Here is a 72,089-nt window from a genome sequence, read left to right as displayed (position 1 = left end):
CCCAGGTGTGATACCAACCCCTGGCCCACACACCTGGTAGGTTTAAATGTTGTTCACATGTCGTTTACATGTCGTTTATATATCGTTTATATGTAATGTATTCACTGTGTATATAGTTTATCTAGTATTTACATTTAGTATATAAATACATTCTAGCCAGTGCATTTACAACAATCTACGTACTGAATCTTATCTTATTAGTGTGCGTATGAAATGTATGTGTTTATCTGTGTTTATAATACGGGTATATTGTTTTATATGTGTAATAGTGTAGACCTGATTGTTTCAAGGGACAAAACACTTTCAATAATCATAATCACAGAAAGATTTCTACAATGGTACACTATGAGACTAACGGCATCAACACTTGCAGTAGTCATTTTAAACATCTTTCTTCCTGACAAAACCCTTTCTAAAAGCAGAGTCGGTTTGCCATGCCGGCTATATCATAAGCATATGTTTATGAATCATTTATAAACAGTGATGATACCAGGCGTTCGCAAAAGGTAAGTGTACCTTGCCCTGTCACAAACACATGCAAAAGCAAGACCATTGTTTATCGCTGGAAACTTACGGTACAGGTCAAAATAGCCACCATGAAACAAGGATGTACACATTCCATGTCCACTGCAGTTGATTAATAAAAAATTTACTATTTTTTTACTTACCTATCATTCTACATGTCATTAAGTCAAAAATGCCTATGCACAATGGTTGAGAATGAAAAGTGTTTAGTTCCTAAATATTCGCTTAAGCGGTGTTGCGGTTGTCAAATTAGCTGTTTCAATCAGAGGAGATTATTATGTTTTGAAACCACAGACAGACCAGTAGGAATTGAGTATTTTCCAAGTTCATTGAAAATATGTAATTATGTTGAAAGTTATTGATACACGATGTGGTCTTGCATTGTCATTTTACATGCTCATCATGTCTGCCGATGATTCTAGGGAATGGAACAATGACAGGATGCAAGATTTCGACAATATATCGCTGGCCAGTCAAATGTCAATTCACATAAGCAAATCAGTCCGCCTGTCATGTGTGATACCGCCCTACACCATGACACCATCGCCCCGATACCGATCATGATCAAGAATTGTTGCACTGGCATAGTACTGCTCGCCGCTAGATGGGCAACCACGTTTTCTTTCAACTAAAATTTGGTAAAATCTTGATTCGTCTGTAAATATGGGAATAAGATCCCGGCCTGCTTGTGTTTGTTGTTTAACGTCACACTCAGCAATATTCCAGCTATATGACGGCCGTGGCCTATTTGGCAACTGCACTTGTTGGTGAGATCCTCGCCCGTTGGTCAACCACACTTGTAGGTGAGATCCCCGCATATTGGTCAACTACACTTGTAGATGAGATCCCCGCAAATTGGGAAACTACACTTGTAGGTGAGATCCCCGCCTATTGGTCAATTACACGTTGTAGGTGAGATCCCCGCCTATTGGTCAACTACACTTGTAGGTGAGATCCTCGCCCGTTGGTCAACCACACTTGTAGGTGAGATCCCCGCATATTGGTCAACTACACTTGTAGATGAGATCCCCGCAAATTGGGCAACTACACTTGTAGGTGAGATCCCCGCCTATTGGTCAACTACACGTTGTAGGTGAGATCCCCACCTATTGGTCAACTACACTTGTAGGTGAGATCCCCGCCTATTGTCAACTACACTTGTAGGTGAGATCCCCGCCTATTGGTCAACTATACTTGTAGGTGAGATTCCCGCCTATTGGTCAACTACACGTTGTAGGTGAGATCCCCGCCTATTGGTCAGCTACACGTTGTAGGTGAGATTCCCGCCTATTGGTCAACTACACGTTGTAGGTGAGATCCCCGCAAATTGGTCAACTACACTTGTAGGTGAGATCCCCGCCTATTGGTCAACTACACGTTGTAGGTGAGATCCCCGCCTATTGGTCAACTACACGTTGTAGGTGAGATTCCCGCATATTGGTCAACTACACGTTGTAGGTGAGATCCCCGCAAATTGGTCAACTACTAGTTGTAGGTGAGATTCCCGCCCATTGGTCAACTACACGTTGTAGGTGAGATTCCCGCCTATTGGTCAACTACACGTTGTAGGTGAGATCCCCGCCTATTGGTCAACTACACGTTGTAGGTGAGATTCCCGCCTATTGGTCAACTACACTTGTAGGTGAGATCCCCGCAGATTGGTCAACTACACGTTGTAGGTGAGATCCCGCCTATTGGTCAACTACACGTTGTAGGTGAGATCCCCGCCTATTGGTCAACTACACGTTGTAGGTGAGATTCCCGCCTATTGGTCAACTACACTTGTAGGTGAGATCCCCGCAGATTGGTCAACTACACGTTGTAGGTGAGATCCCGCCTATTGGTCAACTACACGTTGTAGGTGAGATCCCCGCCTATTGGTCAACTACACGTTGTAGGTGAGATTCCCACCTATTGGTCAACTACACTTGTAGGTGAGATCCCCGCAGATTGGTCAGCTACACGTTGTAGGTGAGATCCCGCCTATTGGTCAACTACACGTTGTAGGTGAGATCCCCGCCTATTGGTCAACTACACGTTGTAGGTGAGATCCCCGCAAATTGGTCAACTACACGTTGTAGGTGAGATCCCCGCCTATTTTCAACTACACGTTGTAGGTGAGATCCCCGCCTATTGGTCAACTACACGTTGTAGGTGAGATCCCCGCCTATTGGTCAACTACACGTTGTAGGTGAGATCCCCGCCTATTGGTCAACTACACTTGTAGGTGAGATCCCCACCTATTAGTCAACTACACTTGTAGGTGAGATCCCCGCCTATTGGTCAACTATACTTGTGGCTGTGATCATCACCTCAATGTGTGAGAACTCACCTTCTGTCCAACCACACTTGTTGATTAGATGACTACTTGCTAAGTGTATAAATTTATTCAAATTCATTTGATCCATAAATGTATAGAATCTACACCGAAACGTCTCAGTAATCCTACGTGTTCACTTTATTTCTTACCGAAATTATTTCATAAAAATATAAATATATATCTACTAAATGCTGACAAAATGAATACTCTAAGACAGTGACACAATCATGGATACTTTCAATCCAAAAGGCATATGGGACGCCGTACTTTGCAGCAGTGTAGAAAGATTTGTCTCCCTTACCTTCAATAGATAACGGCCACCAGCGGTGTGTGTTGACTGACGCCTCGAGGCCCCTCTCTCTCCCACCTGCTCAAGATCCCACAGCAGTGTTCAGTTTTCAATGCTACAGTAGGTCGGGAAAATAAATGGTTGACTTTTGACCCTTGTCCTCGCTATCAGTGACAGATATAATGTCGGTAGAAGGAAATGTTGAATGGAGTTTCACGTCGTGTTCAAGATTATTGTGCTTGCACAATGACGCGCATGTACGTGTGCGTGCGTGCTGTTGTGCGTGGCCGCTTGTACTTGTCCGGACTTATGCCGATTTTGTAAACATCACTGAGACACCATGCCACAGTTTTACATGCACACCTAACATTCCGACACACAATACTGACTCCTAGCTGATCAGTCTTTGTTTTATCCTCTTTATGCCAAACGTCAGGCACGGGAATGACATCGTTCAACGTCTTTTGCTATGATGCGGCCTAAGGATTGAATCACCGAACGTCCGCTCTCCGGGCAGACACCCATGAAGGCTGAGGTACATAAGCACTGACATGAGGTCTGATGATCAAACATCCTAATGATTATGTCTTCAAAATGTTTTTTACTCTGTTCCCGATTTGCTGAAAAGCGGACATACTTCCCCAGAGATGCAATACAGGGTGTACACGAGAGATGAAATTTAGAACGTCAGAAGTAATCTGCGTTATATCTGCCGATACAGATAAGGCGTAAAAGTGCAAAATAGTGATGTAAATTATGTAAATGGATCACCGAAACTCAGTGATCTATTATGTAATAGTATCGAAACAGGAGTGTTGTAAGCATTATTGTAAGCAGTTTGATAAGGAAAACATAGTACATTTGCTGTTTTCGTAACGAATTGAAAAGTGCTTTTAGTACTTTTAGTATCACAAACAAAGAAGCAAATTTCATTATCAATATCCCCACTGGTCAACCACACATGAAGCGATGGCTCTGCCAACCGGTAAACAGTACAAAAAGATAATATACACTTGAAAGCAAGAAACGCAAAACGGATAATTTTGCCCTAAAAGCCTCAATTATCGGACCAAGAGGAGCAAAATGAAGAGGTTTATTGTGTTATAGTGTCTGTGACAAATTTCCCGGATCACAATGATCACAACAAGGACACGCAAACCATTAGTCGGGAAACACGACTCGTACGATTCGGAAAGACGCACCCAGGGCATTAACAAAAGGGCCATGCACCTGCGCTCACTGCACGTGCAGCAGCACCAGGAACGGTATCAAAGCGCAGGTTTTTTTATTCCTTGTCATCTGCGCCAATTGAACATTGACACTCCAACAACATGTCACGATTAACAGAAGTGCAAAGAAACAACGTCATAGGCCGCTTGTTGGCAGGGGAATCCCGATCAGCTGTACCCAGAGTTTTCAATGTAGCCCTCAGCAACATCACAAAGAGTGGGATCGGTTTCAACAGCATGGGTCAACACGTGACAGCCCAAGGTCGGGACGACCAAGAGTAACCACCCTAGCCCAAGATTGCTACAACCGACTGCGCCACCTACGTGAAAGGACGACCACAGCCACCTAAACCGCATCCCAAATACCCAGACTGCGCAGAATCACCGACCTGAGCGTAAGAAACCGTTTAGGAGCAGCAGGTCTACGAGCATGACGTCCTGATCGACGCGTCAAATTGAGTCGTCAACAACGTCAACAACGACTGCATTTGTGCCGTCAACACAGGATATGGCCTCAAATGCGATGGAGAGATGTCTGGTTCAGCGACAAATCAAGATTTCTCTTCCGTCGAGGGGATGGAAGAGCACGGGTCTACAGACGCCGGTTGGAACGTTACGACAGAAACTGCGTACAGGAAGTGGACAGGTTTGAAGGGGGTAGATTTGTGAGGCGGTTGTCCCTCATCATGACAGGACAGGTTTGGTCCATATCCAGGGCAACCTTACGGCTCAACGATTCATCAACGAAAATACCCTCCAACACGTCCTCCCAATTGCAGCCAACGGTAACGGTGTATGCCAGCAGGGCAACGCTCGACCGCATACAGTACGTATCACAAGAGCCTGTCTTACACAATAACAACGCTGAAGTTCTCCCCTGGCCCTCCAGATTTGAACTCGATAGAGCCCCTGTGGGATGAATTGGATAGACGGCTACGCCGACGTCAACAACATCCCCAGACGTTGCAGCAGTTAGCTTTTGCGTTGCAGGCCGAGTGGGCTACCATTCCCAAGGATGTGATTCGCATACTCGCAGGTGATGTCAGGCCGCTATCGATTCCAAGGGGGGACATACGCGTTATTGATGGTAGCTGACCGTCACCTTGGACTTTTCCTGTGTACCGATAACTGAGATGACTACAATCACCAAGTGTTCTCTCCACAACATTTTGGCTCAATACCTTGTACGGGTCCTCGTATAAATGTATTTTCCTACCTCACACAAATCTGGCTATGTGTTTCTTTTTTTTCAAGAGTATTGGGGGCATGGGTGGCCGAGTCGTCTAAGGCGCCGCGACTCGCTGTCCCTTGGCACGCCAGAAACCTATGATTGTGGGTTCGAATCCCGGTTCGCCATGTTTATGGTTCTAGGTTTGTCAGCACCATACCCGTGCTCGTGGGTTTCACCGAAGTGGTAAACGTCTGAGACCTGCATCACTTCGGGCTTTCCTCCCACATTAAGCTGACACACCGTGATATAACTGGAATACTGTTAAAAGCGGCGTTAAACCCAACTCACTCACTCACTTTGAAGAGTATTTTCCTGATCAACTACACTTGTAGGTGACATGCCTTCTTTAAGATTAATTACACCTCATGGCGACTGGTCAATTACACGTGTGCGATATTCCTGCCTCATGGCCAACTAAACATGTCGGAGGAGATATTCCTGCCCACTGACCTCTCCGCATTAAGGTCAACCTAACCTGCTAGTACACTTGTGGGTAAGATCAAATCAATTACAAATCAACTAAGTCAGATTCCACCCACTGTCCTGTACCCGCCTAATTTACATATCATGACACTTGCCAACATGATGCATGATGCTACCAATGCTATGACCTCTACATGTAGTTTCAGCATCATTTAGCATTTTATACTTTAAGAATGAAACTTGTGTGAGTTGCGGTTGCTACCCTCTATCGTTGACACTCATCGTTGAACGTCAGTGATCTAGTTATGTGTTTTTTACGACTACTTTGCTTTTTTACGGACGATGGAATCCGGTTTACTAGATATTCGACTTTATAGCTCTCTTGCAGATTTGATCCCCGACTACCACACTGTTTGACAAAAGCATAAAGAGTGTGTATTGGACATACCATATTGTCATAGATAATGATGTATACACCTATTGCATCTTTTAACGCACAGAAAATTGAGCGTGTGAAATCTGCTAAAGTTTAATAACCGTAGTATTTAGTGTACTTTCTTCCCGATTGTTATTCAAGAAAGTGTAAACATCTTCACTCTGAACAGTAACATAAACTCAACCATCCTCTCATACGAAGATGAGCTACATATTCAGTGTGAGTAAATACAAGCAAAGACAGCACGAAGCATATGAGTGTAGTACAGTGTATCAAGATTTGTCTCCCTTCCATCTTGATAACGGTCAATCGATATCCCCTAGTGTGACACTGGCTAATTGTCTCACAGTAGACGACAGCCTTCATGAAAAGGTAAGGCGTGTTGACTTTTGTCTGTTGGTGAAATACACATGTTGGTGAGATCCCACCTACCGGTCAACTACACTTGTTGCTGAGATCCCACCTATTGGTCAGCTACACTTGTTGGTGAGATCCCACCTATTGGTCAGCTACACTTGTTGGTGAGATCCTCGCCTTTTGGTCAAGTACACTTGTTGGTGAGATCCCACCTATTGGTCAGCTACACTTGTTGCTGAGATCCCACCTATTGGTCAGCTACACTTGTTGGTGAGATCCCACCTATTGGTCAGCTACACTTGTTGGTGAGATCCCACCTATTGGTCAGCTACACTTGTTGGTGAGATCCCACCTATTGGTCAGCTGCACTTGTTGGTGAGATCCCACCTATTGGTCAGCTACACATGCAGGTACGATCCCCGCCTGTTGTTCAACTACACATGCAGCTGAGATCCCCGCCTGTTGGTCAGCTACACATGCAGGTGAGATCCCCGCCTGTTGGTCAACTACGGGTAATATTTAAGGTGGCTTCCCGACCGACAAGTAAAATGCCTCGCAGCTGTGTGTGTGTGTGTGTGTGTGTGTGTGTGTGTGTGTGTGTGTGTGTGTGTGCGTGCGTTTAACGCGGCGTGTCAGCTTAATGTGGGAGGAAAGCCATTGAAGTGATTCAGGTCTCGGAGGTTTACCACTTCGGTGAAACCCACGAGCACGGGTATGGTGCTGAAAAACCTAGAAACATAATCATGACGAACCGGGATTCGAACCCACAATCATAGGTTTCTGGCGTGCCCAGGGACGCAACTCTGCACAGCGAATCGCGGCGCCTTAGACGACTGGGCCACCCGTGCCCCCCCTCGCAGCTGTGACTGAATATACGCGGTTCACGGGATAATGGAGTTAACTCTATCACCATGATAACAACTGCATTGCACTGACTGTTCATGCATGGCTAACAGAACGTGATAAACAAAGTCATACATAATCATGACGCTTCTGTCTTGTAATATCTAATTTTATCACATTAGTTTGTTATTACATCATCCATTGCTGGCTCTTCAGACTGAGAAGTATACATTTCATTCCCTTTGTTTCCCGTTCAGTTTACAACGGCTGGTTGATGAATTGATCATTGCGAGAGATAGCTAGTGATATAGTGTTACAGTTTGCCGTGAATAGCCGAACCGATGCGGCTATGATTCATTATTTTCACTCAGTCACTCCGCACATGTGAGTTTCCTTCTGCAAAGCTTTCTTTACCACAAACATCGGACTTATTTAGTCTAGGATTACATTCACTTGTAAATATCAGAAGTACAGGAGTAACGGCAGTCATAGCTCTAAGATGGTTTCCTGTGAGTAAGTTGTGAGTGAGTGAGTGGGATTGGTTTTACGCTGATTTTAGCAATATTACAGCAATATCACGGCGAGGGACACCAGAAATGGTATTCACGCTTTGTACCCATGTCGATTTAAACCCGGCTTTTCGGAGTGACGAGCGAACGCTTTAACTACTAGGCTACCTGACCGCCCTGTGAGTAAGTTGTGTGTAACGCCTTTTCCTTCTGTAACATGTACCTCTTGACCGAATTGAAACACAACTGTAACTGATGTAATATATTGGCACAGCTGTATCTCGAAAGAAAACCAGTAATGATGCAAGCTGGGTCCGTTTACCACCCTCACAATATATCTGAATTAACCTATATGGTAGGGACACCATTGAATGATAATGACTGCACATGGTAGGGACAGCATTGAATGATAATGATTGTACATAGTAGGGACAGCATTGAATTATAATGACTGTACATGGTAGGGACAGCATTGAATTATAATGACTGCACATGGTAGGGACAGCATTGAATGATAATGATTGTACATGGTAGGGACACCATTGAATGATAATGACTGCACATGGTAGGGACAGCATTAAATGATTATGATTGTACATGGTAGGAACAGCATTGAATGATAATGACTGCACATGGTAGGGACAGCATTGTATGATAATCACTTCACATGGTAGGGTCAGCATTGAATGATTATGATTGTACATGGTAGGGACAGCATTGAATGATAATGATTGTACATGGTAGGGACAGCATTGAATGATAATGACTGTACATGGTAGGGCCAGCATTGAATGATAACGATTGTACATGGTAGGGACACCATTGAATGATAATGACTACACATGGTAGAGACAGCATTGAATGATAATGCCTTCACATGGTAGGGGCAGCATTGAATGATTATGATTGTACACGGAAGGCACATCATTGAATGATAATGACAGTACAGGGTATGGAAAGCATTGAATGATAATGATTGTACATGGTAGGGACAGCATTGAATGATAATGACTGTACATGGTAAGGACAGCAATGAATGATAATGACTGCACATGGTAGGGACAGCATTGAATGATAATGCCTTCATATGGTAGGGACAGCATTGAATGATAATGATTGTACATGGTAGGGGCATCATTGAATGATAATGACTACATGGTAGGGACAGCATTGAATGATAATGATTGTACATGGTAGAGACATCATGGAAATGATAATGACTGTACATGGTAGGGACAGCATTGAATGATAATGATTGTACATGGTACGGACAGCATTGAATGATAATGATTGTACATGGTAGGGACAGCATTGAATGATAATGACTGTACATGGTAGGGACAGCATTGAATGATAATGATTGTACATGGTAGGGACAGCATTGAATGATAATGATTGTACATGGTAGGGACAGCATTGAATGATAATGACTGTACATGGTAGGGACAGCATTGAATGATAATGACTACATGGTAGGGACAGCATTGAATGATAATGACTGTACATGGTAGAGACAGCATTGAATGATAATGACTACACATGGTAGGGACAGCATTGAATGATAATGACTGTACATGGTAGGGACAGCATTGAATGGTAATGATTGTACATGGTAGGGGCAGCATTGAATGATAATGATTGTACATGGTAGGGACAGCATTGAATGATAATGACTACATGGTAGGGACAGCATTGAATGATAATGACTGCATGGTAGGGACAGCATTGAATGATTATGACAACATGGTAGGGACAGCATTGAATGATAATGATTGTACATGGTAGGGGCAGCATTGAATGATAATGATTGTACATGGTAGGGACAGCATTGAATGATAATGATTGTACATGGTAGGGACAGCACTGAATGATAATGATTGTACATGGTAGGGACAGCATTGAATGATAATGATTGTACATGGTAGGGACAGCATTGAATGATAATGACTGTACATGTCAGGGACAGCATTGAATGATAATGACTACATGGTAGGGACAGCATTGAATGATAATGATTGTACATGTTAGGGACAGCATTGAATGATAATGACTACATGGTAGGGACAGCATTGAATGATAATGACTGTACATGGTAGGGATAGCATTGAATGATAATGATTGTTCATGGTAGGGACAGCATTGAATGATAATGACTGTACATGGTAGGGACAGCATTGAATGATAATGATTGTACATGTTAGGGACAGCATTGAATGATAATGACTACATGGTAGGGACAGCATTGAATGATAATGACTGTACATGGTAGGGACAGCATTGAATGATAATGACTACATGGTAGGGACAGCATTGAATGATAATGACTGCATGGTAGGGACAGCATTGAATGATTATGACAACATGGTAGGGACAGCATTGAATGATAATGATTGTACATGGTAGGGGCAGCATTGAATGATAATGATTGTACATGGTAGGGACAGCATTGAATGATAATGATTGTACATGGTAGGGACAGCACTGAATGATAATGATTGTACATGGTAGGGACAGCATTGAATGATAATGATTGTACATGGTAGGGACAGCATTGAATGATAATGACTGTACATGTCAGGGACAGCATTGAATGATAATGACTACATGGTAGGGACAGCATTGAATGATAATGATTGTACATGTTAGGGACAGCATTGAATGATAATGACTACATGGTAGGGACAGCATTGAATGATAATGACTGTACATGGTAGGGATAGCATTGAATGATAATGACTGTACATGGTAGGGACAGCATTGAATGATAATGATCGTACATGTTAGCCCACTGAGAATAAACTGAACAAGTGTAAATAAGATTGTCCTTACTTGTGTGATGTCTGTGAATGTATATTTTATGTTTGTTCAAAAAGATTATATGGAATAGATGTTGTTGTGATCTGTATCTTTCTTTGCTTTTCCTCAAGGAGACATATGGAAACAACAAAAAAGATGAATGTATCCCCAAACATTCTGCTGTCATGTGTATGTGTGTGTACAGGGTTTATCTTATGTGTACAAAAGATATCACATAAAGTTTCATTGTTGCTTCAATAAAAGCTTACATATTTTGTGTGTGTGTACTCACTGTGGTGTGGTTTGTGTGACTGAATAAATCACTATGGTAAATTAGATATATTGTCAGTTAACAAGGTCTCAGACAATCCCACCAGTGCTTATTTCCTGCATGAATCATTTTGTGTTGGATACAGCTCAACCTCATAAGACTGGACCCTGCTAATCTGGAAACCATTTTGTGATGACGTTTTCAAGATTTAATTCATGGGTTATGGAGTTTTTGTCCTTTGAAGTATTAGAAGAATATTTTTAATCAGTACACATGTTCATATATCATGAGAGATTAGTCATTTGTAGGTGTTGTATAGTCCTGGCTCCACTGTACATTGTAACACATGGCATGTGGAGGCTGTGGTATCCACGTGGACAGGGTTGACTTACAGAGTGCAGCTGCTCCAGCAGTCCCTCCTGGCTGATGGACATCTCACCAGATTGTCTACAACATTGCAGTGAAGGAATATGGAGGCTGAAATCTACGTCCCTCCTGGCTGATGGACATCTCACAAGATTGTCTACAACATTGCAGTGAAGGAATATGGAGGCTGAAATCTACGTCCCTCCTGGCTGATGAACACATCACCAGATTGTCCACAACATTGCAGTGAAGGAATATGGAGGCTGAAAAAGATGCCAAAAGATGTTGCACAAAATGGGTGAGTGGGTTAGTAAACCATGATAGTCCAATGATCCCCCTACCCCCCTTCCCCCAATAAATGACCAGTTTCATAGTGACCTTGTTCGTTCAGCTGGTTGGATAGGGGCTTTTTACATGTCAAAGAGACAGTCTCGTTTAGTAATGAATGCAGCCATTGCGTCCCAATGGTGATGGCTTCATGTGTGCCACACCTAACTTGATCACCTGTCAGTCAGTATGAGTTGATGTGTTGGCTGCCACGGCTGAACTGACTGGAACCATCGTACACATAGACTCGTGGTTTGTTTGCTCTCCTGCCCATAGGTTCAAGACACAAGCAGTCTGACATATTTTGTAGTCAATGTCATATCCATGTGTCAGTGGTATTGTTATTACAATGGAATCATGTCTGTACATTTGCTATTTACATTGAAATAAAATATGCTGGAAAAACATAACATTGTTTGAGACTGTTTTTGTATGTTCTCGGGTAGCAGAATAATGACTTTGCTACCTGATTTTCAGTGGTCCATTCGTATATCTTTTACAGTTATTTTGCCCTTTACGCCAAATGGAATCTGTCGGTGAATACTGGTAATAAAGACTGGTTATTCTCTTACATTGATGTTAACAAGCTCTGCTCAGTACCACAAAGAAGTCATCATTCTATCATTTTGGACATAAAAAGAACATGGAATGTTTTGAGGTTGCAGTCTCTATTACTGCATGTTGAAGCTTGTACAGGGTAGCCACAGCGAGCTTTCAGTTCCCTGACAGATTTCCATGGTTGCTGTATTTTAATACACAAACACAATAGATTAGATGATTAATGACCTCCGTCCTCCCATTCCACCCATTTGAACTGAAACTGAACACTAGAACGTTTTTCCCAAAGTAAAAAGTCAGGAGAGACTAAGATAATGATCACTTTATGCAAAGACAAATACACGGTCGATCAACAAAATCCAGTTTTATCTGACAAAGGGCAACTTTTCCTGACTTCTTTTCTGAATATCAATTCACTCCCTTACTTATTCCTGAGTATAAATTTTCCCTGACTAAAAGTAACATTTTCTTACTCTAAACAGGAACACCCCCCCACCCCCCCCACCCCCCACCCCCACCCCCACCCCCCACCCTCCGACTTGCGATTATAGGGATCTAAACACAAACCTTAAACCCTTTTCATTATTAATTGGTAATGACGAGGTAGAAGCACACACTTCCAAACCCTTGAAAAATTGGTCTTCAGCAACCCATGCTTGTCTCCCCTTGCGAAGATCCGGGTTAGAATGGGTCTTCAGCAACTCATGCTTGTCGTAAGAGGCGACGGATCAGGTGATCAGGATGTGACTTGGTTGATGAATGTCATCGTAGCCCAATTTGGCAATCACTGGATTGTCTGGTCCAGAGTATTTACAGACTGGGATATTTGCTGAGTGTGGCCTTAAACAACAAACTTCCAAACATAGTTAATTTTTAGGATGGCGTCAGAGCTTTGCGCAATAGGCGAGCACGTGCTACCCTCCTGAAGGCACATGTTGTTGGTGAGGATGAAATTACATTTGACCCTTGAATACTTCTAATTTTCTTTCCAGCAATTTCAGAATGTAAAAGTTTTCAGAAGGCTTACAGAAGAGACTTGGTCATGATAATCATGTGTGAGTGAGTATGGTTTTATGCTGTTTTAGCAATATTCCAGCAATGTCAAGGCAAGGTACGCTAGAAATGGGCTTTACACATTTTACCCATGTGGAGAATCAAACCCGGCTCTTCGTCGTGATAAGCCAACGCTTTAACCAATTTCTCAGTAAAGTACAGATTCAAGTACTAGTTGGGTTGAGTTGCATCCGGGATTTGAACTCGCACTGCTAGGGTGAGGCACCTAATTTGCCAGCACACAAAGTCAGCGATCTAACCCACTCAGCCTCTGAGGCTTCCACAAAAAATGAAAGTCCGACAACTGGTAGTCTAGATCACGTACTTAGTGTACACCTCTGACAAGTGTAAATTGGGACAGCTCCCATGGCTGAAAGCTATTAACACACAATACCATCTAGAAATTGGTCAAAATTTGTAAAAATTATTTGGGATAATACTTTCTTAGTAAAGTATAGATTCCAGGACGTTTTTGGGTTGAGTCCAAAACTTGTCTCCCCCTGGGAAGATCCGGGTTAGAATTGGTCTTCAGCAACCCATGCTTGTCTCCCCCTGTGAAGATACGTGTTAGAATTGGTCTTCAGCAACCCATGCTTGTCTCCCCCTGTGAAGATACGGTTAGAATTGGTCTTCAGCAACCCATGCTTGTCTCCCCCTGTGAAGATCCGGGTTAGAATTGGTCTTCAGCAACCCATGCTTGTCTCCCCCTGTGAAGATACGGTTAGAATTGGTCTTCAGCAACCCATGCTTGTCTCCCCGTGTGAAGATACGGTTAGAATTGGTCTTCAGCAACCCATGCTTGTCTCCCACTCTGAAGAACTGGGTTAGAATTGGTCTTCAGCTACCCATGCTTATCGCAAGAGGGGACTAAAGAGATGTTGGTCAAAGTCGCTGATTTGGTTTTTACATGTCATCATATCTCAATTGCGAACGTCGATGCACATCAATCACTGGATTGTTTGGTCCAGACTTGATTATTTACAGATTGCTGTTATACAGATGTCAATCACTGGATTGTTTGGTCCAGACTTGATTATTTACAGACTGCTGTTATACAGATGTCAATCACTGGATTATTTGGTCTAGACTTGATTATTTACAGACTGCTGTTATACAAATGTCAATCACTGGATTGTTTGGTCCAGACTTGATTATTTACAGACTGCTGTTAAACAGATGTCAATCACTGGATTGTTTGGTCCAGACTTGACTATTTACTGACTGCTGTCATACAGGTGGAATATTGGTGAGTGGCGTTAAACAACAAACATGGAAACTTAATGTAGAAGTTTAATGGTGTGAAATTAAAACCCGTTAAAATCACAAAACTGAAAGTTTTTTATTCAGGAGATTTAGAGTTCAAGTAGCAAAATTGTAATCATATTTGTGTATTTAAAACATTTACGGTACATTATTACATCTTGAAAAGTAAAATCTGTCTTTAAAACATCTGTGATTTTGTATGCACTAGCATTTTTTTTGGCTCAAATATCACCTAGTTACCAGTGTGGCATAGCTATTGCAACAACAGAAATATCTATAAACACTATACAACGGTAGATTCAAACATTTTGTCTGAAGTCTTGATACATGATCGAAATTTTTATTTTTTATTTTGTAAATACATTTTTACAACACATTTCATCACTTTGGCATAATTTCAGCAACTACAGCAATACATTTATTAAATAAATATAAGTGTCTGTACACTCACTTCTGTGTCACATCACATTTCATCCAAAGTGGTTACTGGGGCATAATTTCAGCAACTACAGCTATAATTTCATCCAAACAGTATTCATATGTGGACTCAAAACAATTATAACAATCTCAGCAGAAGAAATCTTTTTTTGAAAGAATTTTTACATTTTGTCTGTGTACTCACTCCTGTTTCACATCACATTTCAGAAAGTTGTTGCTGTGACATAATTTCAGCAACTACAGAAATAATTCCATCATAACAATAGTCATGTGGGGATTTAAAACACTATTTTTATAGTATAGAATCAATATTTAAAGCAGAAGAAGTCTTGTTTTGTACACTCAACTCGGTGTTACTGTGACAGAATTTCAGAAACTAAAGCAATAACTTCATCATAACAATATTACTGTGAGTATCTAAAATTAATTTCCAACTCCAGGAGAAACCAGGAAAGTAGTGAAACCAGACATGTGAAGAACCGAACAAACCGAACACTTCTATGTCCGCTTCACTCACTTTCCCCGCCTGTCATTTAAACAGTTGATAGAAATCTCTCAGTTACACGGACAACTTAACATAACCAGTTTATTTCCTATCTCAGCGCTTGGTAGACGAGGACCCTCTTGGTGTCTGTCATGTCGACGTCCTCCCCGCTGATCAGTCTCATCGCCGCAGTGTAGTGAGGTGACGAACACCCAGCAGTTAACAGGGGGACAGGAGGTTCCCGGAACACCTCATCATACTTGCCAAGAACAATCTCCCTGTCCAAGTCAATGAAGGCCAGTCTCCCCCTCCCCACATCCAGCACCACGCCATAGTGGAGGGTGGCCTGTGAGCCGGGAGTGGTTGACATGGTGTTCTGGTGACACTCGCCCGGCGCCCCCTCCCGCCACACCCTGGTACAGAGACTCCTCCCGTGTCTATCACATCTCTCTACACGGACACACCAGGACCGACGCTGTAGAGAAAAACAGTGCTCACTTTCCACCCGTCCTGCCTCGCACATCCCTATCTCCAGGATAAACAACCTCACTCCCTCCACCACCCGCACCCTGGTCTTTGTCTCCCAGTATGTTGGTGTGGTGGGGAGGGGGGTGAGGGTGGAGGGGGGTGGAGGCAGGGGGATGGGGGAGCTACAGGTCCCCAAGTACTTCTGTAGCCTGTTCTGCCCCTCATCCCGTGTGTCGGGCGGCCAGTTGACCAGCTCACCGTCTTTAGTTACGTGGCACCAGTCTGTGTTGGCCCGAGCCGCGTCCAGGTGAAGTTTAGGACCTGGAAATAAACATTGTATTTGTTGTGTAGCAAGTTTATTTCACTGTTTGTTACAAACTGAGACATAGAAAGAGATTGACTGAAAATATCGGCTGATTGTTTGCTTGTCACCAAACAGCGCGCTGAATGTTCGTCTGTGTTTTTCATCAGTACAGAATATCTCCCACAATTGCGCTATATTAGCGAGCTAATTACAATGTAAAACTATTACTACGAGAATTCAAAATGCCTTTCATTAAGAAACAAATAGAATAATTCACAAACAAAGGCAGTATAAAAGAATTGTTGATACACTTTTGATTTACCCCTAATAAATAATCGAGTCTGGACCAGACACTCCAGTGATTGATATCATGAGCATCGCTCCACGGAAATGGGATCGATGACATGCATCAACCAAGTCAGCGAGCCTGACCACCCAATCCCGTTAGTCGCCTCTTACGACAAGCATATAGTCGCCTCTTACGGCATTCATGGGTTGCTGAAGACCTATTCTACCCCGGATCTTCACATGTCTAGATTAAAGTAGAAAGGTCCTCGCCTGGAGTGGGGTGTATCTTTCAGTACACCAACAACAGATTTAATGGCTGAGACATCTCGATAGGTTTTAGTGTCAATATTACACATTCAGTGTAGGAACGCGAAACACCAGTTTCACCACACGACCGTTCGAGGCTGGACTGGTGCCAAGTAATAGTGTTATAAGCTAAACATGCATCTCCAAAACCTGAGAAACATATTACAAAGTCAACCTTTAAATTTATGGTTATAGCTTTAACACGATGGAGAAAGAAAGCCGCCATGTCGGCACAAACAAGCAGGAAATCAAGAGGGCGATGACAGTTGCAGGGTATTTCGGGATAGGTCCGTTGTTGTTGTTGTCGCCAATTAATCAATAGACACTTTTAATCAGTCAGTAGGCTCATGGTCTGATATTGTTCTTATTCAACTAAAATGGTCCATGATGACATGTGACAAAGAAAGGTCAGGCCCGAACGCTTTCAAATGATACCGCCACCTTTAGGAAAGGGAAGCGCTGTTTTGCAGTCTATCTGGTCGAATCTCGTTCTTAGTTACCCACTAAGTGACGAGCCTGGCGGGTCTGATCTTGTCGTGTATTGATGGACTGAGAGCACGTAAACCTAATGTGAGTTAAAGCTGGTGTTGCGTTTCTTTATTATGCGAGTAGGGGCGGTCGGGTGACAATTCGGAGTAAGCGTCGATCGACCAATCACTCCTGAGATAACCCGATGCTGGCAAGACGAGCTGCAAAGTCATGGCTTAACTGACCATGACGACAAGGAACGACAATACGTTTAGGTAACTGTAGTGACGATCTAACGCAGTTACGACAACAGTGATGAATCGAGAGACAGATTTGATTCAACACTAGCTCAGAAAATAAAAACTTTTAACATATACATGTAATACTTATAAACATTAATCTAGCTGTGGAATACGAAATCCCGAGAGCCTCCACTGACTCACTTACTCACTCCTGGACATACTTACATGAGATAGGTGCAGGCCTGCATTCCAGTCCAACAATATGTACAGTGCTTCCAAAATCTGAAAGATAAATGTTAAATATATTTATACCTTGTTTATATATTTTCTGTTTTCATAAGGTCAAAGTTTGCATTAGCAGCTAAAAAAAAGTAACCGATAAGCATATCTTTAACTTGTTACGCAAGCCTAGCAGTTTAATGTTTATATTAATCATGTATTCACGATTGCTGCAATCCGAGGTTTAATATCTGGCGTATATTTACCCCTTGAACAGTTACATGAATCTCCACGACTGTCGCCGTTACGCTCGCCTTACTGTACTGTGTTAAATTAGGCCCTGCTTGAAACAGTATGATACTGTATGATACTGTATGATACTGCATACTGTCCTGGCTATTCAAAAATTAGCGATTGGATAGCCAACTGGTTTTAACATTACTCACTGACAGAGAACAACTGGTGCGAAGTCCATTCCTAATCATGGCATGTAACGATAATACTATCAAAACACATCAACGTGACATACACGTAAATATATATTTCAAACTCTCATATGAAATAAGTATTCAAGGTATATTTTGGTTTTCTACACTCCTAGAATGTACAGCTATATAAATCTACAAACCTTTTTCCAAGGAGTCATTCTTTGCCGTCAGATACGCGAGTTGCTGCTCGTCTCCTGCCATCACCTAGAAGATAAAGAAGACGACGTCAAGACGTTCAGAGCCAGTGTGAGACTTCACAAAGTGTCATAACATTCACGTTTGTACGCCATCAAACACCAACCGCCCTGGCCTTGTCCTGAATCACCTGATTCTGATTCTGTATTGAATCAGGCCAATGAAGGACTGGCCGTAAGACACCGGTGATCCAAATATAAGCAATGAAGAATGGAGGGTGTTGTCCCCAAATACATAAACAATAGGATCCATGGGTCCATTGATGCAATGGTAATATGTTTTAGTTTGTTCGTTATGAGCACAAAACTAAATCTTCATTTGGAAAAATGCCTCATTTATTCAATAATATTATTTTATCTTTTCAACATCTCATTTACATAATGTTATAGCTTATTTCAATATAGTTCCTTTGGACTTCAGAATCTAAATTTGTCATTTTCTCCTTTTCAAACCATAGGCAGTAATAACTACGTTAATAAGTTATTGCCATGATTGGTAAACAAGACAATTAACGCGAAGATTTAAAAGCCAAAAATGAATTTATTTTTTTCTATTTCCGACTTTACCTTCTCACATAAAAGCAAATCGACAAAAGCCTTCCACATAAATAAGAAATCTCTGCCAAAACCAGAATCGAGTGTACAATTCCGACCATTTCATAAGCATGTGTCCATGTTCCCTTTCGTCCCCATTTATACCTTCAATGTGAGTGTAGTTAAATCTCTGTCCTTTAGGGAGCCCAGCTGGTACCTCCTCAACTGATGCATCAGACCTGTAGACCTGCAGTGACTGTGACACCCATCTGTAGATTACACAACATAGAACTTGTTATTGACAGTACGTGGTGATAGATATATAGGACGTATATGCTTTTGGCAAATTTACTCTCTGTTTCCATTTTAAGAATATGTAAAAACTGGTTAATCACATTCAATTTAAGCCAAATGTAACTAACTAGAAGATAACTTGGTTTTAGTTATAATACATATCAAGTAAGATATGAAACTTATTCAATGCTTTGGCAATGAACAGTTCATACCTTTCACAGTGTATTGACCTTCCCCTTTCACTCCAGGCAGTTTTGATGTTGGGTCGGGGAACTGTAATTAGGTAGGCGACATTGAAACAAATACAAGGGTTGTTATTATGTTGGTTGGTTTGTTATCACAAAAGACGCTTCTAGCACACCGTACACATTTTCATATCTGTACATTCTCTGGTCTTTGTGTCACGCGTTTCCACTTGGAATCGTGTAGTTTTAATTTAATGACAAAATTTAACACAAACTCTATGCTGTTACCAATGATAATGAGTGAGTAAATATGGCCTTATTTCCCTTTGAGCAGTTTTTCAGGTATATAACAGCATGTCAGGTTGATGAGGAGCGTGCTCGAGCTGATGCAGGTGTTAGACGTTTACCTGTTTGGTGAAACTCACGAAAACAGGTAATGCGCTGACAAACCAAGAAACTGATTATGAATGAAGTGACATCCGTACATTATGTACATTACCTTTAGATTACACTGATGATTGACTGTGATACCAACCCTTGTTACTTTTCTAACATTACCCATGAGATGAGATGACTTTGTGTCACCGTAACCCACCATGACGGGCACCATGATATAGTCGACACACTGCATCGTAAAACAACAACCTAACCGGACAATACAAGTGAGCATGTGTATAAACCAATTGAAGCGCCTTAAAAGACGATAACTGTTACCTTTCGCTTTGAGTCTTTCGCGAATATTGTCCTTTGCCTGTGTTTAATTCTTCTTGGCAAGTTGCCTTCATCTTGGTCTTCTCGGTGGAAACTGCTAACACTGTCCACTCCTGGTAGCTCCACCTTAAACAGGGATAGGACATCCGGGTACCTCATCAAGTAGTCAACAGCGTTCTGCCACTCAACTGGAGGATATAAGATATTATACAATTAACTTGTGTGAATATCTCAATCGTAAATTTCGTTATATTATCAGATACTCGTTTTCTCTAAGTTATGCCCATGTTAGAGAAACACTTAAGATCGGAGGCATTTTGTGAAAAACCACTTTAATATACCCACCGCCAAAAGACGCGAATACCATATTGTTAGTTAATATATGAAGACTTACTTATTATTCAAGCGATATTTGATTGGTTCGATGCACAGACGAACATACTGCTATGTTGTGTGAACCGACGCTCGTGAACGCATCGCATGTGACGGTAAAGATCCGAGATGCATGTAAAGTTTGGATATCACATGCAGCATATTGTGTTAGAATAAAGTCACGCTGCGGTAACACTTGACTGATTGTTGGTTTTGTCATCAATTGGTACTCACTGGGAAATCTCATCTTAACGTACATACATCTCTATAGGTTTTTATGGTTCGCGTCCCTTTTGGCGGCGAGTAGATATAAGCATAAATCAGTTTACACTTGCCGTGTGTCCAACAATCAGTTTGTAGTTTGTCGAGTTGTCTCGTTTTGTGATCTCTGTTCTGAAACCAAAGGAACTGGCAGTAGCAGTGGAAGTAGCATTGGAGTCACCACCCTCATAGTTTCGATCAGGTTATAGTATTAATGTTTTTAACATTTCTCTGTTTGAGTTATTGTTAAGCTTGTATATGATTTGAAGCAATACGAAATATTAGCAGTTTGAATTAACGACCAAAAGATATTCATAGTTGTTTCGATATTTCTGTACAAATCTTCAAGAGTGTATGACTATGTGAATGGTTACCGATTTTAAACTGTCCAATTCTTCATTTAGAGATTCAATCTCTTGCATACCTGAAGAGGAAACAAATGCATTACTGTAGTGCATACAACCGTGGATATCTTTTCACGTGACTGACTGAATATGTCATGTTTCCTATGCTGTAGGGGGCACGGGTGGCCCAGTCGTCTAAGCCGCCGCGATTCGCTGTGCAGAGTTGCGTCCCTTGGGCACGCCAGAAACCTATGATTGTGGGTTCGAATCCCGATTCGCCCCAATTATGTTTCTAGGTTTGTCAGCACCATACCCGTGCTCGTGGGTTTCACCGAAGTGGTAAACGTCTGAGACCTGCATGACTTCGGGCTTTCCTCCCACATTAAGCTGACACGCCGTGATATAACTGGAATACTGTTAAAAGCGGCGTCAAACCCAACTCACTCACTCACTCACTCACTCCTATGCTGTAAGTAACACTTAACAACATATATGGAAATATTTAACACAACATTTGAGAAATAGAAGGTTTATTGCAATTGTTTATAAATGGTAATTCAATTAGCTGATATGGGAGTGTGATATAGATACTTACGACTCTCTGCCACGCCAACATCTGTGTCCTGGAGTCCCAATGCCTCGCCAACATCTGTGTCCTGGAGTTTTTCAGTGTGGATATTCCCCAGGGGCTCCTGAAATTAGTTTCGATTCTAAGAGTATTTGTTTAGCATGGTCAGTATCGAAATGTACCTATATGTAAACTCTGTGTGTGTAATGAATCGTTTCTTCATGATCAAGATCATGTGTGCATCGAATCACGTTAGACGATTGGGAAGGCCGGATGCAATTCCCAAATGTTACCCAATATATGACCCTAGTCGTAACACGGTGGTACTGGTGTTTGATCTTCCTTGCTAAATTAATGCAACTGACAAGGAGATCACTGTTAAACCAAGCTGAAGACCATGCACTTTTAGCGGACAATCAAGAAGCACACTGAGATAATATCCAAACCATATTGCAGTCTTTTGACAAAACACATCATGGCACATACCGTTGAAGAAGACACATTTCTTTTATTCTGACGTGTTACATAGATCGTCTCAGGACCTTAAACAACAATAAATACGTGACTGTTCATATTCCACCTTCCCTGTGGAAGAAATCTTTTAATAATCCGTAATTCATTTGAAAGAAGGTAATTCTCTAGTTTAGAAACACAAAAGAAGACAGTGAATGACAGATCATTTCCTTGAAAGAACTGATATTCCGTAGCCTACTTGTGATATTAAATTAGAACGTCGCAGTGTCATCATTTTAATGCCTTGAATAGAACCTTAAAAACGAATACCTTGTTAGATACGAACATAATTTAAACAGTTCCTTTGGATAATAGATATTGGCTATTTGTTCATCCTAGTAAATTAGTCACTATGCTGAAAGTAGGGAAATCACAGTCATGACAGGTACGTACGCCCCTCTGCATCTGCGCCATCTGTGTTCTGTAGCTCCAGTTCAGCATCGGCCATCGTCTCCTGGCTCCAGAACTTCCCTTCTCCTTCTGTGGTGGCTGGAATTAAAACGACAAATTGTATTGTGAAAATGGAACTTACACAGGAAGAAAAGTTGTGATTTCGAAACAAAATACAAGGTATATGAGCATTGGATATATCATATATAGAAACTTACTCGATTTGTATATAGCAACAAAAGTTTAGTAACGTCTACATCACCTCAAACATCTGTACATAGAACTGGAATATTGAGTCTAACAGTAAAATCGGTACTGCAAACGTTTCTGTCATCAACTATTTATAGAGATGGGTTTATTCCAGTAAGCATAAGAGGGGAAACCGCGTTAGGAAAATGATGATAATGTCTACTTACCTGTCTCAAGGTAAGCCAGTTTAACGCCTTGGTAGATGAGATTGGTTCTGTCCTTTACCATAATCTGGGGCAAAGAAACAAACCATCATAAAAGTGACGGATTAATTAATAATATATTTGTACAAATCGTGTGTTATTTAAACATAATGTATGCTTCATGAGTGTTTAACGTTAATTATGGTTTGCTATTTGTATTCTAATGTAGACTTAGATTCTTACCGATCGTAAAAGAGGAAAAAACCTCTTTTCTACTTTTTCTTGCCATGCAACCAGCTCTGCTTCTGGTACAACCGGGTGTTGTTTACCAAAGAAAACTGCTGGAAATAGTTAATAAAATAATAAATATATGTAACGTTAACAAAAACCACAAATAATAAAGCAATTGCCTATAACAATACTTTGCAAATTGTCAGTTATTCAAATGTATTGTCAATAATTTTAGCGATGGCAATGGTTGATGTTAATCTTATCAATTTTACGGTTAATGGTTTATATTGTTTGTAGCTACACAACCCTACACTATACATAGAAATGTATAAATGGCAATGCAGACAGCCATCAGAAAAATCAAATTTATATAAATTCGACAACCAAATAGATCAAAGTAGACTAAAAGGCTCTAAAATAGACGTGTAAGAGCTGCATATTATATTGGCTTTAAACTCAATGCAATCTAATTCATTATTTTTGTGTCCAGAACACGATAATAATTGGCACATGACGTTGCAAATTTGCAGCTCTTCAACTATATAATTGGCATGTGTTTATAAATCAGTGTCGGAGGCACGGGTGGCCCAGTCGTCTAAGGCTCGCGATGTGCTGTGCAGAGTTGCGTCCCTTGGGGACACCAGAAACCTATGATTATGGGTTCGAATCCCGTTTCGCCCCGATTATGTTTCTAGGTTTGTCAGCATTATTCCCGTGCTTGTAGGTTTAACCGAAGTGGTAAACGTCTCAGACCTGCATCACTTCGGGCTTTCCTCCCACTTTAAGCTGACACCCCATGATATAACTGGAATTTCGTTTAAAGCGGCGTTAAACCCAACTCACTCACTCACTTATAAATCACTTTCAAATAGTGATGATGCCAGATGTTCGCGAAAAGGTTGAGCGTATGCTACTCTCCCGGTGACAACCGTCACAAACACTTGCCTAGGTAAGTCAATTGTTCTCTCGAAAGAACGTGAACATATGTTACAAGTCGAAATAAGGACTTGCATCGGACATAATATTTGCCACTGATGCTTCATATTTGTAAATGTCCTCCATTTGTCTACCATAAAACGTTTTGGAAGCTTTCCTGAAGCCTTGAATATTGTAACCTTGATGAAACAAATTTTAAGCAAGAGTCGTATGATGCTCTTTGAAATATTTTAAGAACGATTGTACCTCAATAGTTATGAAATGTAGACACGAAAGGCTGGAGCTGCTGGAATATTGTCGACATAAAGGGAGAGTTGACTATTGGAAAGTCATCCCCCTAAAAACATAACAATACTCACATCCTGCACCAGTTAAAGGACTGTCCCTTGCATGTTGACGTGGCTTGTTCTCCAAACTGTCCTTATTTTGGCGAAACTGAAACTACCAAATGACAAGTGATCCGTAGAGGATATTAAATTGTTTGAACTTCATTCGTGACTTTAAGGTGATTGTAGTCAAATCTTGTTAAGTTGTACAATTTACAGTATTTACATGTATATACAAATGTGCCGAAACTATGTTGCAAAAGATAGCAGAGAGTTTTAGCTCCATTTACTGTTGTTGCAGAGTGGTCATAAAGCGACTTTAAAAAAAGAATTTTTTTCTTAACAACGTAATTACCCTCAAAAATATCTACTTACAGCAATATATGGTCTGAGCTTCTCCAACAGCAACACCAGCACGTCAAAGTCACCAAGGAGATATTTCATCCATTGTCTCCAATGATCTGAACAATTTCAATGAAGAATATTTATTATGTGATAAAATAACAGAAGATCGCCGTAATTACAACTCATCAACCCATCGCCAATCACTCCACATACCAAATTATTTACGTTTGTCATATACTGTTTAATTTCATAGTTATTTTGGTTATTGAAATAAAAAAATTACCATTGGTAAATACATCCATTAGTTTCTCGATTCTGTCAGTCTCCTGAAAAAACAAATCTGTGTTAAAGCAACCACCATATGTATATATATTTATATTTATGTCTAGGAGTTCAGTTCATAGGAACTTAAAAGTGAGAGAAAAATGCATCTAAGAAGTTTACAGTGCCATGTGCTACATACTAGTAATGACATGCCCCACTCATTAATGAGCAAATCGTTTACACGTACAGTATCAAATGCATTTGGTTGATGGAGGTTTATAGAGTACATTCCACTGTTATGTATTAACTTAAGAAGAACTTTAAAGACGTTTTATAGTTATGTTATACGTACATTTCCATAATGAAACTACAGTATACATTACCCTCTGTACAATCCACTTTCTGTACTTAAGTTGCTTGATGTCTGTTAGATCTGAAGTTAAAAGGAATGATCTTGCTTATTCAACACAATTCGTAAAATTTAAATATGTTACAATAATAAATAAAATGCGTGATTATCTGATGTATCACGCCAGGAATATATAGCATATGCATGTTTTGAGGGACACAGACAACAAGGACATTTTGATATACATGTACTTACAGCTTGCAAATTGCCAATGGTGACGTCTTGTTTCCGGTGCCACGCTGTTTGTTTCATCAACAATGTTCACGAATGAGGACAGATCCAGTTTGCTGAGGTCATTCACGGATACCACTGATGCATACGCTGACCTGAAAGTATGATCGATTAAGTCATTGACAGAAACAATTCTGAGATATTCCAATGGATAGTTTGTTGAGAGTATTTTGATTTAGCTCCTATGATATCTACAAACCTGAGTCTGTCCCTCTCTTCCCGTGACCTACACACCAGTAGAGTGTCCCCCCCTCTGCTCAGTCTCCTGGCCACCTCCAGCATCAGAGTCGTTGCCCCGCTACCTGGCACACACCGGACCTGGACATCCTTACTGTTGATGTTCTCCACCAGAATGATGCATTGTTCTTTGGTGAGAAATCTTATACAGTCATCATTTGCGTCACCATTATCTCTAAGCAGCGACTTTGTTTCAGCAACATCCGCCCACAACGCTGTTAGGACTCTGTCATATGTTCTTGTATTCATTAGCAATGAAATCTTTGGAACAAAATGAAACGAATCGTTTGCCAAACTTTCCAGGCGAGTGTTGAATGCGACACTATCCTTGAGAGTCGACGTATTAATCACTCCATGTATTGAGTTAACATCTTCATCCATGAATCTGATGAGTTTATCTCTCACTCCTCTTGCCACGGACGTATTGTACACCAACGCTTCCTCTGAGTCTTCATCGCCATCAACGAGTGACAGGACCATAGTTGGCTTTGTAGGAAAGGCTATGAACACATCACACACGGCATTACTTGGACGAGGTGATGTGGTAAAATCCAGAGCAACTGATAAAGTTTCTGATAAGAACATGAAAGATGGCTCAGTCTTTTGGTAGTTTGTATTGTCAACACCTTCATAATTTCTAGCAGCCAAACCTAAGACAAACGCATGGTTTTCTACAAGTCCCAAGAGACAGTCTTTCACGTTTGCCAACGTGATTTCAAGTTTCAAGGGTTTTATGGTTCGACCCTCTGAAAACAAATAGAAGTAATGACGGGAACATTTCACATTTTGTGTTTGAAATTATGCTCTGTGATGGTAGTAGAACTCAGGACCCTCTTTTGTGCATCTTTTTGACTGAATTTTACACAAGAATCTATGTACTGGCACAAAAGTACCTGTTACATGTACAAAAACATCTAAAGTAAACTTTTGCCATTAAAAAACCTCTCCAAGAATAAGTATTCATTGCTGCGTCTATTGAACAGTTGACTTGTTTCTGCATATGTTTGTCGCAGGTGTCATCGGTGAGGCAGGATACGCTCGACTTTTTGCGAACATTTGGCATCATCACTGTTTCATAAACACATGGTTATAAGACAGTTGAAATTGTACAATGCTATAGCTTTTTCTGAGATTCATTGTTTACCAATGGCTCTCGTGACTAATTGCGAAACATTTTATCATTACATTGGCAATAAATAAGTCAATATGTTTAAATTAAATTAAATTTTGTGTTATGTCCAGAACTATCAACAACCTCTTTACTCTTAGTAATTAACACCATTACTTTCAGGAACGAAGTATCTCCTGATCTCGAAGATGCTGTTTCCAATTTGCTTCAGGTCAGGTCGGAAGAAATCGTTTGTTGCCAAGGCAAAGCCGTGCTCCTCATCTTTTGAAATTTGTTTCTGGAACATGGAATGAAAACGTCAAACTTATCCTTAGTTTACCACAGTTGTCATTTCAAGGAATTCATTTTGAAGTTGGACACTCTATGATTTTAACCCTTGTGGTAGGATATGTTAAATGTACATTTTCTTCTGTTTTTTAGGAAATATTTACCAGAAAAGTGATAATCATTTAATGCTGTTAAAGACGGAGGCTAAACATACCAGTAGCTTCCACATTTTGACGAGGATATGTATTGGCCCTGGAAAAGTTAAAATATAACATAAGAGTACATCTAATACTCTGAGTGTAGAAAAGAACATACCATTTAGCGAGCTAGCAAGCAGCAATATTTCTGTTCATGTTAGACATAAAACAATTAATCTTTGCCATAATATATTTCAAAATCTGACACTAGGAGTTTAGAGTAAATGTGTGTTTTTAGTTTTGTAGAGCTTTTGATGAAAGATTTGAAACATAACATCTAAGATTCTGACTGAAAGATTCTCGACTGATTATTGATTGTAATCACAATTCATGAATTAGAATTTGCTAGGGATTACAACAGGATTCTGAAACTTCTGTTTTTAAAAAATTGAACAGCATGTTACCAATCTCATAACAAGAATAGAAAATATTACCAAGCAATGAATAATTCACTGGGATCTTAACCTCCTTCCTTGTCTGGTGTGTCAGCTACGTCTATTTCCCTCGTGTGAACGCATGGAACCATTCATGGGTTTCCATCCGGGTGACTGACTTGTTTGTGGGATCATATTTGTAAGCCAATGGTCCACGTGGATCGTAAAACACTACACCCTTCACGTGTTTTACTAGAATATGAATAATGAACTGTTTCCTTGTTTCTGACTTGTGATTTCTAAGTTCATCACTGCAACACGACTCTGTAACATTTGGTAGGCAGGGGATAAAACGAATGTCTACTGTATGTGCATCCGTCACTTTCTTTCCATCAAAGTCACACACAAGAACAATCTCGCAAATCTTCTGCTTCAACGTATCCTTTAGATAATCTTGATCATCAACACAAACAGGCTGGAGACGGATTTCTTTAGACTCGTACCCATATTCACGTTTTAAAACACATTCCTCTTTGACACCATATAGGTAGGAACCACCATTTTCAAGTTTGCTCAATGCACTTATGTAACTATATCGTGATTCCCTTTCTTTTGGAGAAAGTGACTTTTCATTTGAATCGACCTGCTTTCGTGTACTCTCACAACATCATTAACAGTTTGTATTTCCGTTGGTAGTGTGGCGAAAGTGCCTTCGAATTCTCCTCTTTTTCTTATAAATGTTCGTAGTGTATCCGCAGGAATGTCTACAATGCAGTCATCGAGTGTAATCTTGGTATTAAATTCAGATGTTGTCAAGATGGAAGAAGCACTGACATAAAGAGCTAGGAAGTCATCGAAATCACAAAGCACTCTGTGGCCACTCAGCTTTTCCTTCCGGTAAACATCAGTAAATAATTGACCATCATGAATCAAGCCGTGAAGCTTTGTATCCGCGAATTCATCGAATGCGCCAGTAAAAGAATCTCCAGGTGCCAGGCCAACAAGATGAACCAATATATAACCAGAGTTTGAGTTGCGCAAAGCGGATACCTTTTCCAACAGCTGGTGGAGTTTACGATCTCTTTTCTCCCTTTTCTTCTTTTTGTTATCTTCCCCTCTCCCTACACCATACAGGTACTTAACGTGAATCCCAAGAGGCAAGATGCGATCAGTGGAAGATGCACACTGGATGAATTTAGTAACTGCTTCCTCACACCGTGGAATATGGTCACTGAAAGGGAAATATACACAGACTTAGAAACTGGTAGATAACAAGTGTCTCGGGACCAAATTACAAAACAACCCCTTGAACAAACTTCTTTTTCCAGTTCACATCACGTTTATTTTGATGATAATTAATTCCAGGAAATAACCTATACTTTCGCATATAGTGTGTTCACTATATTGTAGTACGTTTGTTTTGTTTGTTTGTTGTTCTTTTAGGCCGCACGCAGCAATATTAATTATGTGATTAGATGTGACTTATTTAGTGTTTTATCTAGAGAATGAACATAGGCACTGTAACCATATATCTGCTGCAATTACATGTCTTCACTATTACATGTGACATATGCGTACAGCAGAATAGCTATTTATCAATTATCACACTTAATATGACCACAAAACATCTGATTTAGAATTAATTGCCATCAAAGGAATTTGAAGAACATGATTGAGTACACATTGTTCGGATTGATAACAATATAAAGGGAAATGGAAATTATGGTTAAGCCTCTATTCACATGCAACAAACGCTAATATAGTCTTGAGGATTCGACACGAGTATTGTTATAACAGACACAAACGCATTGAGGAATAGTTCAGGGAGAGTTACAAAGTACTGTAAATTTAAGACACCAAGCGTTCGCAAAACAACCGCTGTGAGTTAAGGTAATTATATCCTTATGTTGTTACAAAATAGCAATTTAAATGTTTAACAAAAAGCGCAAGGATCCTAAGATAAGTAATTTACACCCAGTTAAATACATAATTGAAAACCGTTAAAATAGAACAATCTTTTACGCAATAAATAGTATGAATCTACAGCATAAGGTGTTTGAAATACTCACAGCAGACAATCCTTGTGCAATATTTCTTTAGCTCTTAAATCCTTGGTGAACGATGTAGAAGTGTTACCGTCTCTTGCATACAGTATACAATCAGTTTTGACGTTAGCACGAACACATTCAAATCCTGTTGGTGTGTCGTCCCCTTCCTTCCTGTATATTATGTCCTGGTCCTTCGCGAACACAGAGACATATGTAAAACCTGCTGGTAACTTGCTTCCATGTCTGAGATACGTGATTCTCTCCCCTTTGATGCATAAGTCCACACATTCAAAACCTGTTGGTATTGTTTCTCTATGTGTCACATATCTGATGTCATCGTCTCTGACATACACATTCACGTGTGAGTCTGGAGATATTTCATCTCCACAGTAATTGCATAATAACATGACATCTGACCAATACCTTGGGTAACATAACACTGTGTAAAAGAACAAATAAATGTTGTTATGAAATGTGCTCGGTAGTCATTCTTATAGGCCTACAGCAGATAATGCGTCCACACACCACGTGATTCACAGCCAATACGTATCAAGGAAGTTAGACAATCACCAATACTGATAAACCACCCAAGGTCAAGTCAAGATAAACTAGACCAGATTTGAATAAAAATGTTCATGACGATGAACACTTTATGAAAAGCATTAACAGATACTCCTGTTTATTTCTAGAATGAAAAACAAACAGTACTTCGACAAATGACACAAAGTGATTGTGAAGTATATTCCAAGCGTCTTGTCTGATTATTTTCACATTTAAATTGTCCAAACATTGTGTCTACATGTACATAATTGTACATAAATTCAAAGTAGGGGCGGTCGATTAGTCCAGTGGTTAAAGCGTTCGCTCGTCACGCCAAAGACCCGGTTTCGATTTCCGACATGGGTACATTTCTGGTGTCACCCGCGGTGAAATTGCTGGAATATTGCTAAAAGCGGCGTAAAACCATACTCACTCACTCACTAACTTCAAAGTAGACATTTATTTTGGCTTGGTTGAACAAACAGTGCTTACTGCTATTAAAAACGGTACACAGAATTAATTCCAGCATGATGCATACATCATTATGCTTTACATTAAAAAAACGTTGTTGTTTTACGATTGAAAATTTGTTCTACATAAGTAACCCGAAACCTTTAAATATTCATAAGAAATCTTTTCCACAAGCACAGTCGATTGAACAATTCCGACCAGATCATGAGCATTAGTCCATAAATCACCATCAATAGTGATGATACCAGGTGTTCGCGAAAGGGTGGGCGTATTCTGCCCAATCGGTGGCACCCGTCACAAAAACTTGAAAACATGGCAATATTCATCTAAAAAAACACGGGAACATATGGTTCAAGTCAAATTAGGGAAGTGCATCAAACATTCATTTTTGTCACTGATGCGTCAAATTTTAAAATATCATCCACACGTCAACCACAAAACCTTTTGAAAGCTTCCTTTGAGGCTTTGAATGTCGTAACCTTGATCAAATAACTTCTGAGCAAGAGTTGTATGACCCTTTCTAAATCTTCGTAGAAAGAGCAGGCTTGATTGTAGCTCGAAGGTTGTGAATTGTAGACATCAAAGGCTTGAGCTGCTGGAATATTGTTCGACAAGAAGCGAAAAGTGACAAAAAGAAAGTTAAAGTCCCTCTTGTCATACAATCTTGTGGATAGTGTTTTGTCACTCTGTATCACAATTTATAGTGCTCGCCCACTGAGATACCACTGTTTAAGATGAATACCATACTCAGACACAGTATACTGACTCGGAGCCGACCAGTCCTTGATTTAGCTCCTTAACGCCGAGCGCCAGACAGGGTAACAACAAGTACCATCTTTTAACGTCTTTTGGTATGACGCGTCCGGGGACCGAACCCCGGACCTTCTGCTCGGGCGCTCTACCTCAAGACCACGGAGGCGGTCTATAAGAGATAAACAACTAGTGGTCGTTGTTTATCGTACAATAAAACACTGCAGAGAGATTAAACCATTAGGGGCTGCGCCATTGAACGATAAACGACTCCCACTCGTCCTGTACTTCTTAAATACAGATTAAAATAAATAAATGTAGCAAAGAGGGTTTGGGTGAACCTGGCACATTCATGCTGGCCAGGCTCATCATCAGCTCAGGGCCCTTGCCCCCTCTACATGCAGCCCAGACAGCAAATGGGACTTCTCCCAGGAAGCGCTGCCTAGTCAAACCCACCCAGAACCTTTCGGAGAATGTGAAAACTCCCCAACACTGCAGCCTTCAGCGTTACCCAGATTGTCAGAAGGGCTGTATTCCTTGCAGCAAACCCGGGTATTCTTCCAGTGTCAGTCAACAGATTGGGAGGTACCAAACCTAAGGCACCGAGAAGAAAGGACATGATCAGGTAGGTTGGCCTGGATAGGTCTGAGGCTGTATACGGGCCTATTTTAAAGAAGTTTGCATTTATTATTGTCCATGACGCCCTCTACATATTCTGTGTCAAACCCACACGCATTGCAAAGACGGTAATGAAATGATAGCGCCACTCCCTCATGTCGCTTAAGATACCGTGTTTGTGAGTGAGTGTTCATGGGCGTCACACATTGTACCCATGTCGGGATTCGAACCGGGTCTTCGGCCTGACGAGCGAACGCTTTTACCACTAAACTACCTGACCGACCCTACTGTGTTTGTGCCAAGGGAGGGCATCCCCCTGACAATGTATAGCCTCTCCTTGACAAACTGAGTCTGGGCCAATTTGATATGGCACTTCGCTTGGTTGGTACACATTTCTGTTCCGTCCAGCATGATAGAACTCCAGATTTCCTTGATATTGGCATCCTGGAGTTTGTCCCTAACCTGCATTCCCAAGTATATATAGGGCTGACCTTCCACGAGATGGTCAAAAACTCCTCCCCCAAGTAACCTGACTGATCCTCCCTCTTCTACCTTGCCACGTTTGAGATGAAGAAAGTTGCATTTGTCAAATCTAAAGAACATACCTAGAAAAGAACTCGACATGGATAATTTGTTTCTTGGGTGAGTGTCGATCCATTGACAATAAGTTCAAGGTCATCCTTGTAAAGGAGGTAAGTAAGGGGTGTCGGAGATCTGTGCTGAGGAGGTCCCGGATGACACCCTTCCTCTTTGCTGAGCAAAAAGCTTTAAGGATGTAGTGACCAACAGAAAAGCAAAGGACTAAAAGAATCGCCCTGAAATATTCCTCTTCTAATAGAACTGGGTTCCAAAGTCACCACCTGCCCCTGCGAATACATCTCTAGTTGAGTTGTCCAGCAATTCATTAAGACTTAAAAATAAAACATTAAAACAAGCAGTCGCTCGGGGAGCTCAACACATTCCAGTAATCTCAAAATCCATTCGAGAGGTACAGAATCATAAGCTTTTCGGTAGTCTATCCAACACATTGAGAGGTTACGGTGGTAAGTTTTAGCCTCTTCAAGAATCATTTTCTTAACCAGCAATTGATCCTTACAACCCCAACATCCCTTTCTGGCTCCTTTCTATTCCATGTAAATAATGTCATTGGATGCGCAGTATGATGACACACGATCTATAAGACACCCTGTGAATATTTTGTATCGTGTATTCAGACTAGTAACAGTGCGGAAGCTTCAGGGATCAGTCAAATCACTATTACTATTTTCATCATTGTTGTTGTTGCTTTTATTATTATTATTTGAACGATATTTGCTCCCAATAAACAATGAAAGGTGGACTTTGTAATGTTGGTACACAACAAGTGACCCTTGTCTCGTACCCCTGTATGACACGCAACGCACATGATTCAAACATGGCGGTAAACAATGTCGTCCTGTCTTTCATGAAGATAACGATAAGTGCTGCTTTTTATATTAAGGACGTTCAACATGTGATGGGCTATACCACGTATATGGATTGGACCTACGAGGGTATCTCACTCTTTTACAACGCCCGTCGAGCAACAAACATACTCCATAATTAATTCAGAAAATTAATCTTAATCATGTATGCAAAGACAAAAATGAAAATCAAGTATTCCTGTAGCTGGAAATATAATCGCAATACTAGATTAGTGTTATTTACCTAAACTTGTTTCTGAAAACAAAAGACGAGTATATTCCAACAAAATCATGTGGAGGGACACCATGTCAAGAGCTTAATACGTAGATGAAGATTAAGAAGTAGGGCAATGAATGGGTGGCATAAACAGCTGTTGATTAACTTTCAAACTTTAAACTTGATTACATTAGACAAAATTGGAATAGAAAAAAATGACCAAACCCCAACAATTGAACAAACACACAAAAAAGTTGCACAAACACTATATACCTATTTACATGCCTTGCATACGTGTGCATATCTTGTAAAATTCAATACTCTTGGAAATGTCATGATGAAAATAATGACTGTCCTACCTGTTACGAGGATTGTGCAGATTGAATTATTTCCGGTTTGTACCATTGCTCTCAAATGTAGCTTTATCCTACCATTTAGTTATTAGAAATTCAATTATGGTGCGTTTTGGTACCCAGTACTGGTTTCCCCATGTGAGTTAAAACTATAATAAGGATATGTATCTCTAATTGGAGTGAGAATAATATTAATCTTGACTGACTGCCTAAACATGCTGTCACTGGTCATTAGCAACAGCGTCACCGGTCCTCTCTGACATTCGGAGCGGAAACCTCCCCTACCCAGCGCAGCTGACACGTAGAAACGTATGTTTTATTATAAGGATTTGTTTGTCGTATTTGCGTAAATCATAACGTTGTACATTTCCCTCCCTTTTCCAATGAAGAGTGGCATTCTAACCCGGATCGTCACGGGGGAACGCATTTTATACGTGTGCAGCTGTTTATAGTAGCCATTATATTAAAAGGGGGCACGAGTGGCCCAGTGGTCTGAGGTGCCACAATTCGCTGTGGAGAGTTGCGTCCCTTGGGCACGCCAAAAATCTGTTTTCGGGTTCGAATCCCGGTTCGCCCCGATTATGTTTCTAGGTTTGTCAGCACGATATCCCTGCTCGTGGGTTTCACCGAAGAGGTAAACGTCTAAGACCTGCATCAACTGGAATACAGTAAAAACGGCGTTAAACACAACTCACGCACTCACTTAAATGATCATTACAGGTGTATTGAGAAGGTTGTGTTAGGAATTTTAGCTAATGATGGAAAAGCAGTGCATTAATGTTATTGTTAATGACAGCTATGGCTTGCTGAGGGTTGCATAACGAAGGACGTTTTGGCAATGAAGTTCATCTTCATGATAGATTGCCACGAAACCAAAAACAATACACGATGGCACCCGTCACAAACACATGCACAGGCAAGTCCATTGTTCAGCTGAAAAAAACAAGGCAACATATGGTACAAGTTATCATTTTTGTCAATGATGTGTCAAATTTAGAAATGCCCTCCGCATGCCAACCATAAAACGTTTACTGAAGCCTTGGATGTTGTAACTTTGATCAAACAACTTCTGAGCAAGAATCGTATGGCGCTCTTTGAAAACTTGGTAGAATGCACGTGCTCGATTGTACCTCAAACGCTGTGAAATGGTGACACAAAGGACTGGAGCTGCAGGAATATTGCTCGACATAAAGGGAAAGTAGACTATTGACTGTAGTAAAGTCATCTCTCTTGTCATACAGTCTTGCGGAGTGTGTTTTGCAACTCCGAATCTTTATGCATAAATCGGAGGGCACGGGTGGCCCAGGCGTCTAAGGCGCCGCGATTCGCTGTGCAGAGTTGCGTCCCTTGGACACGCCAGAAACCTATGATTGTTGGTTCGAATCCCGGTTCGCCCCGATTATGTTTCTAGGTTTGTCAGCACCATACCCGGGCTCGTGGGTTTCACCGAAGTGGTAAACGTCTAAGACCTGCATCACTTCGGGCTTTCCTCCCACATTAAGCTGAGACGCCGTGATATAACTGGAATGCTGTTAAAAGCAGTGTTAAACCCAACTCACTCACAATTATGCATAAATCTGAATATGTACTTCTAACCTAAATGCCTTACTCCCAAGTTATACACAGATGTTATCAATGAAAAAGTCCTAGATTTCACAATGTGTTTTCTCAGTAAACTTCAGATGACATTGGCTTTCATTTTGGACAAATTGATCTGAACCTCTGAACTATATCGCTATGCAATGTATCAAAGTATTTTGTTTTGTCCAGATATCAATTCGGGTATGTGTTTGTCAAGTCAGTTGACGATTGACCTTAAATGTGGTCGATTGTGACAATCAAAGTTACACGAATACCTGCTCTGGTTTAATCACGAGGCTGATTTTTATAACGTCAAGTAGAGTTTTTTGATTGACATTTCGTGATAACGTATTGCAAGTTATGAGCCAAGTATCGCGTGTTCTCGTTTATCTGTCTGGTATTACAGATAACTCTTCACATGTCGTGCAGGGGCAGCAGTTATCAAGATAAACCATGAAAGCAAACATGGAACACAATGTACAGACTTTACAAAACGAGGGTTGGTTGGTGGGTATGTTGTTTTACAACGCACTCAGCAATATTACAGCTATATGAGGGCGGTCTGAAAATAATCGAGTCTGGACCAGACAATCTAGTGATTGATATCATGAGCATCAATCCATACAATTTGGATCGATGACATGCTCCAACCCGTCAGCGAGTATGACCACCTGAAAGTCGCCTTTTACGGCAAGCATGGGTAGCTGAAGACCTATTCTACCCCGGATCTTCACGGGTCACAACACGAGGGAAACAGTACCCCGTCATTTTAACACTATCAGTCAGAATATGTTGTTTACATATTTCAGTGAAATGTTTCAGTCCGACAGTACAAACCTCAAGGACAATCAGATTAATATTGAAGACCCGCCTTTAGATGAAATTGATTATATTATCCTAGAATCGCCTATTACAGAGGAAGAAATAGAAAAGGCTCTTTATCATATACAAAATGGCAAATCTGCGGGTATAAATGAGATTTTGATTGAAATTGAAATCAGACAGTTTTATGCGATTTTGTATTTGCCTCTTTAATAAGATCTAGAACTCTGGTATATTTCCTTCAGTTTGGATCCAGTCTATTATAGTACCGCTACATAAGAAGGGAGATACGAAGATTCCAGACAACTACAGGGGAATTTCACTATTAAGTGTTATAAGTAAGATATGTACGGGTGTTCTCAATAACAGACTTTCCAATAGGGCAGAACTAGAGGACAAAATACCAGAGTCGCAGGCAGGTTTCCGATCTGGGTATTCCACCATCGATCATATTTTTACTTTACACTCTATTACAGAAAAGTGTTTGATTAAAAAAGGCAAAAACTATATGTTGTATTTATAGATTTTAAGAAAACATTCGACTATGTAGAAATAAACTATGGTACTGTTTGCAATGTAATTGCCTGGGTGGAAAAAAGCCATTTACTCTTCTGTTAAATCTTGTGTTCGACAAACTTCCGCATGTACCGATTTCTATGACTGTCCAAATGGTGTACGCCAAGGTTGCATACTTAGCCCTTTGCTATTATTTATAGGGGAACTTTCAAAAACTATAAATGAAAACGGTAAACATGGCATACAATTATTTCCAGATATGTATGAAATTTTGTTACTGTTATTTGCAGATGACGTCATCCTTGTCTCAGAATCTATTGCGGGTTTACAGATACATGGGGATTAACTGTTAACATACAAAAATCTGCCAAGGAGAAATGGACATACAAAGACATATTTTCCTCAACTTTCAAGATGACAAAGTGTATTGCTGATCTAGCAAATCGTGGAAAAAGGGCTTTGATGGAAATAAACATAAATTTGAATAGAATAGGAATGATTGATCCAAAAGTATATTTTAAAATATTTGATACACAGGTGTTACCAATACTTTTATATGGGTCAGAAGTATGGGGTTACCAGCGGTATGATCAAATAAAGAGTTCATCTCTTGGCATGTAAAAGTTTTTCAAAGGTGGGAAAAAAAACGCCAAATCCCATTGTCTATGGTGAATGTTGTCGCGACCCGGTTTATGTGAGTGAGTGAGTGAGTGAGTGAGTGAGTATGGTTTTACGCTGCTTTTAGCAATATTCCAGCAATATCACGGCGGGGGACACCAGAAATGGGCTTCACACATTGTACCCATGTCGGGAATCGAACCCCGGTCTTTGGCGTGTCGAGTGAACGCTTTAACCACTAGGCTACCCGACCGCTCCCAGCTTTATGTCAATGCGCAGGCCCGCATTATAAAGTATTGGTTAAAATTAACCCGAATGCACGAAGGGCGTATTCCAAGAAAAGTATATAACATGTTGATGTATTTCGACAACATTTGTCGTAATACTTGGGTAGCATCTGTTCGTAACATTTTTTTTTCTCATGGTTTGGGTTTTGTATGATTGTATGAATTTCGTCAAAACTGGATGTCAACACTCAACAGTAGTACCTGATATATGATGTATAAAGAATATAAAACACTGTTTGAACCTGAAAGATATTTGAGTATCTACAATGGCAAACATGTAAGCAGTGTTTTTATTAAATTAAGATGTAACGTTTTACCTTTACGGCAGAACGAGGGTAGATGGCAATCTATTGAATCATGTTTACGTGTGTGTCCTGTTTGTAATATCATTTCGTATTGATCTGTAAACATTATACTGAGCTGTGTAAAGTTTATTTGCCAGAATTGTATTGGAAGTTTCCAACGATATATAAATTCAAACAATTATTGTGTACAACTCAGGATGAACGTCTGCAATATTATGTGTATTATGCGTATAAACAAAGACATTAAGTCGTAAAATCTATGTAATGTGCTTCACATTGTATTATTGGCACTGCATTTCTTGTGGGCCAAGGGGCGGTAGCCTAGTGGTTAAAGCGTTGGCTCGTGACGCCGAAGACCCGGGTTCGATTCCCGACATGGGAACAATGTGTGAAGCCCATTTCTGGTGTCCCCCGCCGTGATATTGCTGGAATATTGCTAAAAGCGGCGTAAAACCATACTCACTCACTCACTCACTCACTCTTGTGGGCCAAAGGCCTACACACAAATAAACTAATTTTGACTTTGACTTTGACTATGACCCCAAGCCGCCATAGAGCACCCCCGAAATAGTCTTCTTGTATCAGTCCCAGTGTACTATTCGGACGTTTGATAACGGGGATCTATGACTAATACAAACTGATAATGACACTGGAAGCATATACGTCGTTACTACCTTTTTTTCCTTTATCTGAATCTGACACTTAGACAGAGATTTTCCATGATTGTAGGATACGGCAGACATTAACTAATTTATCAGAGATATTTTCATAATTAGTAATCATGTACACAGCGACTTAAGTGGATCTGCCAGGAGGAATTTTTAAATCAAAATAAATATGACATAGCTTTGAAATGAGAGTTAGTTTGATTGTAAGCCACTTTGAACAATATTCCAGTTATATCACGGCGCGTCAACTTGATGTGGGAGGTAAGCCCAAAGAGAGGCAGGTCTTAGAACTTTACCACTTTGATGAAAACTACCAGCACGTGAAATAATGGCTTTGAAAGTCATTGAACTAATTGACATGACGTGAATACCATGTATACTTAAATGTGTTTACAGACCGCCGTATTGCACTTCTAGAAATGGTTATACATACTTATATTTTATGGAAAAAAGGTGTCGACGAAGGCTTGATATTTATAACCAGCATGATAAGATTAAAAAAAGATATTTACACTAAGACTAGAGCTATAGGTAGCCAAGAACATACGATAGGTCACCATACCTGGTACCATGGGATTCACACCATCCCATTAGTCGCAATAATAGCCGGTTGTATCAAAATCAAGCACATGATTATATATATCGATTGCTATAAAACATTGGTAGTCATAATACTTCACACATTCATTCTCAGTGGGACAATTAGATTACGCGGCTTCAACCATCGTTACAATCTACCAATCTTCAAAAGCATTATTTTTAAAAAACAAAACCCAGAGCATTATCAATTTAGTGTCATTTATACAAAACAAATTATGCTTAATATGGTATAACCTTACAAAAACGAACAATGTATCTATGTAAATCAAAATTGTAAATTGTAAATAAAAGCGAATTTTGTTTTTCCATATTCATAAAATAAAAATGTCAAAACCTTTTCAACAATCATAAGAAATCTATACTAAAAGCAGTGACAATTGTCCACGATTCCGACTATACTAAGATTATGTAGTTATGAATCACTATCATATGATGACTAGTTGTTCTCGAAAAGGTTAGCGTATCCTGCGCTACTGATGGCACCCGTCACAAACGCATGCAAAGACGTGGAAAGTGTTCACCTGAAGAAATACACGGAAACATATGGTAAATAATCGAGTCTGGACCAGACATTCCAGTGATTGACATCATAAGCATCGATCCAGGCAATTGGGATGACATGCATCAACCAAGTCAGTGAGTCTGACCACCCAGTTCCGTTAGTCGCCTCTTACGAAAAGCATAGCCGCCTTATACGGCAAGCATGGGTTGCTGAAGACCTATTCTACCCCCGGAATGACCGGTCAAGATCATGGAGGGGAGTACAGTTGGTCTCCCTGGGAATGCCTACTTCTTGTCTGAATGTAGTATCCCCAAATTTCACAAAGCTGCTATCTAGTCCAGTATTTCACATGGTTTAAGGTTGGACATTAATTTCATTGATGTAACCATAGCTATGGTCATCACGTATTGTGACAAATACCTTGCAACTAATCTATGTTGTCCTAAAACGACAAAACAACAAAAGCAAACAAAACAAACAAACATACCGTACTCATTGTTTGAGGGCAATAATATTTCGTCTTCCTTGTCGTTTGTTCGTAATGGGTAGACAATATGCCCATTTTTGTAAACGTATTTTATTCAACAGTAAACATGAACTTTTAAATCGGGGTAACGTGACTTTTATAGCGAACTAGTACGAACTATATCAGGCGGTGCACACATGAGCTTTGAGTGAAGATGACAGAGGAGACAAGATAGATTACAAACCTTTGTCCTTCAGTTTGGTATCAACAGAAACGGAGACAAGCACATTGTTGTACTTTGCATTTTTTAAGAGAGGTCACTACAAGGTCTTACCCTTGTCGAGCTATTGTTACAAAGACAAGCAACATAATCGAAAAGTGTATGCCTCTTACTGCAACAACATAAAGATAGAGTCCCGGACGTTCAGACCTCGTGCATGAGTGAGTGAGTGAGTGAGTGAGTGAGTGAGTTGGGTTTAACGCCGCTTTTAACAGTATTCCAGTTATGTCAGCTTAATGTGGGAGGAAAGCCCGTAGTGATGCAGGTCTCCGATATTTACCACTTCGGTGAAACCCACGAGCACGGGTATGGTGCTGACAAACCTAGAAACATAATCGGGGCGAACCGGGATTCGAACCCACAATCATAGGTTTCTGGCGTGCCGAAGGGACGCAACTCTGCACAGGGAATCGCACCGCCTTAGACGACTGGCCAGCCCGTGCCCTCACCTCGTGCATGATGCATGTCACATTTGTGATAGTGATGCGTGAAAGTACGATCGATAAGCTGTTGGTTGAAATGTTGTATTTTTCCTGATATTCACGTTCAGGTACTACGCCGCAATATAACTGGAATACTGTTAAAACCCAACTCACTCACTCACTCGACCTGAATAGCCACCAGATTTGCTGATGTGTTAAATATTTATCTTACAGGTTTGGTAAGGAAACAAAACTGAAATTTGTTGTGACGTAAAGGAAACTTAGAATACATTATTATAACATTCCGTTGTAAGTAAATGTATTTATGATATACCTTTTTCGCCTGACCAACTTCGGTACCTAGCTGTAAGTAATCTTTATGGCACCAAACTACTGCAGGGTACTGCTACTGTGTAGGGTTTTAAAGCCCGATAGCAATAATTTCATTGTATTCAATGTATATATATCGTTAATGTAAATCTATCGATGTTTATTAAAAAAAACCCATTAAAAACGACAGAACTTTAAGTAATCCAAAGTTATTAATTTGACCATCACAAGTAGCACAAGTAGTGAACGAACGCTTTAACCACTAGGCTACCCGACCACCCCCCGTATAGGGAAGTATGGATACAAACAGACACGCCCCCTTGATAGTTAAACTCTGTAGTTCGTAATACACTGTACGCGGGGAACATAATCTCCATGCTTTCCATAGTGCAGTTGTTTCAGATACGAGAAGACCAAACTATGCGATCAATGCAAAAAACTCAAAGCTATCAGTACTGAGCTTATTGTTAAACCCCATCACATTGCAACACTTTATAGACAAGTCCTTGGTGTTGTCAGTCTCATTGTCACTTGAGGCTGGGCCGCATTCTTATCTGTGTTTACTTCCGGTTCAAATTTCAAACATGTTCAGAAGAATGTTACTATGTTCAACCGAAATCATGCAACCAAATCATGTTTTTTGCAAACTACAGATCAACCTGTTGATTTCGTTTGTATCCTCCCTGGAACCTTTTTCTCTGGCAGCCGGGGGGCACGGGTGGCACAGTCGTCTAAGGCGCCGCGATTCGCTGTGCAGAGTTGCGTCCCTTGGGCACGCCAGAAACCTATGATTTTGGGTTCGAATCCCGGTTTGCCCTTATTATGTTTCTAGGTTTGTCAGCACCATACCCGTGCTCGTGGGTTTCACCGAAGTGGTAAACGTCTGAGACCTGCATCACTTCGGGTTTTCCTCCCGCATCAAGCTGACTCGCCGTGATATAACTGGAATAATGTTAAAAGCGGCGTTAAACCCAACTCACTCACTCACTCACACGCGCATTATCATTTGGTTTTAAAGTGTTGACTATAGGGAAAGGCGATTCTCAGAGAGTGCATGTGCAGACATATAGATGTCTTAACACTTAATGTGTGTGGTAGTCACAGTCAGCACCTCAAGGTATGAGCATGTGCTATGACTTTTCAGGCAATAAAAACAAGTCATCATATCACATGTCAGAGGCGTGGTCTGTGGTGTGGTGGTGTACAGCAAATATTCAGCTGGCGGTGGCTCGAAGAGTCTAACGTCTACCGCGTCACTCACTATTCACTATATATCACATACACTACGGAGTATGGTTATCCATATACATGTATGCGTGTAATCATCTCATACCGCAAATATGGGTTATCGGGTGACCTATATTCGGTAAGTTATACAATGACAGACACCCATCAGCGAGTATGAACTCACTGTTGGGGTATGGTAACAAGAGTTACCTCCCGTGGACTACGTTAGCGTGATTATGTCAAACGTATATAACGAACGCATGTATGTCTAAGGCGTGTACCACATTGGCTAGTTTATTTTTAGAGGAAAGTCAAGATAAGTTAGCATGAAATCATGTGCAGGAGTATTGAGTTCTAAGAAATTCCCTATTTGGACTTGTTTCATCAGGTGAAAATTTGACTTTCCTTTGCATGTGTTTGTGATCGCTGCAACCCGCGGTACAGGATACGCTCACCTTTTCGCGAACATTCTGAATCGTACGAATGACGTTTCTGAGGATTTGGAAATGGTTTTATCACTTTTATTTATATATAAGGCGTATCGTCGCTGTGATTTACGGTTTAACCACAACAACGACATGTGCATATTTTTGTTTCCTAGACTGAGGAGAGGGTTGAGAATGAGGAGAGGGTTGAGAATGGGGAGAGGGTTGGAATGGAGAGGGGGTGGAGAATGAGGAGAGTGTTGAGAATGAGGCGAGGGGGGAGAATGAGGAGAGGGTGGAGAATGAGGAGAGGGAGGAGAATGAGGAGAGGGAGGAGAATGAGGAGAAGGTGGAGAATGAAGAGAAGGTGGATAATGAGAAGAAGATGGAGAATGAGGCGAGGGTGGAGAATGAGAAGAGGGTGGGAATGGGGAGAGGGTGGAGAATGAGGAGAGTGTTGAGAATGAGGAGAAGGTGGAGAATGAAGAGAGGGAGGAGAATGAGAAGGTGGAGAATAAAGAGAGGATGGAGAATGAGAAGAAGATGGAGAATGAGGCGAGGGTGGAGAATGAGGAGAGGGTGGAGAATGATGAGAGGGTGGAGAATGAGGAGAGGTCGAGAATGAGGCGAGGGTGGAGAATGAAGAAAGGGTGGAGAATGAGGAGAAGGTGGAGAATGAGGAGAGGGAGGAGAATTAGGAGAAGGTGGAGAATGAGGACAAGGTGGAGAATTGAGAGAGGATGGAGAATGAGAAGAAGATGGAGAATGAGGCGAGGGTGGAGAATGAGGAGAGGGTGGGAATGGGAGAGGGTGGAGAATGAGGAAAGGGTGGAGAATGATGAGAGGGTGGAGAACGAGGAGAGGTGAGAATGAGGAGAGGGTGGAGAATTGGTGATCAGAGGGTCGAGAATGGGGAGAACGTGGAAAATGTGGAGAATGAGGAGAGGGTGGGAATGAAAAGAGGGTGGCGAAAGAGGAGAGGGTGCCGAATGAGGAGTTGGTGTAGAACAAGGACAGGTGGAGAATGAGGAAAGGGTGGGAAGGATTGTCGAGTCGTCTACGTTGCCATAATTCACTTTGCAGAGTTGACTCCCTTAAACTTGCAAGTATCCGATGATTCTGGGTTTGAATTCCAGTTTCCCACATGTTACTGACATTCCAATTAAAGTGATTGTTTTGAGTAAGTGTGTCAACTCATTTCGTTATTGATTTGAATATGTACTGTTACCTTTGCGAGAACCGCCTCTGTGGTCCAGTCAAAAAGCGTCTACCCCGAGAGCGGAAGGTCCTGGTTCGATCCCCGGCCGCGTCATACCGAAAGACGTTAAATGATGGTATTTTGTGTTTCCATGCCTGTCACTCGGCGTTACGAATCTGTTTCGCAGGTGAATGAACCGTATCTGACCGCCTTCCAGTGGTGTTGTCACTCGGGGTCGTCCGGTTCTGGGCCTGTCCTGTTTCCTGCCTGTACCGTTGAATCAGCCTGGCTACTGTCAATGGTGTACAACCAAACCTTCTGGCAATTTGGACCTGTGTTGCCCCAATTTCGGCCATACCGATGACTCTCTCTCTCTGCTCCTGTGACAGTCGTGGCATTTATTTTGTGTGCTTTCATCAAGTGTGGTTATACCCTGCAGACGAACGCATTTATACAGCTCACATGCATGTGCAGTTTATGCCATAGGCGGGAAACCTGTTTCACCAATTGTTTGTCACCGCACGAGCACCGTCAAAGGTGGCGCGTTCGGTTGAGGTGTTTTTGGTACCTGTTCCTGGGCAGTCATATTCCCAATACCCACTTTCCACTAATTATCGCTGTTTTTAGGAAAATGACAAAATGACAACCTATATTTTATTTTGCCGCTTAGTGTATTAGTCCGGACTAGCAGTACAAGCAGCCACAAACACATACACGTCGCAATATAAGTGCAATACTCTTGAATGAGACATTAAATTCCATTTGACATCACCTATGCAAGAAAAACATTCTAGTAGATAATATAATGATTCTTTTGACTGTGGTAGTATAACCGTTACTGTTACTAATGGATGAGGAGTAATCAGTATCAGTGCCGAATCCACAACCCGCACTTCTCTTTGCTGACGCAGTAAAGTTCCCAATACTATGTGAACCACTCGCCTTGGGAAATATACTTGACCAGAAATTGGCCTTTCTTTTGATGTTTGATATAGGTTTCCAGATGCCATTTCATAACAATATCCAGACCGATGCATAGCATATGTGTTGATAGTCAGGTGTTCGAATTCTGAAGGAAAGCCCAGATTGGAACCTAACAACCACGTAACACCATTGCTGATGATGACTTATCCAACCAATAGCCAATTTCAATTACAGGCAAGATTCAGGTAAAATAAACACAAAGCCTACTTTAACGTTTAATATTAACGGTCACTTTCTCTCTCAGGATACCAGCAATCTTATGAGAGTCAGATTGGTGAGGGAATGCTAATGTTTTGCATCGTGAAGGCCTCGAAATATGTGAACAAACGGGAACAGATTAAATGTGACTGCCTCATGTAGATACCCTAATTGAACAACATATCTCATACAATTGTGGACTGTATATGAGGTCAATACTTTGTCATCGGTTTTATATGATTTTTTTGCTATATAATAAAGAGACAAAAACAGACTCGAAATATTAAACAAGGTTAGCTACAACAACGATAGGAGGTTCCTAAAAAGCATGAGAAACCCAACGAAAATCTATTACAACTTATATTTGATGTCATATAAACTAGAAATATAAAGAACTTTCATCACCATATTTATGATCCTTTAACATAGATATTTTATAGAATTGTAGTTTCATAAAACAAGTAAATCTTAGGAATCCATTAAGAGCTTTTGATGTGCAATTCAATATATTTTCATTTTATATATTATCAATTTCGATTTTTTATATTAATATAAGATCAATTTGTAATTAAGATCAATGTCTTTTTTCAGCCTACATTTGACAACTATACCAGAAATACATATGTTTACTAGCCTCAGGCTTCTACAATTAACACGTGTTATATGGCAGTGTAATGTATTGTGAAAGAAATGTTGTATTACATTGTTTCCGTTCATAACATTGTGTTTTAACAATAATTAGTAGTCAGGAATGTATTGCTGTCCAATGTAAGCAGTGGAGTGGGTGTTACTCTATTTAGATAATTTGGGGTCAAATGAAACCTTGAAATTTCTAGAACGGCTACAGAACAAACCAGCATGATATAGAACCTTCCAGAAGGTATTCAGACTATATAACTGGAGCGTGCCTCTCTCATCTCACATTACATCAAGACCAGCGGCTGTGTGAAGAGCATTGTTTTCATCCCGGATATCCAGCCAGGGCCTATTTTTAAAGCTTGACCACTGTTGCTGGTAGGTGAATATTATGACCACTGCCAGTCTATTGTGTACTGCCATTGTAATTGCTGTGCAGTAATTTGTAAACCTAGTTATTTTTAATTACACTTGTTAATTGTATACTATTTCTTCCTTGCCTGTACGTGTAGATTTCTGGGTTAACTTATTGTTTCTATGTGGAAGTCGACATGTATGTCAAAGGAGAGAGTTAGTGTTATTTACGCATCAGTATACAACAGACAGTCTTTCATGTCACTCTCTTTTGAAAACTGTTGTTAATACAACTGCACATTTACCCAAACTATTTCATCAGAAAGAAATGTTTATGTAAATATATGGTAGATATTATGACACAATCATAAAAAAATAATTACCAAAATGTATCAAGATTATCATAATAGGAGTGTTCAAGCGTTATATTCAAGTACATGTATTCAGTCCTCGCTGTGTGTGTCCTACTTACAATAGACATTCTGTGTGCAGTACTTGTTCAGCTGTTACACGCATATCAGTTGATGTTGTAATGTAACCTTCCCTGCTGTATGGTGCAGCGTCCGATCTGACACAGACGTGGACACATTGTACTCCAGATGGCATATGACTAGTATCCCTTCTCTTTGTCAACAGTATATCCCGATGTTTCTCATAAACAGAAACAATTTCGAAAGCCATTGGTACGCTGCTTCCTGCTCTGAGATATTTGACACAGCCGTCTTTCATACAGACAGTGACACACTTGAATCCTGGTGGTATATGATCACCACGTGCCACATAACGCACTTCTTCGTCTTTGTGATACACAGTTACACGATCAGAGCCTGGTAGTATTTCATTCCCACGATAACTACATAGTAGCATAAACCCGTGATGAGCCGGGTTTTAGGTCTTCAGCAACCCATGCTTGCCGTGAAAGGCAACTATGCTTGTCATAAAAGGCGACTAACGGGATCGGGTGGTCAGACTCGCTGACTTGGTTGATGCATTTCATCGATCCCAATTGCGTGGATTGATGATCATGATATTAATCACTGGATTGTCTGGTCCAGACTCGATTATTTACAGACCGCCATCATATAGCTGGAATATTACTGAATGCGGCGTTAAACAACAAATCAACCAACCAAACATAGTAGCATGACGCTGACACACCCTGTAATGTCCACGTGGAAAAACGTGGGAAAACATGTAACTGTTGGATAACAGTTTTCCACTGTCACGGAGCTGCGCTCCAGCGACCAGGGTGCCATCAAACAATATTAAAGTAATAATTGTAAACGTGGTAATAGGTACATAAGTTTTATTACTATCAGCTAATGGTATCAATAGACGACAATATAAGGAATGAAAAACCCAATGTACAATGACAATGATCACTTATTAATTAAATCAGAGCAAATACCCAAGCTGATTAGGTAAGCAACTGTATAGTGAGTGAGCGAGCATGGTTTTACGCCGCCTTTAGCAATATTCCAGAATATCACTGCGGGGGACACCAGAAATGGGCTTCACACATTGTACCCATGTGGGGAATCGAACCCGGGGCGCGATGAGCGAACGCCTTAACCACTAGGCTACCCGACCGCCACTACTTCTTTCAAGTGAGACATACTCAAATATTTTACATTTTGAATTGGAAGGCATAAGTTTTTCAATTGACGTTTTTTAACCTGCTTTGGGGTATTACATATGGATTGTAAGACCTAGGTTTTACAATTGAACTGTTAGTAACTGACCTTTTGATATGAATATAATGTATTTTTCTATTGGCATGACTAGCGAACCTCTAGGAAACCCCACCGACCCCAAGCAACTGTATAACAGTAATAAAAGAGAGTAGCTAAATCAACACTTTGACAAGATAATATTACAAGGTGCAAAGACAGACAAATAAGTCGGCTGCGAGAAATTATCACCTGAGAGTTATTTCAACACTCTAATGAGTGAATAACATCGGGTGGGTTAAATAGCGGAAAATAAACACAGAGGACCTATCCCTAAAACAAGTCTCTTGGACAATAGAATAGACGATAACCCCTGAATATGAAACTGGTCTTATTGACTAAAGACTCAGTCACTTTGACTGGGCAAGGACATTCTAAACCCACCAAAACTACAAGTTATTTGACTTAAAGTGTATGTAGACTCACAATCATTAATAAGGTACTTGGCCGAAAGAATACCTTGACTCCCAATAGTGAATATTAGGGCCTAGGCCTAAACTAGGCAATCGCTGGGAAGGTTGGTTATCCACAGATAACTAGAACAACTAGAGTATGAAAGCCTTAGGTATACGTTTAGCTCAATACAACCAAAGTACGTCAGCACTAGATTAAAACTGCCTGAGGAGAAGAAACCCCTCAAATGAAAACTATAACTGAAAACGGACAATCAACCCTTTTAATAAACCCACAAGATATTTACAATAAACACATTATGTACAAATTGAACTTCCGTGTTATGGAAGTATGCACATGGAAGTATAGCCCTAACTTCCCTGGTATGGAAGTATGCACATGGAAGTATAGCCCACGTAGGGCTCCGAAAACACGCAAGCTATGAGTAGGAGCATCTCGCGATGCGTCCTGCTCCTATCAGCCCTATATCTCATCTGCCACGTCCGTCAGTTCGTTATAAGCGTGTTCGTTATAACCGTAGTTTACTGTACTAAAATAAAGGGCTGAACATAGGCTATTCAACGGTACTACTAACGATTTACAACTAGATATGTACACTTTTTGAGGTGGAAGAAATGACCATACATACAGGAGAAATATCTACAAGTACTAGATAATCCCGCTAATGCGTGAAAATCAACGTTACAAAGTTACAACAACATTTTCAATACCCATAGTAGGTAAAAGTACCCATAAGGTAGCAAACATATATGATATAACTTATATAAAATCAATGAGTATGCAGCAAGAAAATATAATTCACGGGTCACAGATTCACTAATAATGTACATAAAGACACTGGACAACGACGACCGCCGGACATTGCCTAGTCCTGCACCATGACTGTGGAATATATCTATTTTATGAAAAAATAGTAATCTAGAAACGCTTACAAAAGCAAGTCTAGCCAGATCAAGCTAGTTCTGAAATCAGCACAGGGATTTTCTTATCATTTTTAGAGTCAAGAAGGATATTGTGTAATATAAGCTTTCAGAGACTAAATGTTAGTCTAGACATTGCCGAATGGTGACGGAAGACGAACACTTAAGAGCGAGGGAAGCGGTGCAGTCACTGGACCGTGACTAGACTGACCAACTTTAGCTGTGTCCAGACAAACCACAAGTCACTGTGTCGAAGTGTTTGGGTCATATGACCTTGCAACTCAACTATGCATTCAGTTCATAAGCTCCACAGTAGTGAAAAGAAGTTGACAGCAATAAGGTTGGCAGGAAGGTTAACCTGTAATGGAATTACAAGGCTGTGTATTGGATAAGTAAGGAAAACACTTAGGAGGGGTCGGAATTATTCTGTGGCTGAGTGATATATTATATCCTTGAGCCAAATACAACTCGTGATCTGTCCCTCTCATTATGGCAGCAAGCCGGCTAAAGCCACTGATGGACATGACCAGAGTGTCGCACATGGACAGAATATACTGATCCAGAATCACCTTCTCCATTGAAGAACACTCGTATTTCACCGGTGGTTTATCAATATGAAGAAAATCTCCTTTTACCTCTAGATAGGAGTCAGGGAAAGATTTACGAAATAGTTCCCTGACATCATCGGAATCCGTTGCTATGAATAACTTATCATTATCCAGGTTTAACCTCTTTTTGAAGAACCTGACCAGAGCTGTTCGATTGGGACGGTTCGCCAATATGCTATCTCTTGGATTTGTCAGACTTTTACCCATACGTATGTGCGCACACACCAGTTTGTGGTAATTTGGGCCAATGCTACCAAGTATGCCATTTAGTGCATTTTGAGACTTTGGAGAAAGTTTAAACAGTTTTTCCAGTGCGTATTTGTATATATCCAGGTGGCTTAACTTCTTGGCCCAAAGTACTCTTTTAAACAAAGGGTTTTTCATAAGAGAATAGACATAATCAATGTTTCCCGTGTACATCAATACATCTTTCTGAAACATTGCTTCCAAATCGGTTCTTTCGAATAAAACGCCCGTACTTAATTCATAATCAACGAACAAGTCCTTTCTCCTGCTTTCAAATACGTTTATATCTATAGTCCAATTAACGTCCCTTGGAACTATAAACTCAGAGAAGTCACACGGCCTTATCATACTAATACCAAACTTGCGTCCAAGCATTTCAGACAAGACATATGCTGTTACCATCCCCTTTTGTCTGTCAGCATACCCCCCACAGCGACTTATATTACATGTATAAATCACATATTTGTCTTCGATTGTCCCCCTTTCTTCTTGTTTTTTATTTGAAAATCGCTGATAAGGAGTGTTAGATCTGCTTCTGGCTACTGTTTGCTTGGATATTCCTTCAGTCCTCGATAGCATAACATGAATGTATGCACAAAGCGCAACACCAGCCATTAATGTGAAAACCATCCAGTGACGACATAATGTCTGTAACAAAATGAACAAAATGAAATTACTAGGATATATAGTTAATAATATACAGACAATATGTGTAAGAATGTTCATGGTAGTAATAACTATAGATTTCTACAGCGCTAGAATCAGGATGGATAAAAGATAAATGGGTCGGTGTATTCCATAGTGCTCACCGACAATAAATATTCTGTCAAATGCAGTATGATGTTACTATTTATCATCCAAAACTGGCTCCCACAGGAGATACCGCTTGGGTGAGATCAAGCGATGTCTACATCGAATATATCGCTGCAATGAAATTGCATCACAATGCTTTGCAGTGAGTGAGTGAGTGAGTGAGTGAGTGAGATTGTTTTAACGCCGCTTTTAACAGTATTCAAGTTATATCACGGCGTGTCAGCTTAATGTGGGAGAAAAGCCCGAAGTGATGCAGGTCTCAGACGTTTACCACTTCGGTGAAACCCACGAGCACAGATAAGGTGCTGACAAACGTAGAAACATAATCGGGGCGAACCGGGATTCAAACCCACAATCATAGGTTTCTGGCGTGCCCAAGGGACGCAACTCTGCACAGCGAATCGCGGCGCCTTTGACGACTGGGCCACCAGTGCCGCCCCCTCCCCACAATGCTTTGCAGACCATTGTGACGTCATTGGTTACCATGACGTCACAATCAAATGTCATCACTAATGGCTCTGCTACTTAAGGTTACTTTTAACACTTAAAATACTGCTTAATAATGTCATCAAACTTAAAAAGTTGGAAGAATAATGTTGGATGATGAATAAAATCTCACCCTCGTGCCTTTTGATATAAAATATATCAACATTCATTGATAAAAGTGGCAATGCTCGCATAGTGAGATTCTCTATATGCCCACGAAGACCATACCTGATCAGAATGTAGCGAATGCATAAGGCGTGGCAGTATAACACAAAATCTTTGCTTTAATGTAGTGTGTGCTGTAGTATTTGCTGTAATATGTGCTGTAGAGTATGCTGCACGTATGCTGTAGTGTCTGCTGCAAGTGTTGTAGTGTCTTCTGCAAGTGTTGTAGTGTGGGCTGCAGTGTATGCTGTAGTTTGTGCCGTAGTGTATCATGTATGTATTGAAATGTGTCATGTAGTTAGTGCTGTTGTTAGTTCTGTAGTGTATGATGCCAATGTTGTAGATAGTGCGGTATGTGTTGTACTGTGTCCTGTAGTGTATGCTGTATGTGTTGTACTGTGTCCTGTAGTTAGTGCTGTAGTGTATGATGTATGTGTTGAAATGTGTCCTGTAGTTAGAGCTGTAGTGTATGCTGTAGTTTGTGCTGTAGTGTATGATGTATGTGTTGTACTGTGTCCTGTAGTTAGTGCTGTAGTTAGTTCTGTAGTGTATGATGTAGTGCATGATGCCTATGCTGTAGTAAGTGCTGTATGTATTGTACTGTGTCCTGTAGTGTGTGCTATAGTGTATGATGTAGTGTCTGATGCCTATGCTGTAGTAAGTGCTATATGCATTGTACTGTGTCCTGTACTGTGTCCTGTAGGTAGTGCTGTAGTGTATACTGTAGTGTCTGATGCCCATGCTGTAGTTAGTGCTGTATGTATTGTACTGTGTCCTGTAGTGTGTGCTGTAGTGTATACTGTAGTGTATGATGTAGTGTATATACTGTAGTGCGTGATGCCTATGCTGTAGGTAGTGCTGTATGTATTGTACTCTGTCCTGTAGTGTGTGCTGTAGTGTATGATTTAGTGTCTGATGCCTATGCTGTAGTGAGTGCTATATGCATTGTACTGTGTCCTGTAGTGTGTGCTGTAGTGTATACTGTAGTGTCTGATGCCTATGCTGTAGTTAGTGTTGTATGTATTGTACTGTGTCCTGTAGTGTGTGCTGTAGTGTATACTGTGGTGTATACTGCCGTGTGTGATGCCTATAGTGTAGTTAGTGTTGTATGTATTGTACTGTATCATGTAGTGTGTGCTGTAGTGTATACTGTAGTGTCTGATGCCTATGCTGTAGAAGTGCTGTATGTGTTGTACTGTGTCCTGTAGTGTGTGCTGTAGTGTATACCGTAGTGTCTGATGCCCATGCTGTAGTTAGTGCTGTATGTATTGTACTGTGTCCTGTAGTGTGTGCTGTAGTGTATGATGTAGTGTCTGATGCCTATGCTGTAGTAAGTGCTGTATGTATTGTACTGTGTCCTGTAGTGTGTGCTGTAGTGTATATACTGTAGTGTCTGATGCCTATGCTGTAGTTAGTGCTGTATGTATTGTACTGTGTCCTGTAGTGTGTGCTGTAGTGTATATACTGTAGTGTATGATGCCTATGCTGTAGTAAGTGTTGTATGTATTGTACTGTGTCCTGTAGTGTGTGCTGTAGTGTATGATGTAGTGTCTGATGCCTATGCTGTAGTAAGTGCTATATGTATTGTACTGTATCATGTAGTGTGTGCTGTAGTGTATACTGTAGTGTCTGATGCCTATGCTGTAGAAGTGCTGTATGTGTTGTACTGTGTCCTGTAGTGTGTGCTGTAGTGTATACTGTAGTGTCTGATGCCTATGCTGTAGTTAGTGCTGTATGTATTTTACTCTGTCCTGTAGTGTGTGCTGTAGTGTATACTGTAGTGTCTGATGCCTATGCTGCAGAAGTGCTGTATGTATTGTACTGTGTCCTGTAGTGTGTGCTGTAGGGTATACTGTAGTGTCTGATGCCTATGCTGTAGTTAGTGCTGTATGTATTGTACTGTGTGCTGTACTGTGTCCTGTAGGTAGTGCTGTAGTGTATACTGTAGTGTCTGATGCCCATGCTGTAGTTAGTGCTGTATGTATTGTACTGTGTCCTGTAGTTAGTGCTGTAGTGTGTGCTGTAGTGTCTGATGCCCATGCTGTAGTTAGTGCTGTATGTATTTTACTCTGTCCTGTAGTGTGTGCTGTAGTGTATACTGTAGTGTCTGATGCCTATGCTGTAGTTAGTGCTGTATGTATTGTACTGTGTCCTGTAGTGTGTGCTGTAGGGTATACTGTAGTGTATGATGCCTATGCTGTAGTAAGTGCTGTATGTATTGTACTGTGTCCTGTAGTGTGTGCTGTAGTGTATGATGTAGTGTCTGATGCCTATGCTGTAGTAAGTGCTATATGTATTGTACTGTATCATGTAGTGTGTGCTGTAGTGTATACTGTAGTGTCTGATGCCTATGCTGTAGAAGTGCTGTATGTGTTGTACTGTGTCCTGTAGTGTGTGCTGTAGTGTATACTGTAGTGTCTGATGTCTATGCTGTAGTTAGTGCTGTATGTATTTTACTCTGTCCTGTAGTGTGTGCTGTAGTGTATACTGTAGTGTCTGATGCCTATGCTGTAGGTAGTGCTGTATGTATTGTACTGTGTCCTGTAGTGTGTGCTGTAGGGTATACTGTAGTGTCTGATGCCTATGCTGTAGTTAGTGCTGTATGTATTGTACTGTGTGCTGTACTGTGTCCTGTAGGTAGTGCTGTAGTGTATACTGTAGTGTCTGATGCCTATGCTGTAGTTAGTGCTGTATGTATTTTACTCTGTCCTGTAGTGTGTGCTGTAGTGTATGATGCCTATGCTGTAGAAGTGCTATATGTATTGTACTGTATCATGTAGTGTGTGCTGTAGTGTATACTGTAGTGTCTGATGCCTATGCTGTAGAAGTGCTGTATGTGTTGTACTGTGTCCTGTAGTGTGTGCTGTAGTGTATACTGTAGTGTCTGATGTCTATGCTGTAGTTAGTGCTGTATGTATTTTACTCTGTCCTGTAGTGTGTGCTGTAGTGTATACTGTAGTGTCTGATGCCTATGCTGTAGGTAGTGCTGTATGTATTGTACTGTGTCCTGTAGTGTGTGCTGTAGGGTATACTGTAGTGTCTGATGCCTATGCTGTAGTTAGTGCTGTATGTATTGTACTGTGTGCTGTACTGTGTCCTGTAGGTAGTGCTGTAGTGTATACTGTAGTGTCTGATGCCTATGCTGTAGAAGTGCTGTATGTATTGTTCTGTGTCCTGTAGTGTGTGCTGTAGGGTATACTGTAGTGTCTGATGCCCATGCTGTAGTTAGTGCTGTATGTATTGTACTGTGTCCTGTAGTTAGTGCTGTAGTGTGTGCTGTAGTGTCTGATGCCTATGCTGTAGTTAGTGCTGTATGTATTTTACTCTGTCCTGTAGTGTGTGCTGTAGTGTATACTGTAGTGTCTGATGCCTATGCTGTAGAAGTGCTGTATGTATTGTACTGTGTCCTGTAGTGTGTGCTGTAGGGTATACTGTAGTGTCTGATGCCTATGCTGTAGTTAGTGCTGTATGTATTGTACTGTGTGCTGTACTCTGTCCTGTAGGTAGTGCTGTAGTGTATACTGTAGTGTCTGATGCCCATGCTGTAGTTAGTGTTGTATGTATTGTACTGTGTGCTGTAGTGTGTGCTGTAGTGTATACTGTGGTGTATACTGCCGTGTGTGATGCCTATAGTGTAGTTAGTGTTGTATGTATTGTACTGTATCATGTAGTGTGTGCTGTCGTGTATACTGTAGTGTCTGATGCCTATGCTGTAGTTAGTGCTGTATGTATTGTACTGTGTCCTGTAGTGTGTGCTGTAGTGTATATACTGTAGTGCGTGATGCCTATGCTGTAGGTAGTGCTGTATGTATTGTACTGTGTCCTGTAGTGTGTGCTGTAGTGTATATACTGTAGTGCGTGATGCCTATGCTGTAGGTAGTGCTGTATGTATTGTACTGTGTCCTGTAGTGTGTGCTGTAGTGTATACTGTAGTGTCTGATGCTTATGCTGTAGGTAGTGCTGTATGTATTGTACTGTGTGCTGTAGTGTGTGATGTAGTGTATACTGTGGTGTATACTGCCGTGTGTGATGCCTATGCTGTAGTTAGTGCTGTATGTATTGTACTGTGTCCTGTAGTGTGTGCTGTAGTGTATATACTGTAGTGCGTGATGCCTATGCTGTAGGTAGTGCTGTATGTATTGTACTGTGTCCTGTAGTGTGTGCTGTAGTGTATACTGTAGTGTCTGATGCTTATGCTGTAGGTAGTGCTGTATGTATTGTACTGTGTGCTGTAGTGTGTGATGTAGTGTATACTGTGGTGTATACTGCCGTGTGTGATGCCTATAGTGTAGTTAGTGCTGTATGTATTGTACTGTGTCCTGTAGTTAGTGCTGTAGTTAGTGTTGTCTATACACATGTTCTAGATTTCTGTCTGATGGAACAAATATAAGTCGGGTATCACATACTTTCATTGACTGTGCTGCTACTTGTTACGTATATGTAACTAATTCTCTTTGTATTATTCATTATGTGATTCAAGCCATGACACACAAAAACACCATTGAACACAATACACTGTATATTCGTCAATGAAGGACTTCCACGGAGTCAAGTTTCTGTATGTGGAAGAAATCTGGGCTGCCAACCCTCGCTAAGTGATGAATATAATATGTTTTGAAAATCCTTCCACTTTACTTTGATATGTCCATATGCATACTAAATACAATATGGTAGTATCTTTGTAGTATCTCTAACGCACACATGGACCCTTCCTATTAACTTCAGTTAGCCCATCTACTCCCAGTACATCATCAATCCACTTACATAAATATTGTTGATTGGGACAAACCAACAGAACCAACAAACTTCATTGACACGACAGCAATTGGACACTGATGTAAAAAGTGGGGTCCTGTCCATAAAATGAAAAATCTTCAGGGTTCAAATTCTCTATCCCCCTGAATTGACCGAAGGCTGATATTATATGAGTTTTAGAACATATATTACACTGACGCCATGACAACCAATTATCAATGTGAGAAACCGATTATAGTTCAAATAATTTGATCTCTTCATCAAATATGGGTTACCAATAGACACAAACAAATAAGAATAAATAAAACGATTCTGAAGCACTCACCGTCCGAAATATATTTGAACACATAAACGTCTTTCGTTTGATGCTGATAGGTTTTTCCTTGACAATACTGAAAATATGAGATCGTTGTAAACATTGGACACCATAAATAAGGACGATTGAACAAATATATATTCCTTGAGTAGTCAAGCATTTTTGAATAAAAACATACCCACAACAAACCTTTTATATTGTTAATTTACGTATTTAATTTTTTTTGAGTAGTCGAGATTTCACTGCAAACACAAAAACGTCGTTTTTTTCCGTATATGGTCATTGGACGGAAAAACGACGTTATTTGGACGTTTTCAAACCATCGTTTTTCCGTTCAAATAACGTCGTTATTTGACATCGGAATTTACTGTGAGAGAACGATATCATTAAGCTCCTCCTTTTCTTGATTGACATTGTCAATCAAGCAACAGCGTCAACCGGTATTTCTACTTCTCAGATTTCATTGGTCAGTTCTCGCGTGTTAGATTACAGGCCCGCGTTTGTCGCTGCACTCGAAGCGCTTAGCGGAAGTATTGAAATCAATCGTTCTGCGCATGCGGATTACTTAATGCCTTGTCCAAATTTTCCGTTCTGTGCATGCGCGATTTCGCGTATTGTTTCCGAGATTTCATGTCACCACTATTTGACAATGATTCAGTCAGTCTCGTGAAAGTTTGGAATCGTACAATTCCAAACTGTTGATGCCTATTCAGACTAATGCTTATTCTCTAAACCTGTATAGTTTTGAAAGAAACAAGTAACTCTACTTAAATTGAAGAGGAGCCCCGGTGATATGGGGGATTCCGAGATGAACCTAGTCTATGGCTGCCACCCAAACCGATCCAAACTGTATCGTGATGTCTTCAGAAATACAAATTTCTTTCAATATTTATACTACGAGATAGTAAGGGTAAGGCTTACTCACCGGTGGAACATAGACAATATCGCTAATACAGATATAACGTATTTGAATGTTAATACTAAAGACAAACACTCATTATTTTTGCAGTGACGATATATCTCTTATAGACGTTCATTGGTAACTTTCGTCAGTTTTGCTCTTCATTTTAATAACTTTGTTTTCACATATACATGTAGCAATACCCGACAAGCCTGTCATACATAATAATTGGGCAGTTTTCAATCTTGTACTTACTTACTCTGGTGTTGCTGAGCGATGCTTATTGGCTTGGGTGTTACACCCCGTTTTTCTGGTAATCCTATTATTATGTAATGACACCTTGTACAGTGGATCACGGCTCCGTAACTATCCATAACAATCAAGATGAACATTCAGTTCAATTAAAATGATGAGTTTGTTTTGACGCCACAGTCAGTCAAAAACTAATGTGAGGTTTGATTACACACTTCGAACATCGTGGATCCTCATTTGGAGAATAAAAGTTCATATGCTATATATGCAGGAAATACTGACTGCTGATAGCCTCTGGTCAACTCCGCGCTACCGCAGAATGTTCGTCCAACTCTGCAGGGGGCATTCAAACACGCTGAAATGTTTTCGCCTTGCATCCAAGATGGTTGACAAGTGAAATCGTATGAAATTTGGCTATTATAGGTCGCTGTCTCTTTTTTGATTACCCAATAAAGTCACTTCAACATTAAATTTCCGATACAAGTAAATGAATAAGTGTGCTTTACGCCACAATTAGTCAAAGACCAACGTTGTCTGGTTTGATGACATTGTGTACACCCTATCCCCATTTAAGTCTCCACTGTGCGTGTTCCTGGTGACGAAAAGGCCCCATGTACCTGGGAATCTCGTTAATACATTCATGCGCGGCATTCTTTACCTTAAGAAGACCATAGTTAACATGCTTATCCAACTCGAACTACCATCCCGCCGAAGATGAATTTTGATTTACCAATCCCTGAATTGAGAAGACGTGCGTTACGAAGCTCCTCCAAGTCGTCATCAATATCCGTACATGTCTGTGATATTATAACCCATCAAAAGCCGAATATATTTATTGTGCTTTATTGACGACAAATGTCATAATTGGGATAACACTTTCTTAGTAAAGTACAGATTCTCGTACTTTTTTGGGTTGACTCCCGTCCAGGATTTGAGCACACACTGTGAGTGAGGCTCCTAATCGCCAGCACACAAGTCAGCGAGCTAACCCATTCTCAGAAAACTACATATTCTCGTAATTTTTAGGGTTGAGATAATAGACGTTGTTGGACAAATTAAAGCCAAAAATGATTGGTAATGGGCAATGGGCAAACGGGAGGCCGGGGTAATCAGCGCTTATTATCTGATGGCTTCCCTTCTTACATTTCCTTCCTTGCTATCTTTTTACTTTTGTTGTTCTTACAGGTACATATATATGTTCTCTGCCTCATAGCATTTATTCACCCGAAGGTGTGAGCATATACTCCGAAACGTTGTGTTCCTCATAATAAAGACGTTGACATTCATATTTTTTTCCTTGTGTGTATCACTTCTTAATGCCCTTCAAAGACTCAATCTAGCTTTGTTTTTAAATGTGGAAATATTTGCTTAGAATATAATATGGTCATGCCTATAAACATTTGGGTCTTTGTCTACTTGAGCATTTAAACATAAATTTTATAGCTGATGACATTGCTAAATCTGCAGGAATGCAGTACACGTCATAGCAAGCTGTGATCTTTATTCACACTTTAGATATTCGAAATGGAAATCTGTAAGTTTATCGTAATCTTCCGCAACTTTCACCTCCTGACCAGTTGAACTTCTTAGTGCATTCTGATGCCATTGGAAAATTCCAGGCTGCCTTTCTTTCTGTGATGTTTTGACGGATGAAATCTATTGCGTTATGATAATCTCTGTTTGCTGATATTTAATATGTACATATTGTAAAATATTTACGATATTTTAAACGTGTAATTCGATGCATACAATGCAATGTTAACATAAGTGCGGATGCACAAAGGCGGTTATAGTCATAGTTATAGTGCGATGGATATAGGGGAATGGTAGGAGGGTGAATGTATGTAAGCACGAATACCGATACATGAGTGTGGATATAGTTATCGTTCGATGGATGTTGGGGAATGGTGGGAGGATGGATTATGTATGAAAGCATGCGCATGGATCCATGATGGCTGACGTAGACATAATGGTGGGGAAAGAAGAATGCGATGTGTGTGCGTGTGCGTGTGCGTGTGCGTGTGCGTGTGCGTTTGCGTGTGAGTGTGTTTGTGTGTGCGTGACAATTCCTGGACTGCGCCATATCCACCCCAGCACTGTCAGGAATCGTTTACGTCAGTACGGGATTCGACCACGACGCCCTGCCATACTTCCCATCCTGACACTCCGTCATCGCGTCAACCGTCTAAGATGGTGTCGAAATCATGTTCGCCAACCTCGAATATGGTGGAGAAATGTTGTCTTTACAGATGAATCGAGGTTCAACATTTCCCACAGTGACGGGCGCCAACGTGTCTACCGGCGTTTGGGAGAACGTTATGCACGCAACTGTATTGTGGAGAGGAATCGTTTTGGAGGTGGCTCTGTGATGATTTGGGGTGGGATAACAGCACGACATCGAACCCCTTTGGTGGTTGTTCAGGGCAATCTCATCAGTGTTGGCTACAGAGATCAGATTCTGAGGCCTGTGGTCATTCCTTTCCTGCAACGTCATGTCCCGGGATTGACATTTCAACAGGACAACGCTCGTCCTCACACGGCTAGGGTCGCAATGGATTTCCTTCACCATAACAATGTACTGCCATGGCCTGCAAATTCTCCAGAACTCTCCCCACATAGTGCATGTGTGGGATGAGATGGAGCGCCGCCTGCGTCGTCTTCCACATCCTCCAGATAACGTCCGTGACTTGGAACAGGATTTGAGGAGGATATGGCAGGCCATTCCCCAGGCCTTCCATGCGCATTTGGTGGACTCGATGCGTCGCTGATGCACTGCTGTGATTCACGCACAGGGTGGTCATACCCGTTATTGACATTGTGACTTTGTCGTTTGACCCCCTACCCCATTTTGATCTTCTGACGTCATCGTAACAGATGTTGTTCAGGTCCCGTTGACATTTTCTTATGGTCCCATAATTCAGCTGCTACAGCGTCTGCATCATTTTGTTCTTGCTGTGTTGTATTTCAATCCAGAATATATTTTCTCCGTGCACAGTTTCTTTATGTGGCTAGTATATCATCGAGTATCAGTAAGAAACTAGAAGTAACTGCCTTTGTTCTGTAAATCTCACCAAGTTTCAGCTTCCGGCTCTTCCTTTGTGCAATGAGGTTTCACATTTGTAAAATGATCTCTCTTATCTGTCTGTACCATCAACTATGCCCTCACCCCCTGCAGTTTTCTAGTACCATATTGCCAAGCAGGTCACCCACAAGGAGGAATACGGCCCTCCCGCATTCCAGTTGTACCGTGCCTAAAACAATATGTTGTGGCGCCTTGCTGTGGCCAAACATTTTGTAACAATTTGGCAAACTTTGATATGTAAACAGCAAATCAACAAAAACGGAAAAAAAATCCTACTTATTTTGTTGATACCATAACAATAAATCAAACCAATAGATCGTTTGAGCTAGCATGAATATCAAACATATTTAGCAAGTCGATACTGTTGGTCCAAAGTGAAATGTTCTTCATGAAAACTGTAAATCATGAAATTAACGCAATAATAAGTCAGCCCATTAATGCGAGTATAGAAACCTGGATTAAAATGCGTCATGACATTTATGAGAGTAGCCTTTCAAAAATCACCGTAGACTCACAATTCAATAATGTAGTATTGGCTGATAGACGTTCGACCGAATAATATCATTTGCTAACTTCAACTGGTCATCTAATTTCCATTAATGTATGTTACATAGTTAATATGTTCATGGGCTTCATCACTGAATATATAGTGTGGAGGTCTGCTTCAGTTGAGGACAAGTAAAATAAATAATGATATTATTATGCTATTATCATTATTATTCCTTCAGATTATTAAAAGAAGTTATTATGTTTTCATATTAAACATAGAGAAGGAGGTATGGATATTGTGGAAGATATTTTTAGCACAAGAATTGTTAACATAATTCTTATAGATATTATGTTTCATTTGTTTGTTTGTTGTTTAATGCAAAACGCAGCAACTTAAGGATATTACAACATACATACATTTAGGTTCAGTTGTAATTTTAAATTTGTATTATTTGGCAAATGTTACAGAGCCCTGATAAGTGATATAATAATGTATAGTCGCTATTCTTAAAAGTATGAATATGTTAGATTTATCAACCAGAAATATTGCACACCAAAGGATAATCATATTTCATGACACTATTTTACGTCGAAGTCAACGATATTTGTGTATGCCATTGCTACATGATTGGCTATGACACGGATACGTCGTGATAAAGCAACGAGAAATTGATATTTGATTATATAAGATAGCTATGCGATAAATCGCAAAGAACAAAGAATGAAGCGATATTTATTTCACGATAAAACATTGTTCTATCATGACATCATTGATGAAGATTCGAACATGCACTCGCAACTTAAAAACGTCGTAAACTTGACCTTTATTTTTGTGAGGTATGTGTCTAGTGTGTTGCTTCCAATAGATGTAGCTGGGGAAGGTAGATAAAGGCAGTGCCCGAACAATCGCATCCGAAAGTGAGAGCGAAATGGCAATCAGTATTGGGAGAAAAGGTACAGATAATCGACGAGAAAATTGTGAGAATATGACCAAAAACCAAAAGAAAGACCAAATTCAACCCATCCACCCACCCCCACCCCCACCTGTAAAATGGATTCATCTGGCATGGCCGCGGTCGGATTCTATTCAAGGAGTCATCATTATTTAAGTACGGGTATATATTTTAAAACGTGTACCTTTTCCTAATTTAAACCCTTAAAAGAGGCTGTAAATAATGTGGATATCTCATACAGAAATAAACGAGTCGTGGTCGTTGTTTATCGTACAATAAACAAAGCCCACTCGTCGTTTGTTTCTTAATTACATGACCATATACACTAACATTATATCTTTTCATGTTTATCAGTCAACAAAAGCGACATAAGCCTTTCCATTATCACAAGAAACCCTTGTCAAAAGTAGCGCCAACTGCACAATTACGACAAGACCAGGAGCATGTTTCATGATCCACCATAAAAATGATGACACACGGTGCTCGCAAAAAAGCGAGCTCATTCCGATCCACTAGTGGCACCCGCAAAGGCAAGCAAATTGTTCACCCGAAGAGGCAGAGAATTGCATCAGACATCATTTTGGTCTTTGATACTTCAAACCTGGAAATGTCGTCTACACGTCCAACACAAAGCCCAAGCAAGGACCCTTATCCTTTAAACCCGCCCAAAGTTCTGTTAATTACATAGTTTTTACATTTTCCCCTAACCTTAAGTGATATATACTAGTTCTGAAGGAAATCGAATTTACCCGTATGAATCGTCTTATGTCATTTATTGCCGATAAACAAAATATGCACACTTTCTGAAAGTAATGTGTGATAAGTCAAGCACCAAACCTATACGCTCGATATACATGCTGCGCTTACTTAAAAAAACTATTGGGTTAACAAGATACGTATATTAAAGTGCCATGCTTTCCTGATGTGTTATCAATCTAATTTGAAATAATGACATAAATAGTTCATCTTTCAATATTTGGTTGGGTTATCTCGAACATATTTGAATATATACAACAGCTGTACTTGCTTATCTTTATACTTAAACGCATCAGGTTTGTCTGTCATACAGGCCCCGAAACAAATATGTCCAATGCAGCCCAATATTTGGCAAAATGAAGAAGGTCTCTCGGCTCCTTTTTATGATATTTTACAACTATTGTTTAATAACTGTTTTTTCTGTCAAATATGTTCCTTTCAGAGATTAGATGTTATTCTAACATCAGGCCTGTGGTACGTTCACTACATCAGCGTTGACATTAAAACGATATTTACATATATAAATACATACAGAGGAAATGCTTAGCTTTTAGCTTTTAAGGAAGAGTGCAGGGTGACTTCTTTTATACATATATATATATATGAACTTATATGTATGGACATTTGGATGAATATAGATATACCTCCTTACAGATAGTGTTCGTAGATGACTGTAGAACGTGCATGAAGACAATGGTATAATTTTGTGAGTAATCGGGATAATACCACGTTTAACAATATTCAGCCATATTGCGATAATGGTTTCCAACATACAAGACGGACCATGAAAGTATTACTTGAATTTGGAACTGGCTTTCTGGTGTGATGTAACACCACATAATCTCCTGTAGAAAAAGAGCTTAAAGCATGAATAAAGATCACGCAATGATACGGATGTACATACATCTGCACATATATTTGCGTAGTATTACTACGTTAATTCATCAGTATATATGTATTTTGCGCAAAAGGATATTGTAGGATCGACGCTGACATGCGCATATAACCTATTCACCAGTGCTGTAATATTTAATTCATTTGTATTTTGACACATATCGATAGGAACATGGTGAATCTGTCTAAAGATATATAGACATGCATGGAATCGTTTGGATAGTTGTACCTCACGGCTAGACTAACGCTTAGTCTCTGAAAATATAATAATTTGATCAAAACAAGAAACTATATTTAAATTTAAAAGGAGCCCCCGTGGGCTGGAAATTTCAGCCTGAACCTGTTAAACATCTAGGCTTGTTTCATTTGGGGCTATAGCATTGCAGTGAGGCCTGGACAGGAGGGAAAACGTGTTTACACCCATCAGATTCCAGTCACTACTTCTCTCTCCAAACGAAAATAAAATACGAAAAATGTCGGAAGTGTTTCTTCTTAATCCTTCTAATTTTCTATTTAGAAACATGTTTTAACTTGAAAGTTATTATATGTATCTTATGATCAAAAAATGTATTATTGGTATCTGTGGTGCTGGTACCGTTTTGTCGCCATTGTGTAGCTTTCGTGGAGTTGCTATGAATATCAAATGCATGTCTTGAAATATGGACAGAACCCATCATTGAACCATTTGCAGTCTAACCCATCTAATTTCCGTGATTGGATATATTATCCATTTACTTATACACACTCATTATGGACATATACATAATTTCATGGTACCTTATTATTAAAAAAATACCCGTGAAGATCGGGATTTGAATAGGCCTTCAACAACCCATGCTTGTACAAAGGCGACTCACATTATCGGGTGGTCAGGCTCGCTGACTTGGTTGATGCATGTCATCGTATCCGAATTGCGTAGATCGGTGCTCTTGATGATGCTAACTGGATTATTTACGAACCACTGTCATATAGCTGGTATATTGCTGAGTGCGGCGTTTAACAACAAGCACTCAAACAATTCTATATATTCTGTTATATTTATAACATGATTTGATTTCTTAATTTAATTATTGGGTTGCTTTCTTGTCTGTCATTCAATGTACATGTTCAAACCCCTAAACTTTGAATATTTAATTGTTTCACAAATGGTTACGTTAGTGAGTGTTTTTACTATCATATTTCAGTTTATTTAATTCATAATACGAAATTAATAATTCATTTATAACAAAATATAATGAATTCAAAATGTAGAAAGATACACAATTTGCCATTATTTGACTTTTAAACTATATAAAGTGTAATATAATGATGATAATTCCTGTAACGGACTGTATTTAAAAAAGAAATATTAGTGCATTAGTCAGATATATGCCCCTCAGTAGTATTATAATATATCCAGAGAGATGTAGTTCTCATTATTTGTGGATAATTCAACAAGCAACATAGAAAATATATATTCTACCATAACGAAAGAATACAGAGTATACAATAACTCGCAATTGTTCAAAAGAGATTTCAAGTCACAATAACATATCTTATATAAACAGAGGTGTTAATGGTTTAATCTCTACATTGTGCCCATGTTCGTGAGCCCTTGTTCTATTCAGCAAACAGCCCAAACCCGAAACTCCACAACATATCCGATTACACTGACCCAGTTCTCCAGTTCTTCATGCGATACTGTCGCTCTTGTACGCCTCCCAGTCCATAGAGAATAAATTTAAAAGGAATCCAAATCAAGTCTAGAACTATTTGTCAAGCCTAGATTGCCTCAATTCTGTCCATGAAAGTAAACGTTAATAAAAAATATTGTTCTTGGCTGCTTCAGATTATATTTTGTAGAAACGTATTTTTAACTACGAAAATTGTACTGACACCGGCACTTTCCCTATTGAAGCTATTCATAGCTCAAATAAGACTTTCGAATTGTCGTCCATTGTTCGATGTCAATACATCAGTGACAAGTGAGGATGATATAGTAGTCGTTGATGCCGCGCTACACTATAATAAAAATTATAATCAAGTTGACTAGTATGTACATTACTACAGTGGGCATGTACATGATAATGTCCTAATAATCAAATGTCATAATATCAAATACTAATATATTATTATGTGATGAATTTGACTGGATCAGTGGTAACATGTGATATTAATATTTCATCAATTTCTTTCCTGGTTGCTCTATCCATGTCTACAAAATGAAAATAATGCAATTAAAAAGGAACATAGAACAATTCTTAATTTCAGACTAGAGCTGTTGAAATCTAGACTTTCCCAATCATTATAGACTTGAGTTGGTCTCATTTTTTTACATTATTCTCTTGGGTCTACGTCACAGCTCATACCACACAATAACAAGACCAGTTAGTCCCCCGCCGGAGCGCCTGGATTTTGGTTATATCATCTAACATGGCCAACTCTGCTCTTAAGTAAACAAGAACCTAATAAGCGAGTGGTCCTTTATGATCATGCTGGGTTTTTGTCCTTTGCTTGAACAATAATGTAACTTAACTTCTTTTATTATTGAGTCGTTTATTTGTAGATAATTTCGTACACATATATTTCATCTAACATGGTAATTATAATCATAACTATTTTTCAATAATAATGGTATGCACAGTTCTTTATGTTGTTCTGTACACGGATTCCCCAGTGGCTATATTGCATCATATAGAATACTCATGGATTTGTATGCCACTGTACCAAATTAATTATGATCACATTCTTTATTATTATCCCATTCAGACCCGACATTTTAACAATAACACACATAGATCTAGTTCAGAAACACTAGACTGAAATTAATACAATATGATTCCAAAATTATTAGATATACTTATGATTAATTTCATTGTGTAATAAGAAAACAAATGTCAAATAAATTGATTTTAATGTGAATAAAATCCAGAGGACAAATATCAGAACCAGTGACAGACACTATCATTAAACACGATTGTTAAAGGATGCTGGGCGTTCAATAATTCCGCTAAACCGCATTTCACAGTGGGAAAATACGGGGCATAATCGGCGATATTTACTTCATCAAATTTACAAAATAAAGATCGTATCATGTATACGATTTCGTGATAACAGTGAGCTGACACGAAATATTAACGCACATATCACTGTTGAAAATGTTGTGTGTGTCATTGTTTACATTTCACCGATGTGACGAACACTTTCGAGTCTCGAAACAGCTTAAATAATGTTTTCCTTCAATAAAAGTAACAACGGACGTTATTCTCGTGACATATACGTTGCAAGAGCATTCATGAAAATGCTAAGAAAAATATTTAACCACCCGTTCTAGCGTTTTTCTATAGTAAATACATGGAGTGTCCGCCATGTTTGTTCGTCTAGTGGAGGCGTCAGAGTATTATATTAACGCCCAAAACAGTAATTTAAACACATATAATAACAGATCATATACATGCATGGTGCCTTCACTTACTACTAGCTTTAATAGGCCATCCCGGAATAAAATAGTTCCCCCAAAAGCGAGGAACATCCCTTTTAGTCTGTTTATAATAAATGAATTCCAAACAATATCCTCAGTAGATGAGAAGATCTGTTAAAGAATTGCCTCAGTAAGTCAATCACAATGACAGAGCATCGTTATACATTTACATCAAGTACAATACGTCAAAATGGCCGACACGATAAACGTGACGGGAGATATTTCCGAAGTTGTTAATAAACCTGTGGTTATTTCAAGCCTTTGTCATCACTGATCAATTGGCCGATCATTGATAGGTGATTGTAAAGATGTGTCAAATAGATACTAAGGTAATTTCATAGATTGCTGTAGATTGTCACTACGATAGTTTTTATGTTTGTTTTTTTCGTTTTTATTTCTCCAGGATGGGTTGTAGCGAGGGTATCCTTAAACGGGCTATGCAAACAAACTCTCTGACTAATCCCAGAATAAGCTAAGACGCTAAATTCAAAATTAAAGGGTCTAAGTGACGAATAACAACGCTTCTGTATGAATTCGTACATGTACCAGGAAATTCCCAGGGTTTTCCCCAGAAATGTGGAAGTGGTCAGTGTTTATGTCATTTCAAGAATACAGAATAAACTTGGTAACATGGTTTGGTTTGACTTCTTGGCGCGTGTCTGAATTCCTTTAACATGTTACATATCCTAAAACTGGCTTATCAGCAAATCTCGCTGCACTACGCGCGACAAATACTAGAGCAAGGCATGCCAGAAATACGAAACCTAATGCTTCCGAAACGAAGCCTTAGGCATCACGTGCGTCGGGGTACCAGCGCCATCTCATTGGTCGTTAACAGTTGTACAAGGCGGGGCAAAAAGCATCGTTTTTGCGTCCATTTTACGCTTGAAAAACTCGACCCTTTTCCGTACACTTAAGCTTTCTAGACGCTCGCCAATTAATCAATTTTAATGAATTTTTAGTCGTTTTTCCGTCCAATGACCATATACGGAAAAAAACGACGTTTTCGTGTTTGCAGTGTTTGGTTTTATTATTTCAGTCGAAAGTCATTTAAGCTTAATAACCTTGTCTGTCATGGTGCGCTGTAAATATTGCATCCCCAGAAATCACTGGATATAGCGCATACTCATGTGTAATACATATTCGCATTTTGCATGACGATACAGAGAATCACTATGTGATAGGCTCAGATAATATTTCCAATATGGCCGGAGTTGCGATTATGTTCAAAACTTTATGAGTATAATGTAAGCAATTTAGAGGCACCAATATTCAAGGATCATATACTCAAAATGCTTCATAAACCCAGAGGTTTGATTCAAAGCAAATATCGAAGATGCAGTAAATGTACATGAAGGGTTGTGTGAGAAAGTCAAAAGCCTTACATTAAAAACATTAAAAAACCTAGTTAAATAATAGCACATACAACACACATGATTACCTGATAACTCACTTACAAGGAAATGATTGACATTTGTGGATTGATCTTTAACTGTGGTAAACCAAGATTGGAACATTATAACCGATGCACCATTAATAACGATTGCTTAACTAATATATCCAGCGTGTAGTCAAGAAATGATTTTATAACATCAGTCAAAGTTTGCGACGGAAACCTGATGGTTTGCAATGTTGAAGGCATTGATTCTAAATATGTAAACAATCAGGAACAGTGTGAAATTGACTGCCTCATGGAGATAACCAATGACCAGTTTTTCACAACCAAATAGTACCCAAGGTTTTTTTTTCCATACAGCATTAAAAGTTTTAATTGAAAGGAGGTTTATAGTGACAAATCGAGCATAATTCATATAAGGTTCATATTGTCGCCTTATTGTGTTGCGTTGTGTGATAGTCATCTGCAGAACGCTTATGGATAGCAGATCAAGATTGAATCTTGTTTACATATGGATTCTCCAGACCTACATCATGACATAACATTAAATTTAAGATGCTCGATGGACCCTGGTTTCCCTGTCTAGAACTACAGGTCAAGGATACAACATCCGTCGATCAATGAGCTGGTAGCACTGTGGCAAGCTACCAGGTAACCACGGGGTTGTGACAATAGAAGCGCTGATGATAACAATGAGCGAATGAGGGCACACGGTAAATATAAATTGTCAATGCAAGAGAAACACCAGCCTATCAGAGCTTAAGACTAAAGCCCCTATCTCACATACACGATTTAAGAAATTGCGAACACGATTTAAGAAAAGTTGAAAAATCGTGTTGATTCGTGCTCGACCTTGTGGTTTATGCAAATTTCTTAACCAAAGACGACCCTCATACGACCAAAAACGACCCTCATGCGACCTTCATACGACAGAACACGACTTTTCAGCTCGGCTTAAATCGTGTTATAATTTTTTACATTGCATCGATTTAAGCCGAGCTGCGACAACCATACGACCGCGCGAGACCGACCACGCCACGTGAATGAACACGAATGAGTGAGCGACCTTCATACGTTCTAACACGATTTAAGGAAAACCGTTAAATCGTGTTCAGTCGTGCTCAGATTCGTGAATGTGAGATAGGGGCTTAAGGAATACAATCCAAGATTAAACATTGATTACGAGTTGAGGATGGTCCAACCATTACACATTATGTACAGAACTTACCTCTGACAGGCTGTAGAGAGCATGTTCAACAAACACAAAGCCACCAGTCAAACGAAGTACAAAAGCAAGCTCTGTGTCAGTGAAGGTAACAGTAACCTTGAGGGCTTTATATCCAATGCATATTTATTGTTTTTTCGTTATCTTCAAGTATATTTTTACCATCAAATTATCAAATGATGATCAGAAAGACAGTTTAAGCTTTCGAGCAGAATAGGTTCCCTGCACTAAATGAATGCCACGAGAGCGGACATAAACGAGGGTTGGGAGGTAATAGAGTATGTGGCCTGGTTAATTGTCACCTTAGATCATTGCTTTTAACACTGGCCTGCCTCCTTACACGTCACCGTGGTATATCTAGAATATTGCTGACGGAATATATTAAATAACATTCACTCAATCACTGATTAAATTAATATTGTAACATGGACACTGTTTAGAACCTTATTAGTTGATGTGGTTGAATCATTAGCGTTGTTTTCGTTGTTATAATTTATATTTTAACGTCAACCAACATTATTGCCGAATTCAAATGAACAGTAATGACCACAAACAATTCCAAGCATAATTTAACCATGCACATGTAAACCCAATTCTGAACAGCTCTAAGAATAACTAACATATTCTAACTGGCACATCGGGTTGACAGCAACACAATAAAGTCACCACAAATACAAGCAAAGACATGTTAAGACTATTCACCAACGGATACCAGCAACTTTAGGGGAAAACAATACGTTTCCAAAGTCTATATAATTTAATCTTTCCGCGACAATGACAATTTCTGCTAAATTTCTACTACTGTAACATACGTGCCCGTGACATCATATCACTTACACACTCACTACTGTCATATCTAGATAATTACCAAAAGAACAAAGATCTTGAGATATTTTTAAACAAAATATTTATGTCGTTGTTCTGGTGTTGGCCAGAGAATAAAAGATAGTCCAGAAACGAAGAAACTGATGTAATTTGACCCATCAGTTACGAAAATAATGGCCGATGCAATTCCCTATTTTCACTTGTATCATAATTATGTTCCCGTTTTCTTTCAGGTGAACAATTCACTTGCCTATACATGTGTTTGTAATGGGTGCCGTCGGTGGAGCAGGATACGTTCACCTTTTCGCGAACACCTGGTATCATCTCGGTTTGATAGTGA

At 40.0% G+C, this 72,089-nt stretch overlaps 3 protein-coding genes and 2 long non-coding RNA genes across 5 annotated transcripts; all 5 read right to left on the bottom strand.

Moving 5' to 3' along the window:
- Window positions 1-15,723: 15,723 nt before the first annotated feature.
- Window positions 15,724-27,887, bottom strand: LOC139448718 (uncharacterized). Its single transcript, XM_071230263.1, has 14 exons — window positions 27,849-27,887; window positions 27,524-27,644; window positions 26,201-26,984; window positions 25,966-26,096; window positions 25,745-25,794; window positions 21,992-22,088; window positions 21,427-21,476; window positions 21,127-21,184; window positions 20,423-20,607; window positions 19,736-19,796; window positions 19,395-19,498; window positions 18,642-18,705; window positions 18,020-18,076; window positions 15,724-16,507 (listed from the first exon to the last, which is right to left on the bottom strand). Exons 1-14 carry the CDS (start codon window positions 27,861-27,863, stop codon window positions 15,828-15,830), a joined length of 2,457 nt encoding a protein of 818 aa, XP_071086364.1. The 5' UTR covers window positions 27,864-27,887; the 3' UTR covers window positions 15,724-15,827.
- Window positions 22,945-23,595, bottom strand: LOC139447108 (uncharacterized). Its single transcript, XR_011652005.1, has 3 exons — window positions 23,503-23,595; window positions 23,284-23,347; window positions 22,945-22,966 (listed from the first exon to the last, which is right to left on the bottom strand). It is a non-coding gene; the product is annotated as an uncharacterized lncRNA (long non-coding RNA).
- Window positions 24,792-25,424, bottom strand: LOC139447109 (uncharacterized). Its single transcript, XR_011652006.1, has 3 exons — window positions 25,381-25,424; window positions 25,128-25,213; window positions 24,792-24,867 (listed from the first exon to the last, which is right to left on the bottom strand). It is a non-coding gene; the product is annotated as an uncharacterized lncRNA (long non-coding RNA).
- Window positions 27,888-28,787: 900 nt separating the features above from the next.
- Window positions 28,788-30,761, bottom strand: LOC139448717 (uncharacterized). Its single transcript, XM_071230262.1, has 2 exons — window positions 30,275-30,761; window positions 28,788-29,436 (listed from the first exon to the last, which is right to left on the bottom strand). Exons 1-2 carry the CDS (start codon window positions 30,658-30,660, stop codon window positions 28,788-28,790), a joined length of 1,035 nt encoding a protein of 344 aa, XP_071086363.1. The 5' UTR covers window positions 30,661-30,761.
- A 19,719-nt stretch (window positions 30,762-50,480) lies between these two features.
- LOC139448715 (uncharacterized) lies at window positions 50,481-60,842 on the bottom strand. The gene is made up of 3 exons (XM_071230261.1): window positions 60,784-60,842; window positions 57,526-57,592; window positions 50,481-51,629 (listed from the first exon to the last, which is right to left on the bottom strand). The coding sequence occupies exons 1-3, from the start codon at window positions 60,840-60,842 to the stop codon at window positions 50,481-50,483; spliced, it is 1,275 nt and encodes a 424-aa protein (XP_071086362.1).
- Window positions 60,843-72,089: the final 11,247 nt, after the last annotated feature.

Source organism: Haliotis cracherodii, unplaced genomic scaffold (genome assembly GCF_022045235.1).
Source record: "Haliotis cracherodii isolate W230 unplaced genomic scaffold, xgHalCrac1.p SCAF_7, whole genome shotgun sequence".
NCBI lineage: Eukaryota > Metazoa > Mollusca > Gastropoda > Lepetellida > Haliotidae > Haliotis > Haliotis cracherodii.
Note: the sequence above shows the minus strand (reverse complement) of the source record. Positions and strands in the feature narration are given on the sequence as shown.

Coding starts and splice junctions, on each gene's coding strand:
- LOC139448718 (XM_071230263.1), bottom strand. Junction 26,985..27,523: donor GAGATACTTCGTTCCTGAAA/GTAATGGTGTTA, acceptor ATTTGTTTTCAG/AGGGTCGAACCATAAAACCC. Junction 16,508..18,019: donor CAGGCCTGCACCTATCTCAT/GTAAGTATGTCC, acceptor GTTTATTTCCAG/GTCCTAAACTTCACCTGGAC.
- LOC139448717 (XM_071230262.1), bottom strand. CDS start 30,660: ATGTTATTATGCAATTACTGTGGAGATGAAATATCTCCAGACTCACAC. Junction 29,437..30,274: donor TTGCACAAGGATTGTCTGCT/GTGAGTATTTCA, acceptor TTTCCCTTTCAG/TGACCATATTCCACGGTGTG.
- LOC139448715 (XM_071230261.1), bottom strand. CDS start 60,842: ATGACGGAGTGTCAGGATGGGAAGTATGGCAGGGCGTCGTGGTCGAAT. Junction 57,593..60,783: donor TGGTCGAATCCCGTACTGAC/GTAAACGATTCC, acceptor TCATATTTTCAG/TATTGTCAAGGAAAAACCTA. Junction 51,630..57,525: donor GTTCAAATATATTTCGGACG/GTGAGTGCTTCA, acceptor ATTTTGTTACAG/ACATTATGTCGTCACTGGAT.